Source organism: Pan paniscus, chromosome 3, assembly GCF_029289425.2.
Source record: "Pan paniscus chromosome 3, NHGRI_mPanPan1-v2.0_pri, whole genome shotgun sequence".
In the NCBI taxonomy this organism is placed as follows: Eukaryota; Metazoa; Chordata; class Mammalia; order Primates; family Hominidae; genus Pan; species Pan paniscus.
The window spans coordinates 128,112,229-128,184,317 of NC_073252.2; the positions used below are offsets into that span (position 1 = coordinate 128,112,229).

At 34.0% G+C, this 72,089-nt stretch overlaps 1 long non-coding RNA gene across 1 annotated transcript; it reads left to right on the forward strand.

The window, feature by feature from the left end:
• Positions 1–24,345: 24,345 nt before the first annotated feature.
• LOC130541457 (uncharacterized) lies at positions 24,346–36,018 on the forward strand. Its single transcript, XR_008955521.2, has 3 exons — positions 24,346–24,544; positions 34,018–34,289; positions 35,912–36,018. It is a non-coding gene; the product is annotated as an uncharacterized LOC130541457 (long non-coding RNA).
• The last annotated feature ends 36,071 nt before the right edge of the window (positions 36,019–72,089 follow it).

Genomic DNA, 72,089 nt, shown 5'->3' on the forward strand with positions numbered 1-72,089 from the left:
CATTTTTATAGCTCAATTTTTCTGTGGTCTTCCCTATTTTCAGAAAAGAAACGTCTTCATAGTTTCAAATATTTCTTCACAATGTATTGAACAATAGAAACACAGTATCTTAGAGACCCAGTTTGAATTTTTGGATCAAAGAAGCAGCTCAGAAATTCAAACATACCCATCATCAAACTTCTTTAACTTCTAAACAAGACTATAGATTCATCCCAGAATATCATTTCCTGAAATTATAGTTTTCTAGAGTTTCTTAATTTAGTGAACTCACATAATTAAAAGCTTAAATTCCTGTTTGACATCTACTTCTATACTATACTTTTCTCACCTGCTAAAATTTTGATTTGAATGCCCCTTTGATTTTAATGTGGTATTATTTGAACTCTGATGAATAATGCTTTGAAATTCATGGTGATTAGAAAAAATGTCTAGCTAGGTAACTTTGTCACAGTATAGTTGGATATTGTCACTGGAATCACTGTCATAGTCTGGTGTTTGCTTATCACTGGAGTGGCCACTGTGCACATCCACAGTTTTACTAATGGGGATAAAGAGAAAAGGGTTGCCCATTTTTCCTGTCTATAATATTGCTACATAATAGCCGTATGTCCGTGAGTGCTTTCTAAAGCTGGTTGCTCATCAGTTTCCTCATCTGTAAAATGAGGGGGACAGTAGTCTCTACATTATAGGGCTATTTAAAAGATTAAGTGAGTTAAAATATGTTGAGCTATTTAGTACTATCGGGTGGTGTTTGATGGGGAGACTCAGCTTGATCTTTATGTTTAATCATTACTGTATATTGAAGGGTTTGGAGAGGATTGACTAAGGAAGCATTTTACTCATTGATGAAAAAAGAAAAAAAACTTAGTTGTGCTCACCTAGCCTGCTAGAAGATTATGCAGTGTCTTAATAGCATGTGGTATATTACGTAGTGCTTAATTAATGAAATAAAAGTAAAGGTTTTAAAAATCTAGATATTCATCACAAATGTGGAGAAAAAATGTTTAAAACCAACATCTCTTTCATTTCAAATGCTAGGGAAATAAGACTTCCACATATATGTTTCATGATTATTCATGTTCTTGATTATTAATACAAAATGTTATAAATTAGTAAATAAAAACAAACATAAAAAGCAAAAATAGGCCAGGTGTGGTGGCTCATGCCTATAATATAGAGTTTTGGGAGGCCAAGGCAGGAGGATCACTTGAGGCCAGGAGTTTGAGACCAACCTGGGCAACATAGCAAGTCCCCATCTCTACAAAAATTTAAAAAATTAGGCAAGCATAGTGACACGTGTCTGTAGTTCTAGCTATTTGGGAGACTGAGTTGGGAAGAGAGCAAGAACTTGGGTCTCCTTAAAAATAAAAACAACAACAACAAAAATCCCCGTACAAAAAGGTTTCAATGCCATATTCTGCATTCAGAATGCCTGGGATGTTAACTGTCTTTGAACAACAATGCATTATATACTTCAAAATAAATAGGAGAGAGAACTTGAAAGGTTCCTAACGCATAGCAATGATAAATACTCAAGGTGACGCATACCCTAAATACTCTGACTTAATCATTATACATTCTATTCATGTAAAAGAATATCACATGCATCTCATAAATATGTAGGAAAATCATGTATCAGTAAAAATTTTTTAGAAGAATGCCTGGGATGTAAACCTTGGTGCCGCTACTTAATAGCCATATGTCCCTGAGTAGGGCTTTCTTTAAGTTTTTGTTCCTCAGTTTCCTCATCTGTAAAATGAAAGTGGTAATAATATCTACCTTATAGGGTTGTTTAAAAGATTAATCGAGTCAAAATATGTTAAGATATTTAGTACTATGCCTGGCATATTATAAGTAAAAGTATCTGTTTATTATAATTCAGACAAAATAGGAAGTATCAATTTTTATTAAGCATTTATTTTCCCAACTAACAAAGTTTTTTAAAATTACTTTTACCATACATTAATCATTGTTAATAAAATAATAACCATAAAACATCTGTAATTCTAATTTTTACCAAGTCACTTCTTTGCTTAACAGTGAGATTGTTTTTGATGGTACTGTACTGTTAGTCAACCCAGATTATTGTGTTTCTGCATGTATTATATGTGAAGATAAAATTTTACTCAAAATTTCCTGTTTTTCACAAATTACTTAGGCTCTGCTATATATTTGATTATTCAGTGATAACAATGAGTAAGATTCTTTACTAACCCGTAATACACACATTTCTTATTAAGAAAAAATAAGTGTAGTTTATGAGAAAATCTATCTCTGCATTCACAAAGTAAGGGGAAAGTTTATCTCCACAAAATTAGATGAGGCTATGCATATTTACAAGAATAAGTTTATGTGTCTCTTAGGTTGATGCCTATAGATTATATTCCTAATCATCAATAGACATAATAAATTTATTATTAGACACTGACCTCAAAATATGTATTACTTTAAAAATGAATGAGCATTGCATCTAAAAAGAATTTTTTAATTTGAAAAAAGTAATGACTTCATACAACAAGGGTAGGCAAACTACCATGTACTAACCTACAAACCTGCCCTGCAGCTTATTTTTGTAAATAGTTTTATTGAAACAAAAGTAAATTCATTCATTTGCAACTTAGTCTTGCTACTTTTATGCTACACTATCAGAATTAAGTAGTTTCAGCAATGACTACGCAGCACATTCCGCGGAAAATACTTATTCTCTTAGCTTTTACAGAAAATATTTGCTGTACTATATTATGGAAAACATATACACCTTACAAGATGAGATTTAGGCACATATCTTTAGTACATTTTCAAATGTTTAATGTAAATGCTCATTTGAAATAATAAATAATGTATTTTTACTGCCAAAGTGTTGTTCAAGAATAAGAATAATAATTTTTCAAGAATAAGAGTTGTTGCTATTTCAAAGAAGACACTGACAGAAAAATTTGCTTTGTATGGATATATGGGTGGTATGCTATGAAATTGTACAAAAACATATAAATCAAAAGTTAAAAACAGTATTTTTGGACACCCTGATTAATACTAATATAAGGCTTTTTATCTAAATATCAAAGTTTAAGATATGCATATATGCCTGAAATTATAGGTATATGTAGGTATATTACACTCTTCAGGTTTCTTTTGTGTGTATATGTGTGTGTGTGTGTGTGTGTGTGTGTGTGTATGTATTAGCACCACTTCCTTCTCTATGTGCCATTACACTAATATGAATCAGGTTTCCTTGATTCTTCTTATAAACAATTTTTTATTAAAAAATTATGTAATATTAGCAAAAGCAATGAGGAGATATTTTGGGTAGGTTGTTTGTGACAATCTAGTTGTCTTCTGAACATCCCTTTCACCATATCCATCAGCAATATTTGTGGATTCTCACTTTAACCTCAATGAGAGAAACCCCATCCCCTCCCTGTACCCCCTCCCTCTTGCCACAGTGATAAGCTCAGGTAACCTATGCCAACTGCAGCCAACACATGACATATTCCTGGAGAAAATAATACGTTCAAAAATGGGCATTTGAGTCTGTTTGAATCAATAAAACATGATGACAGGTTTTCTCGAAAAGATGGGAAAGAAAATGTCTTCCCAAAATGTGGTATGCAGCTAATGTTGTTACCAAGAGGAAAGCTTGGGGCGAAATAGAGTCTTTGCAAAAATAAGTAGATTCCTGCATCAAGCAAAAATTGACCATTTTCTGCCTCATCTTAAAGTTGTGAGCCAAAAATGATGTGCTTTTGACAGTTTGATTTGTTACTTCTATATCAAAACTCTTAAAATATATAGATTATATTTCAATTCTCCAGCATAACTCAGGATTCATTAGCTCATTCATTAATTTATTTAAAGAGTTATTCACGAACTGTATATCATAGACACAAGCAAATAGATTATTAAAGTTTCAAACATAATTTTTATAACTCTTGTTTTACATTCAGATGTCACAAAATAGTACCAGTTACATGTACAAAGTTGCCATATTATGATGAATAGGAAATATTTTCCAAAACCGTATCATAGTTTCAGTTCATAAATTCTCCAAACTTTGATAATATACTTAAAATAAATATAGTCCTCAACAGGTACATTGACTGAAATACAATTCTATGAAATAGAAACAAACTGTAAATATACTCATATATAAAGAAGCATTTAGCATTTCTTAATCCTGTGTTTTTAGTAAATCAATACATCATTGAATAATTTTTTTTTGAAAATGAAATAAGATTTTATTCATCTATGGACACTACACCAGAACAATTGGTCTGTAGCATGTCTGAGGAGGAGGCCTGTCATTTCTGTCTCAGAGTGTCAGGGAGTTAAATCTGATTGATTTGATTTTGCTCCTTCCTGAACCTTGTGGAAATGAGAGAAAAAATCTTCACCTCCATGTAATAAATAAAAGATAAACAAAAGATACATAATTAAATACATCAAATATACAACATATTTAAGCTGTAGAGAAGCAACATTGAAGATTCCGGGTAGTTGCCCTGGCCTTCTCCTGTTTGTCTTTTCTTCTTCAACAGCTATCAGTGACTTCTGGTTAGAGGTCACTGCGCCCTCCTGCTTCTTAAAGTGTTAAAATACTTTTGAGTAAAGGGCTTTCCGATCTTAGACTATTTGCATTTTAATAAGAAACTATTGAAGATTGAAAAACCTTTAGGACTTAAAGGAAAACACTTCTAATATTGCAAGGCAAGGCACTCGCAAGTTAATTCACAGTAAAAACAAAACTCATGATGTGTTTGGATGCATAATTTAACCTTGTGCAGTGCCATTCCTGTTTGACTAAAAGGACAATGAGGGACTTGATAATACTTCAAAGTTGCTTTTATTTCATTCTTCTTATAAATGGGCTAGATCAAGTATCGGAAAAATTTTCTTCCTCAAGCCAGTTTATTAAAATTTTACTCCAGACAACTTCTCTGTAATAAATTATATATTTGTAAACACAGGAACTAACAATCATGTATCTACACAGAGCAAATCATGCTCTCATTTTCTCTCTGATGTCTGAGTGCATAGACTGTTTGTTGCCCTGTCAGTACTCTGTCCAAACATCACAATAAGTAAACTGGCAATATGCACCTTGGTGCAGACTTGTCTTTCAAGTAGAGATTACTAATTGTCTGGAAGAAGCAATAACTGCTATTATCTTCCCTGAAAAATATTTCAAGCACTAAATGGTTCAAATATAAATGCCTTGAGTATGCCTGGTCTAGTCTTCAAAAATGAAATGCTTTTATAAATTCCATTAAGGTACAGAGAAATGAAACAGATGACATGTAGTAAGGAGGAACTAAAAACATCATAGGAGGAGAAATAGAATTTAATTGTAAATTAGAGAATTAGACTTTTAGAAGACTGAAGATGAATGCCAATAATAAAAGGGATTTAAGCAGATAAAGCAAATAACATAATGTTTTATAAAGATTAAATGCATAAAAACTAAACAGGAAAATATTTAATAATAGAATGGAACAATTATATTTGTTTAAGATATAATTTAATCTCATTCTTTAAACAATTAAAAATAACTCTGAATGTGCTTAAATTAGACAGATCCAACTATTTTTTAGGCAGTGGATTTCATGAAGATAATATCCAGGTAAGATCCCAATCTGAGAGTAATTCCTTTGGAAAAACCACTTGATATTTATATGCTCTAAATCCAGGATTGTTGAATACTATAAACAGTATAAGGCTCTGTTTCTTAGAGATACTTAAATGAACAAATTGTTTACATGTAAAGAAAGGCAAAATTTTTCTTAGTAACTAACCAGGACTAACCAGAAAAATACAGTGGAGGAGCTCTGGTAAGATTGGCCTGATCCAAGGTACAAAGATATAAGGTGGCTTCACAAACTATTAGATACTTTACTTTCTATTACCTTATAATGAACTAGGATGAGACATTTTTCACTTTTATTGAAACCTATATAAATTATTGTTGATTTGTCATTTTTACTTAAGACAATAAATAAAACATCATAACATAACTGTATATAATTTTAAGAATTATTATGTAAGCTAGAAGAGCATAAAACTAAGATCTCTGGTCATTTTCCAAACTTAATCCATGTTACTACTGAACTTGCAGACACTTATTTTCTTTACTACATTGTTTAATTTTATGTCCATCAGTTAGATCTAATGTTTTTAAATATGGTTTAGTATTTCTTAGCAATTCTAACAGTGAAAATAAGTTATTTCAATTAACATTAGTGTCAATTAATGTTCTATGAAAAACTGAAAAATATTGTTGTTGTAGTTTTTTTAAGACAAAGTCTCGCGAGTCTTGCTCTGTCGCCTAGGCTGGAGTGCAGTGGTGCAATCTTGGCTCACTGCAACCTCTGCCTCCCAGGTTCAAGTGATTCTCCTGCCTCAGCCTCTCGAGTAGCTGGGACTACAGGTTCCCACCACCATGCTTGGCTAATTTTTGTATTTTTAGTAGAGATGGGGTTTCACTATATTCACTAGGATGGTCTTGAACTCCTGACCTCGCGATCCACCCTCCTTGGCCTCCCAAAGTTCTGAGATTACAGGTGTAAGCCACCGCGCCCAGTCTGGAAATATTTTTATTATGTAAAGGAGCTTACAATCTGATTTGTTTTACTTTAAAATTTGAAGAAAAATTATGAGAAACAATAAGAAGCCACAGTTTTTACTCTGGACATTTATATAAGCAAACTTTTTAAAATCTCTACCTTTAAAATTTCTCTTTTCTTATTAAAGGAATCTGATACCATTTTTATCTATATTCATTCTAGGTATTTATTTTTTATGAATCTTATATCCAATAACATTTGCCAGCTCTACTAGAGGAATAGTATTGTGTTTTATATGAAATCTATTACCTAAGTGAACTGTGAAAAAAAACTTTACAATATATTTGAATTTAAAATCTTCAGTCAGTTCAATCATATTACTGACTCAATGACAGTGTCCTGAGCGAATCCATTATTTAATTAAGATTCTCTGCTCTCCAGAGCTTCTCTCAGTGTCTTCAGTACCTTTAGGTTCTTGAAAATCAACCAGATTTAGAAAGAAAACTTTTCATTACTTTTAACTATATTACTAATCCAACTAGATTTTAATTGTTTGTTTTCTTCCCTAAAATTTTTAAAATAAAACTTCTGGTAGGCACTCAATGATTTCATCTTGTTCTCCATTAGATCCATTATATTTGGTATTATTGGACACACAGTAGTTTTCCAGTAAATGTTGGTTAAATAAATGTATCAATTCCACCACCCCCACCTCCCAACACAGTAAAAGATAAAGGAGAGAGGTAATCTTTCTGTGACAACACAGCAGGCATTTTCAACCACATATGTGCTAGATAGGGCAGAGGAAACAGGGAACTGAGGAAATGCTACGGCAGCAAGTCACAAAACATGACATGAATGGTCACTCTAATGGTATCAGTAAAAATACAAACAAAAAACCAACAAACCAAAAATCTCCACATTTTCGGAGTTAGAACTTAAACATATTCAGGATTGGAGAGGTGCATTTAAGCAGCTTCGACATTGTTGATATTGTTTAATTCTTAATTTGGATGATAGGTTCATGCTTAGTTTCATATATGCTATTTTATTTTGTGTGTGTCATATAGTACAGATGATAAACTTTTTAAAGAAAGAAGCCAAAATATTCTAATATTTTGTACTTTAAAGGCGTATAAGTAATATATACCCCAATTTAGGCCTGAAATTTTTCTCATTAAGGAGAAAGTCACTGTCAGAAGGTGGCAGTGTAGTACTTTCCTTCCCAAATGAACGAAAATAGTTTAAAAATTACCAAAATATAGCCTTTTCCAGATGCAGGCCTCAGGGCCACATTCAGTCCTGCAACTCTCTCCTCATTGCTGGGGATGTCTCATTAGGAGATTAACTGTTTAAAATGCAATGCTAATGTGAAAGTTTTAATTGGGAAATTCTGTGCATGTTAAATTAATCTTTCTTAGGTACTTTTATCTAGAATTCGTGTTTCTTTTCTACAATGTTTAGCCTTTCTGAATGCTGCACATTATTTCTCTGTGGAAAATAAATTGTATACAGAATAATAATGTCCTTTAATATTTTAGATATATATTAAAATGCTGTTCAAGTTTCTTCTGTAATCACTTAATGCATAGCTTTAGCATAAACAAAATCTACATTCTTATCCACTTATTATAAACTAACAATCTTTGAAAAATATAAAAAAGGAGTTGATTATGGGAATATGGAAGAGAATGAAGAAGTCAAATTTGGATCTCTGTTAGACAGGGAATGAGAGATACCTGGTTGTAACATTTATTAGAAAAAAAATGATGTATGCCTTTATCTTAAGAATTAACATCATATTAATATGAAATAATCAGAAAAAAACATGGTTTTGTAATGAGTGATGTCATAATTATTTAAATGATTAGCTTTGTTGAAAATATATATGGGCACAAATACATGAATAGGATTGTATTTTCTAATTTCTAGTTAAAATGTAATCTTCATAATGTATTTAATTGTCATATATATATATACACACACATTTGAATAACTTATGATGACTCTTCAACCAACAGACAATTAAGTTTTAAAACTATAAAAGCACATTTTGTTTTAAGATGGTTTTAGCTACTCTGATCTCAAGAATATACAATTTATAATTACATAACTGTAATTTATTGGCATTAAGAATATAAAACATTGCAGGAGATTGAGACCATCATGTCTAACATGGTGAAACCCTGTCTCTACTAAAAATACAAAAAATTAGCCAGGCATGGTGGTGGGCATCTGTAGTCCCAGCTACTCTGGGACTGAGGCAGGAGAGCCCCAGAGACTGAGGCAGGAGAATGATGTGAACCCGGGAGGCGGAACTTGCAGTGAGCCAAGATCACACCACTGCACTCCAACCTGGGCGACATAGTGAGACTCCGTCTCAAAAAACAAACAAATAAATAAAAGAATATAAAACATTGCATGAAATAATTAATCATTCATGTTTGTGTTTGTTAAGAATTGCAGTCACAGGGATTTTTATTTAAATTTTTCTTAAGGTAAATAATAAACGTTTTTTAAAATACAAATTTCATAGAGCCTAAAACTTAATCTGCAAATTATTCATACTGGTCAGATTCTGCAAATTCTTGTCTAATAGTTTTATAATAGATGGGAATAAAGGAATACTATTTTTATTTTGTTTTGTGCTATTTTATTTCTTATTATAGTTCTACGAATGGACCATTTTTATGGATGTAGTCAAAGATAACATTGTTTATGCCTTCTGAGAGTGAAGTCATCAGTAAACAGAATAAAACAAGTAATTATGCACTAGTCTTCATGCTACCTATAGGACATATTAGGAGGAATAGGAACAATAGAAAAATGAACCAGAAGAAGCGTATATGTGAAGTATGAATCTTCAGTTTCAGCATTAGTAAGGTCCCCCTTACTAATGTAAAATAAATCTCTTATGTAGCTGCAAGCCTCCTTTATACCATTCTGCATTTGATTAGTTTCTTGAACATGCATTAATAGTTTGGTTTATAGTTATTCCTCTGAAGTCTGAGACCCAAAAGAGTAAAGTTAATTCCTAGAGATGATGATAGCACTTGAACTAAAGGAGATCAGCACCTCTGCTTTCAGCTCTGCTCTGCCAATGTCTCTTGTCAACGTAGGGCTCTTCATTTTTTCTAGCCTAGCAGGACACATTGCATCAACCACGGCAACATTGATATGCAAGGTATAGCCTAGCATCTAGTGATACACGCCATACAAGACAGCAAAGTTTATCTTCTAAGAGATTTCCTAAATTGGCCCATGAGATTTGCAAGTCTGAGATAGACTTGTCTACTCTAAACCAGAAAGCATGCAAAAAACTTCTAACTTCTCTGTTACACACGCCACCTGCCACCTGCCAGTAATCATTCAAGGGTTTCAAAAGTTATTTTTTCCACTCATAGAGATTTGTAAAATCATTTTTCAGAAACACATGTAACTACATCACAGAATAATTGATAGTTTAAAGGGATATGCAATGCTCATTTTCAGTAGTGATGTGATGTTTCGTTTTTTTTTTTCCTTGAAATTCTGAATATTAGTCTAGAGAAAATGGAGGAGGGAATGTTCTTTTAGAAACGTGAGCAATGTCAGATAAGTATTTTATTCTTTAGCAATAAAAACATTACATTCATGACTAATGCCATCTGTTCATGGGCTTATTGGTTCAGAACAATCCAAAGGCGATCATATATCTACAAAATGTCCTTGAATGCTAGATTTTGTCAACTGTTTTAGTTGCCAGATTTGAGGAAGCACAGTGTTCTTCACTGCCTCTCTGGTAGCACAGCTGCAGCCACTGAGGAACATGAATTAGTCTAGTTAAGGTCAATATTACCTTATGCTTATTTCAAGCAATAAGTATTATGCCCGAAATATAGTCTACAGCTATACCTTAAGAATTATATTTATAATAAATGTTATGGACTTAATATTTGTGTCCTGCCCATTCCAGATTTATGTGTTGATATATTAACCTCCAATGTGATCATATTAAGAGGTGGAGCGTTTGGAAGGTAGTTAGCTCATGAGGATGGAGTGCTCATGAATGGGATTAATGACCTGAAAAAAGAGATCCCAAAGAGGCCTCTTATTTTCTTTCTGCCAAGTGTGGGTACAATGAGAAGTCGGCAGTCACCAACTAGAAGAGAGCCATCACCAGAACCTGACAGTGCTGGCACCCTCACCTTGGACTTCCAGCCTCAAGAATGGTGACAAATACATTTATTTTGTTTAGAAGTCAGCCAGTCTCTGGTACTTTATTATGGCATCCCATCCTAAACCAATAATGTTTCCTCAGATTTTGAGTTTTCCTTTCAATGTTATGCATATATATATTGCTGAGAAATCATAATAATTTTTTTTAAGAGACAAGGTCTCTTTTTATGTAAGAGACACAGTGAGCTATGCCACCTGGGCTGGAGTGCAGTGGTGTGATCATAGCTCACTGCAACTTCAAACTCCTGAGTTCCAGTGATCCTCCCATATCAGCCCCATATCCCAAAAAGCTGGGACTATAGGTGTGCACCACCACACCTAGCTAAGTTTTATTTTTTAAATTTTTTTCTGGAGACAGGGTCTCACTATGTTGATCAGGCTGGTTTCGAACTCCTGGCCTCAAGCAACCTTCCCAATTCAGCCTTCCGAAGTGCTGGGATTATAGGCATGAGTTACTGTGCCTAGCCAGAAAACTTCCTAATAAAATGTTTGTGTTGTAATGTAGTTCAATCTTATGGGATCAGTTATCCTTTCTTTCTTTTCTTCAATGATTTTGAATTGTAAGTAGAGAATTAGGTCACCGTGAACTTTTAAGGGGCATTGTTATACTTTCATTTTGGACATAGGTTTTGGTTTATAATACCTAGCATAATGATACTTTTCACTAATTGTGTTATTAGAATGGTTCATGTAAAAAAGCCACGATTTCAAGAGACTATTTATTAATAGTTGTTAAATAAACTCTTTTTGAAAAGAGCACAGTTGACCCTTGAGCAACATGGGTTTGAATTGCGTGGGTCTACTTATATGTGGATTTTTTTTCAATAAATATATTAGAAATTTTTTTTAGAAATTTGCAACAATTTGAAAAATCTTACAGATAAACCGTGTAGCATAGAAATATAAAAACATAAAGAAAAATGTATGTCAATGCATCCAATACATGTAGATGCTAGTCTTTTTATGTGTTAATCAATTGTTAATGTTATTGGTAAGGTTTCCAGTCAGTAGTAGGCTATTAGTGGTTACATTTTTGGGGAGTAAAGATGTATACACTGATTTTTCACTGCCCAGGTCAGTGAAACTTTCAGTGCTCTAATTCCTGTATTGTTCAAGGGTCAACCATACATTTTCTTATTATTTATTTCACAGTCATCTGAAGATAAAATTAAATCTTACATAATAAGTAAACTACTATTATGAATAGATACATCTTTACCATTTCTCAAATACTAAGTTTTTTTTTTATGATTATACATATTCTACCTTCTGGCTTTAAGAGATTAAAAAATGAGTTAGAGCTATATCCCTTTTCCACATATTTTAGGTATGTAATGATGTTTGTTTAAATACTATTTAATTCCTATGATTTCAAAAAATTGATTTAATATTAGAAAATGACATCTTTGCACTCTTTGGAAATACATTTAAATTTTCTGAGGATTTCTAAATGCTTAGTTTGATTAAATTATTGCTGAAATCATTTACAATCACAGAGTATTTTAAATGAAGTCTTACATTTTGGAATGATTTTGGTTTTAGCTGTATTTGCGTCAAGTTTCCATCTTTTACAATATCAAGAATATCAAGGAAGGTGAAATTTTTCTGAACTCAAGCAGAGTCATGAGTCCAAACTAAGGCTTAATGATCCCTGTGGGAGGCTGAATAATGGCCTTGCAAAGATGTCCAAGTCCTAATTTTCAGAGTCTGTAATTATGTTGTTTGACATGGCAAAAGGGACTTTACCAATGTGGTTAAATTAAAAACCATGAGAAAGGGAGATTATCTTGGACTATTCAGTTACCCTCAATTTAATTATGAGGTCCCTTGTAAGAAAAGGTAAGACAGTCAGAGTCAGAAAAGGAGATGTGATGAAGGAAACAGTTTCACAGTGATGCTACTAGAAACCAAGGAATGGAGGTGGTCTCTAGAAGTTGGAAATGAATTATTTCCTAGAGCCTCCAGAAGGAACACAGCCTTGCTGATACCTAGATTTTAGCCAGTGAGACTCATCACAGAGTTTAGACCTCTAGAACCAACAGATAATACCTTTGTCTTGCTTTAAACCATTATTACATTGTGGATTGTTACAGCAGCACTAGGAAACTAATACAATATCTTCAAATTCAACTTACAAGCAATTCATGGATAATATCTAGCCACATATTTCCCTTCCTCTTTTAGACATATTTTATTCTAATACCAAGCCCTGAGAATAAATTGTTCTGCAACTGATATGGCTGACAGAGTCCTACATATGGAACCCTTCTAGCAGGCTGCTTGTCCATCAGCAACAAAGTGATTGGGAAATGAAAATGTCAATAGTCACTAATAACCATGTGATTTTACCATTACATTTACAGATGAATTTCCCTTAGTTGCCCATGTCGTATTAAAGATATTGCATATTAGCAGAGAAGGGGATGTGGCTAAGTATGTTTTTAATCTGTGGAATACATTGAGTCCTCCAAAAGATACTAAAGACACAGACAGCTCACCTAGTACTCTTATATTAATTGTGTCTCTAAAAGGAGAGAAGAAGTTGAAAACTTCTTCAAACATACGAAGTGAAATATTAATCCTATCCAGATACTATTTCTCCATCTTGACTTCCCCTCATCAACTGACTATTTCTATTGTTTCCTCTCAACAGCAAGGTCCCTTCCTCTTTCTACATGATTACTGCAGAGGTTCAAGAATGTTCCTTTCATAAAGGCAGCGCACCAAAGTAAAATATAAATTATGTAAAATCATAAATGTAATTATATAATTTAAATGGAAAGAACATAAAATAACAGAAGATATGCAAGTGAATTGGTAATATTGAGAAGGAGGTCATATCTTTGAAGTAAACAATTTATATGAGTGTCACTTTCAAAGGGATTTCTTACTGTTTTGTGGTTTATTTTGTATGTTTTATTTTTGTTTTTTCTCCCATTTCTAATACAGACACAAACAATGTTTTAAGGATATCACAAGGTAAGATTAATCTAGTTCAGATATTACCTGTTTTTTGCCCTTTTGACTATTCCTAGTCTGAACTTTCATACTTATAAATTTGAAACAATATTTTCGGGACTACAGCCTCAGTTATTTTAACAACTTATTCTAGAGCTCTGTCGTCTCTGTGAAAATGCCCCCCAACCCCTAGAACAACAAAAGCAAAAAAAACCTAAACTATGTAAGTAAAAAGACAAATCTACTTTTCACCTTTTGTGGTATATTTAAGCTCCAGAATTTATGCATGCTATGTGGACAAATTCCAAATCTATATATACGCCCATAATGTTCTACCTACAGTCTTCCATTCTCACTTGCCTTTGGGATGACAACCTTGTCTCTTTACTTGTGCCCTAGGTAATTCTATTAAGTCCCATAGCTTAAAGTAAATTATTATCCTGATGATACTTACAGTTTATTTCAAGACCTTACTGTTCTGATGAATTCATGTATTCAACTACCTACTTGCCATCTCCATTTGGATTTTTAATAAATATCTCAAAGTAAATATGATAAAACAGAGCATTTGATTTTCCTCTCAGACCTGCGTCCCCCTCAGTCCTCATCTCAGTAAATGTCACCACTATTCACCTGATTACTCAGGCCCAAATCCTAAAATTTATTATTGATTCCCCCTTTTACTATAGTTTGCATCCTATATATCACCAAGTTTTCTTCGCCGAACCTAGTGATGTGGTTATGTTTCATCACCTCCCCACTGTCCCTCTGGTTAAAGCCACTATAGTCTCTCCCCTAGACTATAATAATAACCTCCCTTCCTGTATTCCCTCTTTCACCTTGCTTTCTTACAATGATTAGTCAATACAACAGTCAGAGCTATACTGTAAAATTTCAATTATATCATACTACATCACTGTTTGCAACTCTTCAAGACATTCCAGTAATTAAAAATCAAATTCAAAATGCCAAACATGTCCTAATGGGCCTATAAGATTTTGTTCCAATGTACTTCTCCAACATCACTCTCTAGCTCACTCATTTTCACTTCCTTCACTTATCTCTGTCTCTTTCTATTCCTCATCTTCTCCTCTGATTCTGCTACTAGGAATCCTCTTCCTCATATTTACATGACATTGCCTCATACTTCTAGCTTGTTGAATAATGGACATCTCATCATTTATCTCAACAGAGAATTTTTTCTCTACAACCCAATCCTATTTATATGGACACACAGACACACACATAAATATGTATATATAAAATGTGTTTATATATTTAATTAAATCATTAAATTACCAGATTTGTGTGATAATCCTAATATTGAACTATAGTTTAATTTTATTCTAAGTTTCTTTCTGATTCAGAAATGCGTTCTTTGAGTAGAATTATACAATAGAAGTGAATGTCATGAAGAAAATGACTCATTTATTATGCTGGAAATATGTTCCATTTTAAATAAATGCATTGATATAAGAATTAATATCTTGAGAACATGAACATTCATAGGTTAACTAATAACATTGAGGGTCTAGAATTGCAAAGTTGATTATTAGACCTAAATTCTCTATTAAAGGGCCAGCCTGAATAGTAAATTGTTTTTCCAACACTAGACATTTGAACTGAGAGAAAATAATGTAGTTGCACAAATGGATGCTATGTATTTCACTTTTCAAAATCGGTAAATCTGTATGTCATCATAAGCTTAATGACTATCTTAAATATCCACAACAAGCTAGTAAGTCTGGTCATAGAAAAATACCCATTTTTAATCATCAATATAAAAAGATCTAGCAGCTCTGTAATAGAAAAATTAAAAATTACTTTGAGAAAACAGTTGGCTTAGTTGCACTAAAGCTTGCATTTTTTAAATCTTTTTTTGGCTTAGTTCTAATTCAATTGAACTTCAAATTATCAACTATTATATTGATATTTTCAGTTACTTAATTAAAATAACAAGTGCAGAAAATTGCAATTAATGTCTCAAATCAATGAATGTTAAATGCCCCCAAAGTAAAAATATTCATAAATTCAAAACCAAGACTTATGAATAATAAATCAACTCTACACAAAGAAGTTGGGCATTAAAGTTTTCATGATCCTTAAAAATACTCTTGGTATATATATGTTATGAATATCTAAAATTATTATTTATTTCTTAGCCACATTACTATGTCAGGTTAGCAAGATTTAAGGTTTAATCAGACAAACACATTTTACCATAAATGATGTGTAGGTTATTAGAGCAATTTCCCATTTAGTTTATCCTTTTTGACAGGAATCAGCCTGCAGTTCAGTCCAGAATAGATATCCATTAGATTGCCATGATTTTATTTCATACTACTCATTCTACTGTCTGTCATTCAGGCATATTCTCTTCCTGAAAAATATCCAGTTTCAGAGTCATTTAATGATTTAAAGCAGCTGACCCTTTAGGTAATAAGATACATTTTACTGGGCATCAGGATAAAGCACTTGGGGAGTGATGAAGAGGCAAAAAAAGATACTCTGTATAAAGAGAGAGAATGGGATCTGAGAATCTTCAAAATTTGTCACAAATAGATATAGAAACATAACTGATCACAGCACTTGCTTTTAAATAAACCAACATCTTTACCTCTTGCTGCACTCTATGAAAGGCGGTATGTTATATCAACAAAAAGCCCGGGTTGTAAAGCCAGAACAATCAGAGTTCAAATCCTAACTCCACCAAATAATATCACGGCCTAATGGATCCTTTGTGTTTCAGTTTTCTCATCAATAAAATGAAGAGAATAACCATACCTATCTTACAAAGTTATTATTTTAATTAAATAAGTTAGCACATACATTTGCTAGAAAAATGCCTGGTATGTAACATGTATGTGCTTTAAAGTTTTCTGCAAATTGTATATATTTCTTCCAATATATTAGAAAAAACATTTTACCTTAAAAGTCATTGTAAAGTTTGATATTAGTATACTTTTTCTTGTCTATATTTTCTCTTTTTATATTCCCAATAATTATCCTGAAACTAGAGCTGCAAGAAAAAAATAACTGATTGTACTGAAATTGTATTGAAAGATCTTGGTTGCTTTCACAAGGAAGGGAACCTAATACCACACATATTTACCACTTAGTAAATACTACAGTATTTACCTGGTAAATTTACTTAGTGATTGAATATGTGACTGTGCATAAGGTTCTCTCCAAAGACATCCATTTCCCAAAGCCTAAGTGTGTGAAATTCAAGAAACATATATGTAGGCCTGGATCAACATATTGGTTGAAGGAAAATCTAGAGAAGAAGACCCCAATTATATATATAATTATATACATATATTATATATGTTTAGGTGTGTTTGTGTGTGTGTGTGTGTGTGTGTAATTTTTTTTCAGCAACATGAAGCAAAGTACAATATAGGACTTGGTTAATTTCAGTTAAGTGTAAAATACATAGTCTAAAGATTACAGTCAAAAATCAAGTAGTATATGCTTTAACCCCCCTTGAAAATTTTATATTCTAAGTACAAGTTAGCTTTCTTAACAGTTACTTCTCAAGTTTCAGATTAATTCTTTGTACTAGGTTTTGGATCATTCATTTTTTTCCCATTATTTCTTGAATGCGTATTTTCTGAAACATGACTATGTGCTCTGCATTATGTCAGAGCTTGGCCTATATCTCAAGGTGGAAATTTAGATGTCCTTTTACATTTTCTCTTTATTTATGTCATCATATTAATGTATAAGCTCTTCTAGTAGTTTTAAATGACTCTGCATTGCTGCATTGTTATTTTGTATTGAGTCAAATTAATCACACTTGAACAACTTTTAAAAACTTTGCCTCAAGAGGTGTCAAACTATTAAATATTTTCTATTATAAGGACTGAGAATTGTTCACTGAAGAGAATAAAGTACCACTTTTGCATATATTACACAAACATTTTATGCTTCATGAAACCACAATAAATTTTCTTGCTGATTACTCATGTAATCTAAGAATCTCCTGCTGTTTTATAGAGTCTTATTAATTTCATTCAAGTAGTAAAATTAGCACCTGTGGAGAACTCCTTATGATTTCTTAACTTTTATCATATTAGTAATAACCTACTTCATTTATCATGGAACAGCTGCTTTTCTTTGTCTCCTTATCTATTTAGCTTTGGTATTCTTTGAATCTAAAATGTTTTTAAAAAATAAAACAGTATTGGATACAGAAAAATACAGCAAGAAACCTTAGCCTTCAACTCAATCAGATTTAAGTAAATCGAGCTCTGATATTAGCTATGTATTTTAGCCATAAAAGAAGGAATTTTACCTTCACTTTAATGGATAGAAGACTCGGATGCAACTTAATGAAATTATAGAATGATTTACCAAAGTGTATGCTATTGGCCTGAACAAATTAACGAAGGCTCTTTTAGCTACCATGTGAAAGAAACCAAGGCAATAAAACACATTATTTAGTGTCTCCTTTAGAAGCATTGCACTTTCAATAAATTTATATTTGTTCAGCTGTGTACATTTTGAAATGAGTCAAAATATTCTTTGAGGCATCTTTTTTTCCTCCTTATTTTGTGCTGCCTTCTAACCAAGGATCAGCAGCAGAGGCAGCAGGACGAATTCAGTGCTGTAACCATGGGTCTATGGGGGGCATTGAAGGAAGGTTCTGGCATCGTCGAATTTGAGTAAAGATGGTTTCCAGGGTAGAGAAAAAAACATACTCCTAGTAAATTTCTAATGCAAGACCTTATGCTGGGAAATTTCTGTAAAATTTTTCATTCATCTTTATACTGAGTATCATGCAGTTTAAGGAAACATTCCTTTGTTTAGTGTGTCTTTTTCAAAGGCTGGATTTAAACCCAAGTTAGCCTAAAGCTTAAGCTCATATTCTTTCTCATACAACAGCATATTGTTTCTAGAGAAGGAAATTTGCCTCAGAGAAACCTAATAGGAAATTTCGTTTTATATAGTCTCCCAAATAAACATTTGGCTTCTTTTCTTTCTTTCATCTTCGCTTCCACCCTTCTATCCCTTCTTGTTATTTTTATTTTTTAAATTTTTATTTGATTTCAGTCAAACTGCCTCATTTCTTCATCCTGGAATGGTAAATGGTGTGTAGACAGAATATGTCCAAAAGTTTTGTTAAAAAGAAAAAAATTATTCTGACCCTTGTTAAAATGATGAGGAAGACTTTATTCAAGACTATTGTGATAGATGTCAACTATACTATAATAGGGGAGAGAGACCGAGATCAACTCCAAATATAACAAGGACGAGTGGTGATTTACAACCAAGGAGCAGTGTGTGTGTGTGTGTGTGTGTGAGAGAGAGAGAGAGAGAGAGAGAGAGAGAGAGAGAGAGGTGAGGTTGGAGGGGTTGGTGAATGGAAAACTATTAAGAAGAGACTTCTGCCTGGCATGGTGGCTCGTGCCTGTGATCCCAGCACTTTGGGAGGCTGAGGCGGGCAGATTACCTGAGGCCAGGAGTTTGAGACCAGCCTGGCCAACATGGCCAAACCGCGTCTCTACTAAAAATACAAAAAATTAGCCGGGCATGATGGCGCATACCTGTAATCCCAGCTACTCAGAGGCTGAGGAAGGAGAATTGCTTGAACTGGAGAGGTGGAGGTTGCAGTGAACTGAGATCATGCCACTGCACTCTAGCCAGGGTGACAGAGCGAGACTTCACTAACAACAACAACAAAGGCCGGGCGTGGTGGCTCACGCCTGTAATCCCAGCGCTTTGGGAGGCTGAGGTGGGTGGGTCACCAGGTCAGGAGATTGAGACCATCCTGGCTAACACAGTGAAACCTCGTCTCTACTAAAAATACAAAAAATTAGCCAGGCGTGGCGGCAGGCGCCTGTAGTCCCAGCTACTCGGGAAGCTGAGGCAGGAGAATGGCGTGAACCCTGGAAGCAGAGCTTGCAGTGAGCCGAGACCACGCCACTGCACTCCAGCCTGGGCGACAGAGTGAGACTCCGTCTAAAACAAACAAACAAACAAACAAAAAACAAAACAAACACACACACATACAAAAACGAGAAGACTTCACGGTTGAGAGGATTTTTGCTAAACCTACTTAACAGGATTCTTGCTGAAGACAGGCCAGAATGAACAGATATCACAAGTGGAAAACAGGAAATTTAATCAGATTTGAAGAGTGATCGGGTATCAAGGGTGAGGAACTCTGTCTAAACTGACTTAACAGGATTCTTGCTCCAATTTGCTAAGCAGGTATAGCAACGACAGGAGCCAAATTCAAGACGTAGTTGAAAAGAGGGCTCAGAGGAGCCTGACTAAAGTTTGGTCAAGGAGATAGTCTGTCAGTTGCTCCTCTTGTTCAAGGAAAGAAGATACATTGATTTGTTTATTTAATTGCCTTTTGTTCATTAAAGACCAGCTGAGCTATCGAATGAGCCTAGGTAGAAGGGCAGCCATTTGGGAAGAATTCTAGATGTTGGTCTTGAAGAATCCTGAGTCGCCCACACAACAGTAGCTCCAGACAAAAGGTTGCCTATTACTCAGCTTCAGCTTGCAGGGCTTCTTTAGATCCGGTGGGGAAAGTCAGCTATAGATAACTAGCATTCCAATAAGTATCTGGGCATTCAGGTTTTAGTTCTTGGCCACACCAAGACAGGAAAGTAGGGGAAAATTGGAAATGTTAATTTGGAGAGTTTTAGTGAGATATTGGAGAAAGCTAGAAGAGTTTCAAATTTTGTAAGAAATGATAAAACATGTAAGATATCAGGATCCAGTCCAATTTACAGGTAGATTACAAAACCTCGGAAACAACAAATAGCACTGGAATCTAATAACCAAGATTATGCTATAGTTTTCCATTGAAACATAAATTTTCTCCCTCCAGTCACCCCCCTTATTGATAATATATTTTAAAACGTAAGTATGATCTTATTAGAGTTGGCCTGATTATTTACATAAGTGATGCAAAAATGGTAATTGACCACATAAGCCATTGTAAATTTGCTTTGCTTGAATCTTTCATAACGAATCTTAGCTTGTGCTTGTAAAAGCCTCTTGAGACTAGAAAACCAAGCCAAGATCTTGCCATCAGACTTCACCTGTAATGCTTATAGATTTGAGTGAATTCTTCTCTTCTTGAGTGCCTCAAAATAGCCTAATTTTCCCGGGCTTGATGGGAAGTAACCATTCTTATTCACATGTAAGGCTAGTAAGTTTGTATGCCAAGTAACAGGCCAGTTTTTCCAAGAGGGCTTTGTAAGCATTGTCTCCATAAAGTTCACCTTAGTTTCACAAAACAGTCTGATTATATCTGATTCTATGCACATCAGTCTCAAATATGACATTCCAATCTAAGCCTTGGTTATATAACTAATGTTTCCAAATATGTACTGTTACTAGCTAGGAAGATTCTTACTAAATTTAGGCAAATAATTATGTTGCCATAAAATAGGAATACTTAATAAGAGTTTCTAAATTTGGGGAGGATCAAATGGGGAGAAAAGATAAATCATTTATGTTCACAAAAGTATAATAAATCTCTATAAATTATAGATAACTTAAAAGTAGAAAGAAGTTCCTTAAACATAGAACACAGAACATTAAAGGACCAGCAATACTCCAAACAGAAGTCATAAAAAATAATCACTTTTCATAAGTTTATTCACTTCTATGTAATAAATTATTGTGCTGCTTGATTTGGGGTTAGCAGCTTTATGAACCTGTCATCTTCTCCACTATAGTGGAGTATAGTTTCAAAGTTACTTAAGCAATTCCATCAAAATTCTGTGCCCCAGATACTTGTCATAGTACTTTTCATGGATCTCTGAGACAGTTCCTTATACTGAAGATGAAGCACTCTGGCCTACAGTTAATTGAAAGTGCTTCCAGAGAAAAATTAGAGTAAAACAAAAATTATCTGTGAATGGCAAAAACTTAAAATGGCTGTGGTTAAAGATATGATGAAAGTCATTTGCCAAGAAAATGTAATGTATGTGGTATACAACATTTTATAACTAGAATTGTGACTGATAGCATTAAACCAGGAGATGGTAACACTAAACCATGGACAGCAAGAATATTGTCAAATTTCAAAGTAGTTTAGAAAAATTTACACAATACTTATATGAACAATATTTAACCATATGCATATAAATTATGAAAGATTAAAGCATCTCTTATTTGACACTTTCATGCAATTGAACATAACAAACAAACCTAATTATTTTTTAACATTTCTCTTTTAAAAAAAGTAAAAAAAAAATCCTTGAAAATTTCCATGTGTGCTATAGAAAGTCTCAAGGTGAGTTCAATATTTCATTTATGCTTTGATTTTAGGAAGACAAAACTGTCAAAATTGTCAAAAGGTTTGAATATTTGACTAAAGAGGATCCCGAGTTACTGTGAAACAATACTTTGTAACTTTGTGCTTATTTAGCCAAAGTGGCAATAAAAAGATTCAAAAGTAGCTATATGAAGTATCATAAATATAAAAAAAGCTCTTTTGAAAAGTAAAAAGATTCATTTTGCTTGAATAACCAAATTCATAAAGGTTAAGATAAAACATAGGAAATTATTCTGATAAGACACATAATCTTTGTTTTTATGCAGGTTACTTAAAAGGTAAAGGAAGCCTTTTACAAGCTCTTAAGAGCAAACCAATAATGCAAGAAAAATTTGTAATTGCAACCAAGAGAAAACCAAACTCCAGTTTTATGTGTGTGTATTTTTATATTAAAGTTGACTTAATAAATATAAATATATTCATTCAATACAGGCCATCTTTGGACACACAAGATAAGATACCTTTTCAAAGATACCTTTTTCACAAACCTTTAAAAACTTTTATTTATTTATTTTTCCTTTATTTTCCTGTTTCTTTTCTGGAGAAATCAGTCATTTTACTTTAGGACAAAATTACTCACTTTTTCTTAACAAAACCAAATCCTTATACTTTACATGCAAAATGGTTTACCTTATATCCTTATTACTTTTAGTAGTTTCATTTACATATATTAATGACAATTTTTAATCATTAGTAAACTTTCTTCTATAGACAAAACTGAGAAGGAGGCAATTGTGAATTGTCTGTTATATATTAGAATTCTACAGCAGGCTAGCTAGGAAATTTAATGAATATAACATCTAACAATTTTGATAGTTACATATGTTTTCATAGTGCCACTTTTCACTATGGCAAAAAGAACCTATTAATTAATATAATCAAATATATTCAGCCTCTCTGTACTACTTAAAAATACGAACTCAAAAGTATACAAAGTAAAACATATTCTTTGTAATCAGTAGTTCATCTTACTTAGAAATGATTTAAATATTTAATGAATATCTATTATTTAATTTAAGTTAGGATAACTATAAAGTTGTAAGTTACCAAAAATATTTTGGAGACTATTTTCTGACTGATGCATTATAACATTTAACAAAACTAGCCATCATCCCAAGTTATTTCCTGTTAACTATTTTTACAGCACTTTCATGTTAAGCAAGTGTTACAAAAGCAAAACAAACCTAAAAAAGTTGAATTCATGGGTTTTCTGTCGTATCACTGAACTTCATTTGTGTAAAGTAATTCGTTTTAACTGCATCTTAATTTGTACATTTGTTCTTAAGTTGACTTTATAATTTTTATAATCTTAAACATCTCATAGATATTTACCCAATTCACATGAACTTAGAAAGCATTTGGGTTAGTTTCCATATTTCTGGAAATTTTCTCAATATTTAATTTATATAAAGACATACTTATCACTAAAGCAATTTGAATAGTGCTTCTGTATAGGATTTTACAAGTTAATTTGGTAATACTACACGGAAGTAGAAAAATTCACCTGTATATACATAAATATACAAATAGATGAAAACAAGGACCTTATAGCTTCCATTCTAAAATCTTAGCCATGAATCAGGTAAACAAAATAATACAAACTTACTGGTTTATATAAAACAGTTGTCTCTTATCTTTGCTACATTTTATATTTTTATATGAAAAGTGTTTCTGACATGGAACAAGTTTAGGTTACTTGTTCAATATGAGGACTAATGCTTTTTGCCAATATTTGTGGAGGAGCCTTTTAAGGTTTTCTTTTACCCTGATTTGTAGCTGTTTTTAGAGCCCCTGAGTCCTTTGAGAGTTCCCAATGGGAGATCAGGGGTCCTAAATTTTCAGTAACTATATGGAGTTGAAAGGTGGGATTGAAAGGGAAAAGTCTGGCAGGGGTGAACAGAGGGATTGAAGACATACGAGTTTGAAGATCGACTTATCAAAAGATTCAAGGAAACCGAAGGGAAAATTGAAGGTGGTAAATGAGGAAGGAGGAGTGAGAGCTATGAGAAGAGAGAAGTTTTAGAAGAGCCTGGGAGGCACTGAAGTTTGAAGTTGCTATAGCCTGAATGTATTTGTTCCACCCAAATTTGTACACGGATATTCTAATCACCAAGGTGACGACATTAAGAGACAGAACTTGGGGGAGGTCAATAGATCATGAGTGTGATGCCCCTGAATGGGACAGGTGCTTATAAAAGAGGCATGAGGTAGCTTTTTTTGCCACTTCTTTCATATGAGAATACAGCTCAAAAGTACTATCTGTGAGGAATGGTCCCTCACCAGGCATTGAATCTTCCAGTAACTTGATTTTGGACTTTCCAATCTCCAGAACTGTGAGAAATACATTTCCTTGGTTTACAATATAATCAATGTTTAGTATTTTGTTAAAGCAGACTGAACAGGCTAGGATATATTACCCTTAATATAATCATTCCAACAAGAGAAGAAGCCAGCAGAATTGGTAGAGCGTATAGGCAGTGGGGGTTCAGCAACCATGTGAATCAAAGTAAGTATACTCTTACTATACTTCAGTGGATTATCATTTGGAGCACTGGCTCAGGAGTCAGATCACCAATAAATCCCTTATCAGTCAGTCAGGAGTGAAGACAAAGATTTCACCAATGAACATTTGGGATCCAGGCCAAGAGATCCAGAGGTCCAATGATTAATCTGATCCTATTCAAATCATGACTTCATAACCGTTAAAGAAAATTTATTCTGATACTTACTAAAGGAATAAGGAAGACTTCATTATTATTGCTTAACTTTAAAAAACATTCATCATTATATTTCATATTTAGAAAGTTAAACATGCTCACTGCAAAAATATATGTACATGTAAAACATATAAAAGTAGAAATCACCCATTATTCAATTACCATTACATGGTCACCACTGACATTTTGACATATTTATGTCCTTTTTATAAACAACATAATATCATAGACATTTTTCATATGTTAAGAACTTAAAGATGACTTATAATAGTCCATCTTGTGGATAATACATGATTCCCACAAACATATCTTTAATGTTAAACATTTATGTTCTCTCTGGTGAAACGCAACAAAATTTGCCAATGTATATGAACTGCTTTAAAGTTATTAGTATGTTCACCTATTTATTTCTTTTAAAAGATCACTTCAGCTTATATTTTAGATTTGGGGGAGTATATGTGCAAGTCTGTCAAATGGGAGCACTGCATGATGGTTAGGTTTGGGGTATAGATGATCCCATCATCCAGGCAATGAGCACAGAACCCAGTAGGCAGCCCCTCACCCTTTCCTCCCTCCCCCTTCCAGCAGTCCCCAGTGTCTATAGCTCCCATGTTTATGTCTATGTGTACTCAGTGTTTAGCTTCCACTTAAAAGTGAGAACATGCTGTATTTGCTTTTCTGTTCCTGTGTTAAGTCACTTAGGCTAACAGTCTCCAGCTGCATTCATGTAACTGTAAAGGACATAATGTCATTATTTCTTATGGCTGCATAGTATTCCATGGTGTATATGTACCACATTTTCTGTATCCAGTTAGCCATTGATGAGCACCTAGGTTGACTCCATGTCTTTGTTATTGTGAATAGTACTGCAATTAATGTGTGAGTGTGTGTGTCTTTTTGGTAGAATGAGTGGTTTTCTTTTGGACATATAACCAGTACTGGGATTCCTTGATCAAATTGTAGTTCTGTGTTAAGTTCTTTGAGAAATCTCCAAATTACTTTCCACAGTGGCTGAACTAATTTACATTTCCACCAACATTGTATAAGCATCCCCTTTCTCCACAGCTTTGCTGGCATATTATTTTTTGATCATTTATTAATATCCCTTCTGACTGGTAAGAGTTGGTATCTTGTTGTGATTTTGATTTGCATTTCTTTGATGACTGCTGATGATGATGAGTATTTTTTTATATCTGGGTTGGCTACCTTTACATCCTCTTTTGATAAGTGTCCATGTTTTTTGCCCATTTTTAAAATGGGGTTGTTTATTTTACACTTCTTGATTTAAGTTCCTTATAGATTCTGTACATTAGACCTCTGTCAGATGCATAGTTTATGAATATTTTCTCCCATTCTGTAGGTTGTTGATATACTCCATTGATAGTTTTTGTAGCTGTGCAAAAGCTTTTTAGTTCAATTAGGTCCCACTTGTCAGTTTTTGTTTTTGTTGCAATTGCTTTTGAAGACTTAGCCACAAATTCCTTTCCAAGGCTGATGATGAGAAGGGTATTTCCTAGGTTTTCTTCTAGGATTTTTATATTTTGAAATCTTACACTTAAACATTTAATCCATCTTGAGTTACTTTTTGTTTATGGTGAAAGGCAGGTGCCTAGTTTCATTCTCTGCATATGGCTAGCCATTTGTCCCAGCACCACTTATTGAACAGGGAGTCATTTCCCCATTTCTTATTTGTGTTGACTTTGGAGATAGTTATAGGTGTGCAGTCTTATTTATGGGCTTTCTATTTGGTTCCATTGGTCTACATGCCTGTTTTTGTACTAGTACCACGCTGTTTTGGTTACTGTAGCTTTATAGTATAGTTTGAGATAGAGGAATGTGATGCCTCTGGCTTGTTCTTTTTGCTTAAGACGGCTTTGGCTATTTGGGCTTTTTTTGGTTACATATGAATTTTATAATAGTTTTTTCTATTTCTGTGATAAATGACATTAGCAGTTTCATAGGAATAGCATTCAATCTCTAGATTGCTGTAGGAGAAATGGTCATTTTAATGATCCACAAGCATGGAATGTTTTTCCATCTCTACAAATTCTTGTAGAGAGTTTTCACCTCCTTGGTTAGATGTATTTCTAGGTATTTTTTGTAGCTATTTTAAATGTGATTGCATTCATGATTTGCCTGTAAGCTTGAAAGCTACTGGTGTATAGAAATGCTACTGATTTTTGTACCTTGATTTTGTATTCTGAAACTACTAAATAGTTTATTAGTTGTAAAAGACTTCTGTCAGAGTCTTTAGAGTTTTCTAAGGTATAGAATCATATCCTTAGTGAAGTGAGATAATCTGACTTCCTCTTTTCCCATGTAATGTCTTTTATTTCTTTCTCTTTTCTGATTACTCTGGCTAAGACTTGCTGTTTTATGTTGAATAGGAGTCTTGAGAGTTGGCATTCTCAACTTCTTCCAGTTCTTAAGGGAAATCCTTCCAGCTTTTTTTTCTGTTTGGTATGATGTTTGCTGTGGGTTTGTCATAGATGGCTTTTATTATTTTGAGGTATGTTACTTCAGGGCATAGTTTGTTGAGGAGGAAGACTATTTAGCACTATTGTGATAGGCATCAAATCTATTGCAATTGGGTAATGAAATCACCCTCAACTCTGAGTATAGCAAGGACAGTGGAAATATATAGTCAACCAGCAGAATTAAAGGGATCAAGAGAAAAATTACTCAGAGGAAACATCAGGGTGGGGGAATTATTTCTAAGAATACTTAACAGAATTCTTGCTGAAGATAGGCTGGGGGATAAGCTATCAAAGTTAAGTGATGATGAATTTGCTTCTATATAAAGAGTGATTAGATATCAAGGGTGGGGAATTTTTGTTAAACTGACTTAGCAGAATTTTTGCTACAACTGGGCCATGCATGCTTAGCAAGGATGGGGGCTAAGGTTAAGGCCAAGTCAGGAGAAGGGCTCAGAGAAACCTGACTAAAGTTTATTCAAAGAAAGAAGTTTTTGTTGTTGTTGTTATTGTTGTTGTTTTTTCAGCTTTAAAACTGTGACAAATGCCATAAAGCATGAACTCAAGTCAGTATAGCTGGGAATATATCTTAGCTTTACTTCTTATTTATCTTCCTGAACTTGGGCACGATATACAACTCTTCACACACCCTTCATCTGAAAGATTGCGATAAAAAGAGTTTCTACTTAATAAAACTCTTGCTAGGATAAATGAGTTAATATATTCAAAGTTTTCAGTATAGAGTCCAACACTTAATAAATGCTATACAATAAATAATATTGCTTAAAACAATTTCTTATTACTTTTTCTACTCCAGAGTAAATAGGCCTTTATCACACCTCTTAGCCTTGTTCAGTTTTTAATAGTACTACAGACATCCTGGTTCAACCTCCTTGCCTAATAATCTCAGGAACTTGACCTCCATACTTATGCTCCTCCATTTCAATTTGTTCCCTCACCAGATATAATATGCATTGTACTTATTCTATTTACATTATTGTTCTGGCACTGCAGTTCATTCTCATTTGGGAAGCTTCTATGTCACACACCATATATATCCTTTTAAATGCTCTTCCTTCTTTTTCTCTATTTTCTAATCCTTTTACTTGTGCTAAAAACTTCTCTTCTGCTTTCATTTGCCTATAAGACATTAAAGTGTACATATTCAGGAGACAATTGATTACATATTTTTGAAATTTTGAAACCAAATCTTCAACGAAGATACAGTTTTGTGAGATGGAAGTATATAATTGGTAACTGAAGCTATAGTGGAGAAATACGAATGCTAGAGTGAATGAAACTAATCAAAAATATAAAGCCTAAGAAATTGGAGTGATACAAGAAATTCATGGCAGTTTTTTTCAGATAGGTGCTTTTTTTCATATGTGTCTTTATTTTCAATTTTTTTTTTTAAATCTTTTTACACACATTTTAGGTGTACAACAATTTGGTATACACACCTATATAGTGTGATGGTTAATATTGAGTGTCAACTTGATTGGATTGAAGGATGCAAAGTATTATTCCTGGATGTGTCTGTGAGGGTGCTGGCAAAGCAGATTAACATTTGAGTCAGTGGACTAGGAGTGGCAGATCTACCTTCAATCTGAGAGGGTACCATCTAATAAGCTGCCAGTGTAGCTAGGATAAAAGCAAGCAGAGGAATGTGGAAGGACTAGATTGGCTAAGTCTTCTTGGCCTCTATCTTTCTCCCATGTTGGATGCTTCCTGACCTTGAACATCAGACTCTAAGTTCTTCAGCTTTTGGACTCTTGGCCCTACACCAGTGGTTTGCCAGAGGCTCTTGGGCCATTGACCACAGACTGAAAACTGCACTGTTGGCTTCCCTACCTTTGAGGTTTGGGGACTCAGACTGGCTTCACTGCTTCTCAGCTTGCAGACCACCTATTGCGGGACATGATCTTGTGATTGTGTGAGTCAATACTCTGTAGTAAACTCCCTTTTATACATACATTTATCCTATCAGTTCTGTACCTCTAGAGAACACTGAATAACATAGATTTTGGTACCAGGAGTGGAGTGCATCTGCAAAAATACCCTAAAATGTGGAAGTGACTTTGGAACTGGGTAACAGGCAGAGGCTGGAACAGTTTGGAGGGCTCAGAGGAAGACAGAAAAATGCAGGAAAGTTTCAAACTTCCTAGAGACCCTGAGGGCTCAGAATACATGAAGACGTGGGAAAGTTTGGAACTTCCTAGAGATTTGTCTAATGGCTTTGACCAAAAGGCAGATAGTGGTATGGACAATAACATCCAGGTTGAAGTAGTCTCCAGTGGAGATGAGGAACTTGTTAGGAACTGGAATAAAGGTCACTCTTGCTATGCAAAGAGACTGGCTGCATTTTTCCCCTGCCCTAGAGATCTATGGAACTTTGAACTTGACAGAGATGATTTAGGGTATTTGGGGGAAGAAATTTCTAAGCAGCAAAGCATTCAAAAGGAAGCAGAGCATGAAAGCTTGGAAGATTTGCAGGCTGACAATACTATAGAAAAGAAAAATCCATTTTCTGGAGAGAAATTGAAGCCTGCTGCAGAAATTTGCATAAGTACCAAGAAGCCAAATGTTAATCACCAAGACAATGGGGAAAATGTCTCCAGAGAGGTCAGAGATCTTCAGGGCAGCTCCTCCCATCACAGGCCATGAGGCCAAGGATGAAAACATTGTTTTCTTGGCCAGGCCCAGGCCCCCCCTGCCTCATACTGCCTAGGGACTTGGTGCCCTACATCTCAGCTGCTCCAGCCATGGCTAAAAGGGGCCAAGGTATAGCTCAGGCCATGGCTTCAAGGGTGCAAGCACCAAGCCTTGACAGCTTTCGTGTATATTGAGCCTGCAGGTACACAGAAGTCAAGTATTAAGGTTTGGGAACCTGCACCTAGATTTCAGAGCATGTATGGAAATGCCTGGAAGTTTAGTCAGAAGTTAGAGGCCCTCATGGAGAACCTCTGCTAGGGCAGTGACAAAGGAAAATGTGGGGTGGGACCCCCTACACAGAGTCCCACTGGTCACTGCCTAATGGAGCTGTGAGAAGAGGGTCACCATCCTCCAGACCCCAGAATGGTAGCTCCAGTGACAGCTTGCACGTGTACCTGCAAAAACTGCAGACACTCAACACTAGCCTACAAAAACAGCCAGGAAGGGGGTTGTACCCTGCAAAGTCACAAAAGCATGGCTGGCCAAGACCATGGGAACCCACCTCTGGCACCAGTGTGACCTGGATGTGAGTCATGCAGTCAAAGGAGATCATTTTGGAGCTTTAAGATTTGAGTGCCTTGCTGGATTTCGGACTTGCATGGGGCTTGTAGCCCCTTCATTCTGGCCAATTTCTGCCATTTGGAATGGGTGTTATTTACCCAATATCTGTACTCCCATTGCTTTTGATTTACAAGCTCATAGCCAGAAGGACTTGCCTTGTTTCAGATGGGACTTTGCACTGTGGACTTTGGGGTTAATGCTGGAATCAGTTAAGATTTTGGGGGACTATTGGAAAGGCATGATTGGTTTTGAAATGTGAGGACATGAGATTTGGAAAGGGCCAAGAATGGAATGATATGGTTTGGCTCTGTGCCCCCACTCAAATTGCACCTTGAATTGTAATAATCCCTACGTGTTGTGGGAGGGTAATTGTGGTGGGAGGTGACTGAATCACGGGGGCAGGTTTTTCCTGTGCTATTGTCATCAAATGGAATAAGTCTCATGAGACCTGATGGTTTTATAAAAGGGAGTTCCCCTGCACACTCTCTTTGTTGCCTGCCACCATGTAAGATGTCCCTTTGCTCTTTCTTCATCTTCTGCCATGATTGTGAGGCTTCCCCAGCCATGTGGAACTGTGAGTCCATTAAACCTCTTTCCTTTATAAATTACCTAGCTTGAATATGTTTTTATTAGCAGCCCAGTGGGAGCTAATTGAATGATTGGGCAGGTTTTTCCCATGCCATTCTGGTGATAGTGAATAAGTCTCGGCCAGGTGCAGTGGCTCACGCCTGTAATCCCAGCACTTTGGGAGGCTGAGGCGGGCAGCTCATGAGGTCAGGAGATCGAGACCATCCTGGCTAACATGGTGAAACCCCGTCTGTACTAAAAATACAAAAAAAATTAGCCGGGTATGGTGGCGGGCACCTGTAGTCCCAGCTACTCGGGAGGCTGAGGAAGGAGAATGGCGTGAACCCTGGAAGCAGAGCTTGCGGTGAGCCGAGACCACGCCACTGCACTCCAGCCTGGGGACAGAGTGAGACTCCGTCTCAAAAAAAAAAAAAGTCTCACAAGATCTGATGGTTTTATAAAGGAGAGTTCCCCTGCACACCTTCTCTTGCCTGCTGCCATTTAAGATGTCCCTATGCTCTTCCTTCATCTTTTCCGCCATGACTGTGAGGATTCCCAAGCCATGTGGAACTGAGTCCATTTAACCTCTTTCCCTGATAAATTACCCAGTCTCAGGTATATCTTTATTAGCAGCCTGAAAACGAACTAATACATATAGTGAAATGATAACTACATTCAAGCAAATTATTCTATCCATCACCTTTTATAATTACTTACTTCCCCTTAAACAAGAGTGCCTAAAAATCTACTCTCTTAGTAAATTTTCAGTATTCAATACAATATTGTTAACTATAACCCTCATGATCTACATTAGAGCTCTAGACCTATTCATTCTACATAGCTGCAAGTTCATAACCTTTAACCCACTTCACGTCATTCTATTTATTTCCCCTGATTTCCCCAGTAATCACTGTTCTATTCTCTGTTTGCTATGTATAATTGAAATCATGCAATATTTTTCTTTCTGTGTCTGGCTTATTTCTCTTAGCCTAATGTCCTCTGGGTTACCAACATGAATGTTGTGACAACGTGAATGTTGTCACAAAGGCAGTATCTCCTTCATTTTTAAGGCTGACAAGTATATATCTATAATTCATATTAATATATTATTTTCAATCCATTTATCTGTCAGTGGACACTTAGGTTGTTTTCATATCTTGAACATGATGAGTAATGCTGCAATGAACATGGGAGTAAAGCTTGTTTTACTAGGTGCTATTTGTATTTCTTTTATATCTAGCAGAAGTATTGTTGAATCATAAAGTAGTTCTATTTTTAATTGTTGGAGGAACCTCCACGTTTTCCAGAATTGCTGTACCAATTTATATTACCATCAAGAATGTACAAGGGTTCCCTTTACTTCACAGCTTCACCAACAATGATGATCTCTTGTCTTTTTCATAATTGTCATCTTAACAGGTGTGAGGTAATATCACACTGTGGTTTCGATTTGCATTCCACTGCTAATTAGTGATGTTGAGCACCATCTTATATATCTGTTGGCCATTTGTATGTCTTCTTTGGAAAAATGTCTATTCAGGTTCTTTCCTCATTTCTTAATTAGGTTATTTGTGTTCTTTTTTCTATGGAGTTGTGTGAATTCATTATGTATTTCGGATGTTAACACCTGATCAAATATATGGTTTGCAATTCTTTTTTTCCCAATCCTTAGATTCTCTCCACTCTTCACTCTGTTATTTTGTTTTGTTTTTGTTTTGTGTGTGTATGTGTGCAGGAGCTTTTTAGTTTCATGTAGTCCCACTTGTTTATTTTTGCTTTCGTTGCCTGAGCTTTGGGTTTGCAGATACACACTCTCAAATGCTGCTGAGAAGTCAAGCAATATGAAAGTGAAAAAAATTTTTATATTTACTAACAAAATGTCTATAAAAATTTTGACATCTGTTATTGCCTGCCTCTATGGTGAAGTTCCTACTGAGAATGTGGAAGGTGTTGAAATTTAAGGTGTAGTTGAAGGAACTGGCCTAAGACAGAAGGAGTGGTATCTCACTTACTAAAACAAACAAACAAAAGTAATAAAAATAGATGAGTCTACACTATAATTGGTTTCATGGCTTCTGTTTACACTGATGAGTGAAAGAGTGTTGAACAAAAAAACATATGAGGAGAGTGGAGAAGGTTTAAACTTCCAGTTGACAAAAGAAGATTATGATTAGGGTAAAATCCAATAGATAGCAGTGATGAACTAACACTTGAGGTTAATAGTAGCAACAAAGGATGAATGGTGAGTCTAACCTTGATCATGAGCATTGTCTGACAGTGTCATCAGTCCAACTGTTGGTCAAGAGAAGGTGAACAATTTCCTCCATTCCAGCATGAATTGGGCTAGGTTTCTATGGCAAAGGTTAATAAAAAATATAATTGTGGGCTGGGAGAGGTGGCTCCCACCTGTAATCCCAGCACTTTGGGAGGCCGAGGCGGGAGGATCACGAGGTCAGGAGATCGAGACCACCCTGACTAACACGGTGAAATCCCGTCTCTACTAAAAATACAAAAAAAAAAAAAAAAATTAGCCAGGCGTGGTGGCAGGCGCCTGTAGTCCCAGCTACTCGGGAGGCTGAGACAGCGTGAACCCAGGAGGCGGAGCTTGCAGTGAGCCAAGATCGTGCCACTGCACTCCATCCTGGGAGACAGAGTGAGACTCCGGTCTCAAAAAAAAAAAAAAAAAAAAAATATATATATATATATATATGTATATAATTGTATATTTGAGAAAAGGATCAATTAAAATTCTTAATTTTCCAATTTTTTCTTCTAACTTCTTGCATTAAAACAGTACTGTTCTCTCATATTTTTTATTTATATATAATTTCAATTATATATTGCAATGATTTTTTTTTCAGGATAAACTGTGTTCTAACTACTGTTTTTGTATAATAACCCTAAACTTAATGACATAAAAACATTTAAAACGTACATGAATTCTGTAGGTTAAAAGTTCAACCAGGAACTATACAAGAAAAAAATGCTCTGGACACTTGTTAAAAATGGCAAGGAAACTGTAGTCCCAGCTACTCCAGAGGCTGAAGCAGGAAGATTACTTGAGGCCAGAGTTTGAAGCCAGCCTTGGCAACATAACAAGACCCCATTTCTAGAAAAAGAAAAAAAAAGATAAGGAGACTTCATTCAAGACTCTTGCAATATGGATCAAGACTGTTTCAATAAAAGAGAGCAATTATATTCAACTTCACTGAAAGAAAAGGTGGGAGAATTTTAAAATGTTGGAATAAGCTAACGGAAAACTATTAGCAAAGGCATTAGCAGATGACATTAGCAAAGAAATTGGTCAAAGTGACTATGTCATCTCTCTTTGCTTGAAGTTAGACTCCTAACCTCCCACAGAGATTCAAAATTAGGGACAATATCTCCTTAAATGAATATACATTTCAAAGGGATTGTTCCTAAAACTTTGACGAAGACATTCCTTGTAAAACTGGTGAGAAGAGGGAAGAAGCTTTACATCTCATAGAGGCAGAGATAAAGTTTATAATTGCAAGTTTTCGTAAGTAAATGCTCTAGAAAAGAAAGGTCATGGATCTGTAGTCAGGAAGAAACCTGTCTAAGATTAGTCAAGTTGAGAGGAATTTTAAGGCCTTCTTGTTCAGTACAGGGATGAGCTTAGCTGTTTTCCACAGGGTATGGGTTTCAGTTGGAAAGACATGAAGGTTAGAGGTGATTCTATGGCTGGGGAAAGGGATGACTTTTCTCATATAAATAAGGGTTGATGCTAAATGTCAGCTGGAGCCTCTGCTGGGATGTCAGCTGAAACATCTACTCTCCATGAGGGCTAATTTTAGTTTGCTTGCAACACAGTGACTGTATTCCAAGTGGGAGCATCCTTAGAAACAAAATAGATGTGTGTGGCATTAATAGAATTCAAGAAGAGTTGTGGAGTCACTTTCACCATGTTTCCAGGTTCAGGGAGATGATTATGTGAGTTGGAAGGCATCGTTGTGTCTATCTACGGAAAGCACACTCTGCCATGGTCAGAAATACTATTGGCCAAGTATAATATTTATTAGGAAAAATTAGATTTATATTTCTAATAAGATGGGATCCTTGTATGCTTTGTTATCTTTTATTTAGAATCGTAACAGAATATCTATATAATAAATTAGTGGAGAAAGTTATTTTGAACTTGCATTATTTTCAGTATGAATTTTGGAGTAGAATCCACTTATAATTTAGTTGAATTTAAAGAGGGAATAGCTTTACTCTTATTACTATCTTGTAACTGTCAATTGTAATTGTCAATTACAATTACAGCCTAAACTGTACTGAAATTCCTAGGGAATATTTTTCTAAAAGAGCCATAAGACAAGGGTGTGTTCTGATTCTTAATTGCAAGTAATTAAAAAGGCTCATAATCCTTGTTTAACCAAAATCATTTTGAGCTTTCCCCTAGGGAAAAGGTGGTATTATTTATTTATGGCTATACTATAATTCATATATATGTATTTATATAATCGCCATACCAGACTGAGGAATCAGAATTAGTGTATAGAAAAACTAGATACCATCCTAGAAACTAATATCTGAAATTCACTTTTTTTCTTGGAATATTTATTGAGTCTCTACTTTGTGTCAGGCATTGGGATAGGCACTGTGATAATTATTTGATGAGCAAGACATGGTACCTACTTGGAAAGCCCATAGTGTCCATAAGTAAGCATGCAATAATTTTCATATATTAAAAATAAATATTTTACTCTGAGTTGTTTTTGAATAATGCAGAAAAAACACAATGTATTTTCCAAATTAGTTTCATATTTCTTTTGAGAAATAAAAATATGAATAAGTAGAACTTAATTATTTGATTTGCAGAAATAATATGAATACAAATCTTCAGCTATTCATTGCTACTTGCTTTTGGAAAAGCAGAAGACTAGATGCTATATACATATGAGTAGCCCTTAGTAAGCAGAAACCCCACTTCTCTCAGATGGTATGTATAATCCATATTGTAAAAGAGATCATCTATTAAAATATATATTGTTTTATACTTTATTTCCTTTTCAATTGCACAGGTTTTATATATTATGCTGTTACATGGTAGGAAAATCTAAATTTCTGATCTGAGGAAACCCTAGTTTATGAGAAGCCATAAATTTCAGATAAACTGGGGTTTGCTGCTTTGAAGGCTACGTTGGTATACACCCAACAGATATAATAATAATTCACATCTTATATATTTTGATACCTCTTTAAAATATTCTAAATGTAAAAGCAATAACAATTTTTATTTATTTTCAGAAATGTCGGTTCACTTGTTCTTAGAAATTGATGTATGAGTTTAAATTTATGCAATTTAATTTAATTTAATTTTTTATTTTCAAAAATTATTTATTTTATGGATTTAGGGGTACAAGTCCAGTTGCGATACATGAATATATTGCATAGTGGTGAAATTTGGGCTTTTAGTGTACCCATCACCTGAATAGTGTGCATTGTACCCAATAGGTAGGATGTTATCCCTTGCCTCCCACCCTCCCGCATTTTGGAGTCTCCAATGTCTATTACTCCACTCTGTATGTCTGTATGTACCCACTGTTTCGTTCTGACTTCTAGTTGGGAACACACATTTTTAAAACTTTCTGTTTCTCAGTCATTTCACTAAAGATAATGGCTTCCAGTTCCATCTTTGTTGCTGTAAAAGACATAATTGTATTCTTTTTTATGACTGAGTAATAGTATATTGTATATAAAGTCAGTATCTTGATTAGCTTTTGATTCAGGTTAGATTTAGTCACAAATATTCCAATCTCCAATGCAATTATAACGTAAAGTGTGAATCACTGCACAGCATGAGTGACCTGAAAGATTTATTATCGTCTTCCCCAGATTTTGTAGTGTCATGGTGGAATGGATGTTTATAATTGCCTTTGATGAAAGTCAATGGTTAACCAGTGCACATGTCAGAAGTTGTAATAGGAAGAACAACTAATAGAAACTTAAAGATTTGGTAGATAATTATTATTTTTATTGTTGTTCAATTTGTTGCATTTGAAGTTTTGCTTGGTCTAGACAACTTAACAAGCCACATGTTTTGTTAGTTTTGGCAAAAAACAGAGTTCAATTACAGTGTCTTAAAAGCTCAAAATAAGAAAACAATAAAAGCTTTACCTATGATTCAAATATACTTGAGTAGGAGCTTTCTCTAGAAAAATCTCAAAGATGTGGGAAGTCATGAAATAGTGACACATTAGGGAAGAAAATGAATCTTGGTAATATTTTAAGAACACAAATTATATTCCAAGTTATTTTGCAAAGTGTTCAGTTTTATTTCTAGATTGAGTATGCACATTAGGCAGTCTGTCTTTATTATTCGGCAGGATGAAAATCTGCATAGGACTCCCACAGTGTCTATAATGTAAAATAATCTCACTGACTTGTTATTTGAATTATTTTGACACATCACAAACAAGTTGAAAAGTCAGAATGATCTCAATTCTGAATAAATAATAATAAAAATATCCATATATCAATGTAATTAAACAAATGCATTTATATTTTTCTAGGTGTGCACCATATATATTACTATAACATTTTATATAGGTCCTGCAAAAATATTTATATCAAGTTCTCTGTCTAGTGACATATAGATATAATATTACATTTGCTTATGACAAGTGAATTAGAGATGAAAGCTATGGAACATTTAAAAATAATATAGTCATATTAAGTTGTGAAAATAGTTTGGAAATAAATTAGCTTAATAATTGACTAGTTTTTCCCTTCCATTGCATATGCATGTAAAAATTGAATCACTAAGACAGAACTTCTGTACATAACCTAAATATTTACTGAACTAAAAACAAATCATAGCTAAGTGAAATAAGCCAGTCACAGAAAGACAAATACTGTTAATTCCATTTACATAAGATATTTAGAATAGTCAAAGTCATACGGAAAGAAAGTGGAATGGTAGGTACCAGGGTCCGGGGGAGGAGAGAATGAGGAGTTATTGATTCAAGGGTACACAGTTTCCATTTTACACGATGAAGAGTTATGGAGATATATGGTGGTGGTGGGTGCACAACATTATGGATGTGTTTAATACCACCAAGCTGTATACTTAAAAATGGGTAAGATGGCAAATTTTGTTATATGTATTTTTCCACATAAAAAAACATGGTAAAATATTTTTAAAGCCTCACAAACTAAAATATCTTAAGTGTCAAAATAGCCATCTCAGGTGTGAATACAGAACAACCTTCTATACATGAAAATTAACTTTCTAATCTTAATGTACAACTTACTGCCATGTTGTGTAGGCTTAGTATTAGTGATGAACTGATAGCTAAGTTATGTATTTTAAACTATAACAATGCCTTCTTTCTGTTCTTTCTCCTCTTTCTGTTCCCCACTGACCTCCTTTGCCTCTTCATCCTTCCCTTCTTGCTCATCCTTTCTCCTCATTTTTCTACTCATATTCCAAAAGTAAATATTAAAATTTTACTTATGTCCTTATGATAAGAAAAACTAATCATCTTAGCAATGGTCAAATCAGATGCAATTAAAATTTTCAATTTTGCTTAAACTTGCCTGAGAAATGGTGAATAAATACCACTTTACATATCTCAGCATTGTATATTCAATATTAAGGAGCATTAAAAGACTTTAAAATGAAATTAATTTTATTTCAAGGTAAAGTAAAGCATGCTTATTCTGATGATTTCTTATCATGAATGGTTTTAAATAAGCTAACCAATAAGCATTCAATTAACACTTTTTTCCCGTCCAGAAATATTTCAAACTCTTTTCTATCCCCAAACAACAACATTGCATGATAAATTTTCAAATTTAATCAAAAGTAAAAATATAAAATTCAATATATCCCTACTATACCATGTTGGATTTAATATCACAGTGAGTCAGATAAGAGTTTGAGCTGTTGCCAACTTGTTAATTGGAAGACCAAGAGGAGAGAAAGCTCAGAGAGCTCAATTTAATACATTGGTTATTCAGTATATTGAGTAATAAATTAGTAGCTAGAAAGAATGAATACATTTCTCTGGTAGTTTATCATGCAGTAGTAATTTCAGCCTTACATGTAATATGCCTCTAGGTTCCATCCACATATATCACAAGTGGAATTAAAGTCTATTTAGTTTATGAAAGTGTTACCCTCAAAAATAAAAGCAAATCTGTATTCAGCTGAACTATCCAGAAAATGGATGCAAGACCCTCTGTTTTTGGATTATGTAGAATCTTGTGCCTTTTCCATATCAGAATATATTTGCAAACATGGTAGTGCTCTCTAATTTCCAGCTGTATTCAAGAATATAAAAACATATTTTCAGAAAACTAAATTAGAATTTAAAATATAATGCACATATATGGACAATAAATTATACAAGAAATAATCAGTAATTTTATATTTAAATCTTTGAATCTGTTTTTCTTTAATTATTTCCACATTAATTATTTTGTGTTACATTATGGGTTTCATGAATTAGGTAATTTATTTTATTTTTTGGGAGAAAGTTTCTGGTTGTCTCTGCTTTTAATACAATTGACCATTTATGCCTCAGTGAAAATATGTAAGCATTATTTAATACATTTATGGACCTGAATCTTTGGATGTGCAAATGTATTCTTCAAAGTAAATTACCCCTCCACTTTATAGAATTATATGGGTAGAGAGTAAAGTAAGACCTCCATAAAATGTCTTATTTGTGGTGCTGTTTACTGCTATAAGAGCTTCCATTTTGTCAAAGGAGAGACTGAGGTCATCATCCTTTACACACTGGCTAACACCCTGGTAATGAACAATCATTCAAGACATCATTTTAGAGGCTGAGTTGAGTCTTCTGTAAGGAAAATGGTAACCTGTTTGGATAATGTTATTATGACTTAATTAAAACAAGAACACTGCACAGGTCTTCTCTTATGGTATATGTTTCTCAAGTTTTACTAATTAATCCTTCCCAGTGGGAAAAATGCTATTAACACAGAGTTGGGATGTTATGCTGAATGAATGTAAATGTTATAAATAATATTTGCTTGTTGAATTAAACACAAACCACAACATTAAAAAATGAATATATTAACATTTTCTTTTATATTTCTAGATATTCATATAAATAAAATATTTAATTTCTTTGCAAACATTAGAGCAGAAGTGAGAATTATCAATATATCCTTTAAGATATCACCCTCTCCTAATAAACTCATTAATGAATTTTTCTTAACTTTCTTTTAAAATGGTGAAAAATGCATATTATTCCATAAAAATGTAATTCATTCATCATAACACTATTTTATTTAAAGCTGTAATACACTGATATGTTGAAATAAAGTTTATTTTTAAAATTAGTATTTAACACGTATGTAAGAATATTAATTGCATCACACTTTTGGAATCATTGAAAATATATAAATTCAGATACATAAAATAATATGATAAAATTTAAAAATCCTCTGATACCTATCAATGCCCTAATTTATTATCCTGTTAACAATGATGTAAAACAGGGGTGTCTAATCTTTTGGCCTCCCTGGTCACAGTTGAAGAAGAATTGTCTTGGGTCACACATAAAATACATTAACACTAATGATAGCTGATGAGCTAAAAAAAATTAATAAAAATAAACTGCAAAAAAATTTCATAATGTTTTAAGAAATTTTACAAATTTGTGTTGGACGACATTCAAAGCCGTCCTGGGCCACATTGGGTCACAGGTTGTAGAAGCTTGGTGTAAAAGAAAGAAATTTCATTAATTTAAAATACTTGCCCTTTGGATCTGACCTAGTGCCTAGACTTCTCTAGCACTAAGTGTATTTTCAGTCACATTGAGGAAGATTTCTTCACCCCAGAACTATTGTTCACATTCTCCCATATAGTAGCGGTTGCCTATTTTATGTTTGACTAAAAAGTATTGGTTGGTAGGCCAGCCCTCCTCAATGTGTCTCCAATTTGCTTAGATGCTAATTTGGAAAGTTCCATTTTTTCTTTGAAAAAAAGGGAACAAAATAAATACATTATTTTCTGAGTTACTTGAGAACTAAAAAGTCACTCTTGTAAATGCTCTAGATAAATTATAGAGTCCAGACAAGTGGGATTAATATTTCAGCCAAAGTTAGAAATCAGAGCTGGGTTTTGATTTTTAATGGCATGTAGCACAGAGACACTCACAACTTCTCTGAAAAATACACATTCCTTATAGGGCTCTTGAAGAACATATAGGCAAGAAAGATAAAACTAATGGGAAACAAAGTACTGCTTTATTATCTTTGAGAAGCCATTATTTTTGTTGGAAGAATTGTGGGACTTTATAAAGCTGAGTTTGGCATGAGCCTTAAGCCAAAAGCTTAAGTGGGGTCTTAACCACAAAAGCCACAGTCCACATTTAAAGTCAGCAGTAAAGACATCTTTTTAAATTTATTTCTCCTGCCCAGCTTTACTTTCTCCCTTTCTTGGTGTTTCAGGTTAATTGTACTAATGTTCCTAATTTTCGACTACTCCCTCTATCTATGCCCTTTGCATTATAAGTTTGCAGTGCCTCCATTAAGAGGCAAAGTCTATTTCTTCATCCTTGAATCTGGGATGGCCTGGCCTGGTAGGTAGAATGCAGTAGATATGACAAGCAATTTCTGAACCTAGACCTGAGAGGCTTCTGTTTTTTCCAGTCTCTGCTTTGAAGCCCTTCGTCTGCAGTGAGAACAAGTCTACATCCTTCTGCTGCAGAATGAGATAGAATGTGGAGCACAGCCAAGTCATAACAGCCAAGGCCATCTTATGTGATCCAGGTCCACTCAACCCACAACAGATAACTGCAGACATAAGAACAAGCACCGTTAAGATAGGTTGAATCCAACTATCAGTAGAATCACCCAGATGACTATAGACTTAACACAAATAATAAATGTTCATTGTTTTACACCAACTAGTTTTAGAATCTTTCATTATGCAGAAATAGCTAAATAATACAATTCAATGTTTGACTCCTCATTCCTTTGTACTTCTATCTCATGTGATATGCCTGTTTCTCTGCATGATCTTTAGTGAAATGGTGAAATAAAATATGGGCACAGTCAACCAGCCTAGTCCAAACTCCAATCTGTTTCAGAATTTGACCAAAACTGGGTTAACATTTTACCAGAGACTTGTTACCACGGTTTTCATTTTTTTATTTTATTTTTTTAGACAGTCTCACTCTGTCGCTCAGGCTGGAGTGCGGTGGCATGATCTCAGCTCACTGAAACCTCAGCCTCCCGGGTTCAAATGATTCTTATGCCTCAGCCTTCCAAGCACCACAGTTTTTAGAAAAGTATGTATCACTTTGATGACCTGATAAACTAAGCTGAGAATGACAATATAAGAACCCTCAGAACATCACTGGGGGTTTAGTCTTTCTCTACCTGAAACCAGCATTTTTAGTTATATGTCAATACATTATTTTTTCAAAAAAATTAACTGAAGCAAGTACGATTTGGGTTTCCATTAAAACCAAACATTTCTAAGTAATACAGGGTTTTATAACTGTCTAGTCACAAGGGAGAAGGAATTTCAAAAGACTACGAGGAAATACTGTGGTCAGCAAGTTGCTCAATATCAAGTAACAGAGAACATCAAAGAAAGAACAAAGAAAATGAACATGCATCTTTTAATACATAGTACCTCATTTCCAAATAAACATGCCCCAAAGCATTGTTTTGAATATATATTATTCTATGGTAAACCCATTTTCCTTTGAGCAGGAGGTGAGATTATTAGTAGAATAAAAATAAATTCTATTATAACAAATTTAGGCCAGGCATGGTGGCTCAGGCCTGTAACACCAGCACTTTGGGAGGCTGAGGTAGGTGGATCACTTGAGGCCAGGAGTTTGAGACCAGCCTGGCCAACATGGTGAAACCTTGTCTCTACTAAAAAATACAAAACACTAGCTAGGTCTGGTGACACACGCCTGTAATCTCAGCTATTTGAGAGGCTGAGGCACGAGAATCCCTTGAACCCGGGAGGCGGGGCTGCAGTGAGCTGAGATTGCATGTTCATTGCACTTCAGCCTGGGTGACAGAGTGAGGTAAGACACTGTCTCAAAAAAAAAAAGAAAAGAAAAAAATTTTTAAAAAGACTACAAATATTACTTCTACTACCTGCCTTAATACCTCCCAGCCCTATTACTAGGCACTGAAGTTGAAAAAATTAAATTATATAAATCTTTCATTGGCAAATACTGTAACCACTAAAAAATAAGCAATTCTGTCTTCAAAGCTGAAATCAAAGTGTATCTCAGAATTTCATTTCAACTATGGTACATTATGGAATGGAATGAGAAGAAACATCAGACTGATAACTTTCTACATTGCTTACATTTATAAATATACTGTTCTGTTTTTCCATGTGCCTTTGTTTGAGTGTGTATGCATTCAGCAATAGCATCTTATATTTAAAACTGCTAGATGAATCAAGCAACCTTGTCAATTGTCCCGTAACAGACTCACAATAAATACCTCTATTTAAATATTATTTGACAAAACTTGCCTATGTAAAGTAGTTTTAAAAATATGATGCTTGGGAGGCTGAGGCAGGAGAATGGCGTGAACCCTGGAGGTGGAGCTTGCAGTGAGCTGAGATCGCACCACTGCACTCCAACCTGGGTGACAGGGTGAGACTCCATCTTAAAAAAAAATATATATATGTATATATCTATATATACAAATATATTTTTATATACATATATATATAGATGATGCTCAACTTATGAACTCACAAGTAGAATACACTGTGCTTTATTTGAATTTGTGGGCAAAAAGATTGCATTAAAAGAAGTCAGGAAACAGGAAACACAAGGAAATGTTAACTTTCAAAGTGTTCTTGGTTATAATAGCTATTACAAACTCATGATTGTGACAGATGAGAAGTTTAGCATGAATAACAATATTAGAAAAACATGTTTTGGCCATGATATATCCGGTATATTCAGAAAGGAAACACACAAAATATTAAACTTAGTCATGGAGAAATAGGACATAAAGTTGACTCACCACTAGCAGTGATTGCTTTAGTGTAAATCTGGAATCCCAGCAATTCAGTCAATATGAACAAATGCTAGAAAGTAAGCTGTTTGTCCAAAAATATTTTTTATTAACGAAGAACAAAATACTGCATGCTCTGGAATTCATCCATGCTGAACATATTCTTTAAATAAATAAATCGTGTTGAGGATAGTTGGCCTCTAAACTTGTGTTGAAAATGTAGGAGTCTGAATCAGTCTTTATTTAGTACGCATTGCCTCTGCATGTCATGTACACAAAAAAAGTAGAAACCAGGAGTAGGGTAGAATTAATCAATGACTGTCATGAAATAAATTCAGTTTGGTCAACACTAACTGAAATATTCTTAAATAGGGGTTAATTTTACTTTATCTACCTCCCTTTAATGCCCACAATATTTAGCACCCATACATTCTTAGGAACAATTGTAAGGAATAAAATACATGAAAATGGATTAAATGAAGATGTATTAATTTTATACTTGTTAGTTTTTCATTTGATCTTCCTCATTGTAAGTTTTTTCCCAGAATTTTTACTTTATAATGTCTACTTAAACAATATCATTAAGAAGATAAAGAAGCTTGCCTTTCTTTTATATTAAGCAATGGCTGTTAGATTTAATTTGATAATGTTTTATTTCCCTTTAATTTATACTTTGTGTTACCTCCTGTTTCATAATGAATGAAAATAGCTGTCAATTTAAATTAATAACATAAAAGTTTTCTTCTTTTTTAACTTTTATTTTAAGTTCGGGGTACACTTGTAAGTTTGTTACATAGGTAAACTTGTGTCACGGGGATTCGTTGTACAGATTATTTTATCACCCAATGATTAACTGTAGTACCCATTTGTTATTTTCCCTGACCCTCTCCCTCCTCCCATCCTCCACCCTCTAATAGGCCCCAGTGTCTGTTGTTTCCCTCTATGTGTCCATGAGTTCTCGTCATTTAGCTCTCACTTATAAGTGAGAAGATGTGGTATTTGGTTTTCTGTTCCTGTATTAGTTTGCTAAGGATAATGGCCTCCATCTCCATCCATGTTTCTGCTGAGGACATGATCTTGTTCTTTTTTATGACTACATAGTATTATTCCGTGGTGTGTATGTACCACATTTTCTTTGTCCAGTCTACAATTGATGGGCATTTAGGTTGACTCTATGTCTTCACTCTTGTGAATGGCGCTACAGTGAACATACACGTGTATGTGTCCTTATGATAGAACAATTTATATTTATAATTATGTTTCTTTGGGTATATCACAGTAATGGGATTGCAGGTTCATATGGTAGTTCTGATTTTAAGTCTCTAAGGAATCGCCACATTGTTTTCCAAAATGGTTGGACTAATTTACACTCCCACCAACAGTATGTAAGTATTCACTTTCCTCCACAATCTCACCAGCACCTGTTATTTTTTGACTTTTTAATAATGGCCATTCTGACTGGTGTGAGATGGTATCTCATTGTGGCTTTGATTTGCATTTATCTAATGATCAGTGATCAGTGATGTTGAGCTTTTCTTCTTATGGTTGTTGGCTGCGTGTATGTTTTCTTTTGAAAAGTGTTCATGTCATTTGCCTACTTTCTAATGTGGTTGTATGGTTGTTTTCTTGTAAATTTTTTTAAGTTCCCAATACATGCTGGATATTAGACCTTCATCAGATACATAGCTTGCAAAAAATTTTCTTCCATTCTGTAGGTTGTCTGTTGATCGTATCTTTTGCTGTGTGGAAGCTCTGTAGTTGAATTAGATCCCATTTGTCAATATTTTCTTTTGTAGCAATTGCTTTTGGCATCTTCATCATGAAATATTTACCTATTTCTATGGTCCAGAATAGTATTTCCTAGGTTCTCTTCCAGTGTTTTTACAGTTTTGGGTTTTACATTTAGGTCTTTAATCCATCTTGAGTTGATTTTTGTATATGGTGTAAGAACAGTGTCAAGTTTTAATCTTCTGCATATGGCTAGCCAGTTACCCTAGCACCATTTATTGAACAGGGACCCTGTTCTCCATTGCTTGTTTGTGTTCACTTTGTTAAATATCAGATAGCTGTAGGTGTGCAGCCTTATTTCTGGGCTCTCTGTTTTGCTCCATATGTCTACATTTCTGTGTCTGTTTTTGTACAAGTACCATGCTGTTTTGGTTACTATAGCCCTGCAGTTGGCTAGCATGGTGCCTCCAGTTTTGTACTTTTTGCTTAGGGTTACCTTGCTCTTTTTAGATTCCATATGAACTTTAAATTTTTTTCTATTTCTGTGAAGAATCTCATTGACAGTTTGATAGGAATAACATTGAATCCATAAATTGCTTTGGGCAGTTTTGTCATTTTAACAATATTGATTCTTCCTATCCATAGGCATATTTTTCCATTTGTTTGTGTCATCTCTGATTTCTTTGAGCAGTGTTTTATAGGTCTCCTAGTAGAAATCTTTCATTTTCTTGGTTAGCTGTATTCTTAGGTATTTTATTTATTTTTTTGTGGCAATTGTGAATGGAATTGCATTTTTGATTTGGCTCTCTACCTGACTGTTGTTGGTGTATAGGAATGCTGGTAATTTTTGTACGTTGATTTTGTATCCCGAGACTTTGCTGAGTTGTCTGTCTATCAGCTTTAAGAGCTTTTGAGACGAGACTATGGGGTTTACTAAATATAGGATCATGTCTGCAAACAGGTATAGTTTGACTTCCTTTCTTGATATTTGGATGCCCTTTATTTATTTATGTTGCCTGATTGCTCTGGCCGGGACTTCCAATGCTATGTTGAATAGGACTGGTGAGAGGGGGCACCCTGTCTTGTGCCAATTTTCAAGGGGAATGTTTGGAGATGTTGCCCATTCAGTATGTTGGCTATGGGTTTGTCGTAGATGGCTCTTAATATCTGAGATATGTTCTTTTAAAACATAGTTAATTGAAAGTTTATAACATGAAGGGGTGTTGAATTTTATTGAAAACCTTTTCTGCACCTACTGAGATAATCATAATATGGTTTTTGTCTTTAGTCTTGTTTATGTAATGAATCACATTTATTGATTTTCATGTAATGAACAAAACTTTCATTCCAGAGATAAAGCATATTTAATAGTGGTAGGTAAACCTTTTGATGTGCTGCTGAATTTGGTTTGCCAGTATTTTGTTGTGGATTTTTGCATCAATGTTCATCAAAGATATTGGCCAGAAGTTTCCTTTTTGTGTGTGTGTGTCTCTGCCAGGTTTTGGTATTAAGATGATAGTAGCCTCATAGAACCAGTTACTCCTGAATTGTTTCAGTAGAAATGATAACAGCTCTTCTTTGTATATCTGATACAATTTGGCTGTGTATCTCTCTGGTCCTGGGCTTTGTTGTTGTTGTTAGGCTATTTATTACTGATTCAATTTTGGTGCTTATTATTGGTCAGTTCAGGGATTCACTTTCTTCCTAGTTCAGTCTTGGGAAAGCGTATGTGTCTGCAAGTTTATCCATTTTTTTCCCAGAGTTTCTAGTTTGTGTGCACAGAGGTGTTCATAATATTATCTGATGGTTATGTATATTTCTGCAGGGTCAGTGGTAATATTCCCTTTGTTGTTTCTAATTGTGTTTATTTCAGTCTTCTCTCTTTTCTTCCTTATTAGTCTAGCTATCCGTCTATTTATTTTAGTAATTAAAAAAAAACAATTCCTGGATTTGTCAATCTTTTGAATGATCTTTTTTGTCTTAATTTCTTTCCGTTCAGCTGTGCTTTTGGCTATTTCTTATCTCCTGCTAGCTTTGGGGTTGGTTTCCCCCTTGGTTTTCTACATCTTTTAGTTCTGATGTTAGGTTGTTGGTTTGAAATCTTTCTCACTTTCTGATGTGGGCCTTTAGTGCTATACATTTCTCTCTTAACATTGCCTTCCCTGTGTCCCAGAGATTCTGTTATGTTGTATATTTTTTCTCATTGTTTTAAAGAACTTATGGATTTCTGCTTTAATTTCATTATTTACCCAAAAGTCTCTCAGGCACAGGTTATTTGGTTTCTCTGTAATTGCATAGTTTTGAGTGATTTTCTTAGTTTTGATCACTAATTTTATTGTGCTGTGGTCCAAGAGAGTGGTTGTTATGATTTCAGTTATTTTGCATTTGCTGAGAAGTGTTTTGTGTCTGATTATGTAGTTGATTTCAGAGTGTGTACCATGTGGTGATGAGAAGAACGTATACACTTTTGTTTATCGGTGGAGATTTCTGTAGATGTCTATCAGGGCTATTTGTTTCAATGCTGAATTTAGGGCCTGCATATCCTTGTTAATATTCTTCCTCAATGTTCTGCCTAATACTGTCAGTGCGGAGTTGAAGTCTCCCAATATTACTGTTTGGGAGTCAAAGTCTCTTTGAAGGTCTCTAAGAGCTTGCTTCATTAATCTGAGTGCTTCTGTGTTAGGCGCATATCTATTTAGAATAATTAGGTCTTCTTGTTGAATTCAACCCTTTAACATGATGTAGTGTCATCCTTTATCTTTTTCAGTTTTTGTTGACTTAAAGTCTGTTTTGTCTGAAATTAGGATTGCAATCCCTGCTTTTTTCTGTTTGCTGTTTGCTTGGTAGATTTTTTCCATCCCTTTATTTTGAGCCTAGGGCTGTCATTGCATGTGAGATCAGTCTCTTAAAGACAGCTTATCAGTGGGTCTTGGATCTTTATCCAGCCTGCCACTCTGTACCTTTTAACGGGGGGCATTTAGCCCATTTACATTCAAGGTGAGTATTGGTATGAGTGGATTTGATCCTGTCATCATGCTGTTAAATGGTTATTATGCTGACTTGTTTTGTGTGGTTGCTTTATAGTGAACCTAAATGTGTTTCTTTGATGGCTGGTAATGGTCCTTCCTTTTCATTTAAGTGCTTGCTTCAGGAGCTCTTGTAAGACAGGTCTGGTGGTAATGGATTCCCTCATATTTGCCTGTCTGAAAAGCATCTTATTTCTCCTTCGCTTATGAAGGTTTGGCTGGATATGAATTCTGTGTTAGAATTTCTTTTTCTTTAACCCTTTTTCATTTAAAAAAAGAAGGTACAGCTCGCTGCCAGCACTCATTTAATTTTGTATGAAAATGCTCTCTGAGGCTGAAGCAAATTTGATTTTCAATTTGAAAATAAAATATTTTAAAAATTAAATATAAAAACTTTTCTCAGAGCTATTTCTAAACATTACTAACATCAAAATTGTACGAATCATCAGAATCATCTATTTTGGAAAAATCAGATTCATCAAATGAATCTTTGACCAACAACTGTTCATAAACAATGTTAACACTGCATGTAGGAATGCTATGTTTTCTAGGATTTAAAATTTTCAAATTATCATATTTTGTAAATGGAAATACCACTATTAAAAACAGAATGCTATAAATAGAATGTTATCTTTTATTTCCAAAGTCAATATACTAGACATAGATTTTGTCTCTTTACATAATCCCATATTTCTTGGACGTTTTGTTCATTTTTTATTGTTTTTCTCTATTCTTGTCTGTCTTGTTACAGAAAGCCAGTCTCCAAACTCTTAGATTCTTCTCTCAGCTTGCTCTAGTCTGTTATTAATACTTGTGATGGCATTAATAAATTCTTTTAGTGTGTTTTTCAGCTCTACCAGGTCAGTTACATTTTTCTTCTATACTGGCTATTTTATCTGTCAGCTTCTGTATTGTTTTATTGTGATTCTTCACTTCCTTGGACTGGATTTCAGTGTACTTCTGAATCTCAATGATCTTCATTCCTATCCATATTCTGAATTCTATTTCAGTCTTTTGAGCCATCTCAGCCCAGTTCAGAACCCTTTCTGGAGAGGTACTATGGTTGTTTGGAAGAAAGAAGGCACTCTGGCTTTTGAAGTTGTCAGAGTTCTTGTACTGCTTCTTTCTCATTTGTGTGGGCTAATGTTTCTCAATTTTTGTAGTTGCTGACCTTTGGATGGGTTTCTTTTCTTTTTTCCTGTTTGATGACCTTGGGGGTTTGATTGTGGTGTAAGGTGGTCATCAGTCAACTGGCTTCACGTCTGGAAGATTTCAGGGAGCCAATATTCAGCTCCCAACTCCTGGACTGCATGCTCTAACTCTGTGGGACTTGAATTGGGCCCCACCTTTGTTCTCTCACTCTTCACGGTTTAGGAATCCACTACTTTAAGAGAGCCAAGGTGCTCCCAGACCACTGGTCACTACACTATGATGGGTGGGGCCAGCCAGAGCATTTCACAGTGTGGTGGTAGAGGAATCCAACCTCATTTGCACATGCCAGCTGAAGTGGCAGTGGTAGTGCTGCATGATAGTGGATGCTGGGGTGCCTGCCTCAAATGCAGGTGTTCACAACACTGGCAGGTGCAGCACAGCTCAGGGAGCTGGGAGGCCCCAGTGCACAATTGCATTGGTGCTGGTGGTAGCATGGGGTCAAGGCATGGGTGTGTGCAGGTCTGTGTGTGCTCTCTGTGCACCACAGGCAGGGGTGGTTGTTCAGAACAGAGGATGGTCTGCTGTTCTCTGTGCCTAGTTTCACTCCCACTGCAGGTTGGGGCTGTCTGGCTCTGTATTAATGCCTTATCACACTGCTATAAACAACTGCTTGAGACTTGGTAATTTATAAAGAAAGGAGGTTTAATTGACTCACTTTTCCACATGTCTGGGGAGGCCTCAAGAAACTTACAATAATGGAGGAAGGTGAAGGGGAAGCAAGGCACATCTCACATGGCAGCAGGAGAGAGAGAGTGCAGGGGAAACTGCCACTTCTAAACTAGCAGATCTCCTGAGAACTCCCTCACTATCAGGAGAACAGAATGGGGGAAACCATCCCCATGATCCAGTCACCTCCCACCAGATCCCACCTCCACACATGATATTACAATTCAAGATAATATTTGGGTGGGAGCACAGAGCCAAACAATATCAGGCTCTGTGCCTACTAAGGCTCTGACTGCTACATTGGTACAGTAGGAGGTGGGATGCACTCATTCTACAGTAGTGACATGGCCGGATACACACACAAATGCATGCTGATGGAAAAGGGAAGGCAAAACCTACCCATGTGTACACACATCAGCAAAGCAATGGTGGTGGAGGGGAGAAGTTGTGGGCCCAGGAAAAACTGCAGTGTAGGAAGGTAGCAGGTACGCTGGTGCATGTAATGGGGTTGTCTTGTTAGTGTTCTCCACCTGCCAGTCAGGCAAGGTCCACCAGCACAGGAGCTATGATGCAGGACTTGAGTGCACCCTAGGCTGCCCTGCAAGCAGGCACAGCCAGACTGGAGCCCTGTGAGAGGCCAGCAAACTAAGGGGAGCTCAGGTCAGACTAGCCCCATCTGTTGGCAAGACTGCCCTGCAAAGTTCAGATTCAATAGTTCCCACAGGACTTAAATCTCCTATGGGAGCATGTGAACCAAGAGGGATGGGCATCTCTGGTCAGCCTCCAATAGAAACGCTCCTGAACTAACCCCTCTGGGCTCCACATCAGCTGGCGTGCTGCTCCTACCACTTCTCTAAGCAGCTTTTCTTGCCAGCTCAGTGTCTCAATGTCCATAGTGGTCAAAGGATCTCCTCCTGCTGGGATTCCAGAGGCCTGTGGTGAGAGTATGTTGCTTCTTGCCAGTTCAACTCACCTGTGCCCCCAGAGTCACTGGGAGCCAGGCATGAGTCCTGGTGTGTGGTAGCCATATGCAGGGATCCCAGCTTCCTGCTTCTTCAGCCCAGGTCCCATATCTTCCCTCTATCCACTCTGAATACCTTCCCTCTGAAGATTTGTTAGGAGTGCACCATTAGTCCCAGCCCCTTAGTGGCAGCTTTTCACCTGGATGCACCTAGTCAGGCCATCTTCTCAACACCTCTCAGAAACTTGTCTTTCTTAAAGTCAAATGGGGAGGGATTATTTTAAAATAAAAATTAAACTGGTATTTAGCATATTTCCACTTCCTTTTCAGTGTTATTTATTGATACATATACTTGTCAGAGGTCAAAAGTGAACAATAGGGTACAATATAGTATTGAAATTAAAACTGACAGAGAAAATGGAATGAAAATACAACCTCAACAGAAAGAAAAAAAGAAAGAAAGAGAAAGGGAGGGAGAGAGGAAAGATGTGGTGGTAATCCAGGCAGATACTCTTCTTTGGTTACGTGAGTATTTGTTTCTCTGAAAATAAGTAATGGGATGGATTATTTTCTGGATTAAAATTATACTGCAGCGAATTTAGGATTTTCTTCAATATGTATTTTTTTCCATTGTTTTGATCTGGTGTGTCTCATGGTATGTTAAATGTGGAAATGTTGGATTATAATAGGATAACATTGCTTAACTTTTAAAAATACTTTAATATTTCCAAAATATGTTTTTAGTTTATTTTGTTTTACTATACCATAATAACAATTTTCTGTAATATGAATTTTCAATAGGCTTTACAGAAGCAAAATGATGGTTTTGAGAAATCTAATGACAGAAGTAGAAAGCTTTCTTTTTCCTTCATTAGTACAGAATTTGTTATATCTCATGACCTTCCTAGCAGTTGTCCAGCTAATGTTCTCACAGAACTTCATAGAATTTTTAAAAATTTGGACCAATGAATGTTCAAAGCAAGATATTCAAATTATTAAAATATTAGTTTAAAGGTTTGGAGTCAAAAGCAATTGACTGTAATCTTTGCTAGTTTATGAATTCTATCCAAAATTATCAGAGAATTTTGGGTAAAAAGTACACAGAATAGTGTTGGGTTACAATCACCTCAGTCTTGATAAAGCTTGAATAAATTTAGTGATAAGTAATAGAATCCATATATGGACAGTGGTTTCCATGTGTTATATAAAATACAGCCTGTGCATGTGCTTACACTGACGTGTGCATGTCTGGAGACATGTAGTAAATCACAATTATTCCTGTCAATGAATTAAACTGTACCTAAACGTGTATTTGTTTCATACATTCTTATCATATTAAGATATTGATTATCAATTATATGCTAAAATTAAATACCTATAAGAATCAAACCAAGATACAAAAAAGTTAAACCAGAAAAATATTCTTTTTAATAATGATTTAAATACCATTTATTAAAAGTTGAAATTGTTAGCACAACGGTTTTAAATTTCAATCATTGTAATTAATTTCTGATATAAATTATTTTATAAAATTAATATATTGATTACAACAGTTAAGTGTAATTATTCTATCTATTCAAGATTTTTTATTACTACTTTTTAACATCAAGGTAAACTCAATGGAGGATAATTATCATAACAATAATTCAGCATACATTTTCCAGTCTGTTTGGTAATACAGTATGTTCTCCACAGAGTCCCCACCTGTACGTTAATCAGTCACTCATGAACCTATCTCCCTGTCCAGTGAGCCCTTCTAGAAGTAATTTAAAGAATAATATTTTGGGGTTTTTTTTTGCAAAAGGAATTGGCAGAGGAGAGGTCCTTGTGCTGATTTCTCTTTGGGTTTTAATAAAGACATTGCATAAATTAAGAAAAAATAAAGAAGCAAGAGGAAAAGTTTAACACATAATCCTGGATACCAAACATTTACACACAAAATAAAAGTCAAACATTTATATTAGAAAAGACTCAGAAATCATGTATCTTCCTGAGCAGTAAGCCTCAAGGCAAAGCTAGATACCTTTATTACACACCTTTTCCCACAAACTTCAATGCACCACTAAGACCATCACATCCAATTAACACTGCACTGAGCACCCTGTTATCACATTCAGTGATCCATTAAATGAGAAATAGGAAAGCACAACATTATTATGCTGGCCTTTTTGCTACAGGTGATATCTACTCAAAGTTACATCGGAGTTGGTAGACAGTCTAGCACATTACTTCAAAATCACTCTTCTATGTCTTATACTTCTGTCCCAATTGTATATCTTTTCTTTTCTTTTTCTTTCCTTTTTTTTTTTTGTTTTTTTTTGTTTGTTTGTTTGTTTTTTGAGGCAGAGTCTTGCTCTGTTGCCAGGCTGGAGTGCAGTGATGCGACTCAGCTCACTGCAACCTCCACCTCCCAGGTTCAAGCAAGTCTCCTGCCTCAGCCTCCCGAGTAACTGGGACTACAGGTACGTGCCACCACACCCAGCTAATTTTTGTATTTTTAGTAGAGGCGGGGTTTCACCATGTTGCCCAGAATGGTCTCAATCTCTTGACCTCGTGATCTGCCCACCTCAGCTTACCAAAGTGCTGGGATTCCAGGCATGAGTCACTACTCCCAGCCTCAGTTGTATTTCTAATAAAGAAAATCAGATTGTACCAGCTTTGTTTTAGAGGCAGTGTAAGTTAATACGTACTCATATTAAACAAATGGAATTCTAGATAGGATTGTTTTCTACCTTAGGAGGATATAACTATCCAAAAATTTGGTGAATAAAATGAGTATTAGTCCCATGAAAATGTTAGTGTTTAAATATTTGTTTGCTTCTTCTCAGTTTTCCTTTTTTAAATTTACTATTAATGTTATTTTTGATTGACAAGTCATAATTGTATGCTTTCACAGGACACAATGTAATGGTAGGTTATTTGTATACAATGTGGTGTGATTAAATCAAGCTAATTAACATATCCATCAGCTTACTTACCTATAATTTTTATGGTGAGACATTTGAAATCTATTCTTATAGTTATTTTAAAATATATAATACATTATTATTGACTATATTCACCCTGCTGTGCACTAGATCTGAAAACCTATTTCTTCCATCTATGGGAAACCTCATACCTTCTGATCAACAACTCTCTATTCATTTCCTCCCTATATCCCCAGTCTCTGGTAACAATCATTCTACTCTCTACTTCTGTCAGTTCAACTTTATTAGATACAACTTATTAGTGAGATTTTGTAACATTTGTCTTTCTGTGTCTGGTTTATTTCATTTAGCATAATGTCCTGAAGATTTTATTCATGTTGTCACAAATGACAGGATTTCCCTCTTTTTTAAAGGCTGAATAGTATTCCATTGTGTATGTATACCACATCTCCTTTATCCATTCTCCTTTATCCATCTCTTGACAGACATTTAGATTGTTTCCAACTCTTGGCTATGGTGAGTAGCGCAGCAATAAACAAAGGAATGCAGATATGATTTCCATATATTGATTGCAGTTTGTTTGGAAACATACACAGGAGTGGGGTTACTAAATGATATGGTAGGTCTATTTTTAATTTTTGAGGAAACGCCATATTGTTTTTCCTAATGGCTGTACTAAGTTACATGGCTACCAACAATATATAAAGGAGTTTCCTTTTATCCTCATCCTCTCCAACACATGTTATTTTTGATCTTTTAGATAAAAACCATTCTTATAGGTGTAAAGTGATATATATCCCTTTGTAATTTTAATTTTATTTTCCTGTCGATTACTGATGCTAAGCATTTTTCATGTATCTTTTGGGTATATGTATGTCTCCTTTTGACAAATAACTGTTCAGGTCCCTGGCCAATTTTAAAATCAAGTTATTTGCTGTATTTTTTTTTTGTTATAGAATTACATTTTTTGTATATTTTGGATAATAACCTATTTTCAAATAAATGGTTTGCAAATATTTTCTCTCATTTTGTGGGTTATCTCTTCACTTTGTTTTCTTTGTGTGCCAAAGCATTTTAGCTTAATGTGATCCTATTTGTTTTTGCTTTTGTTGCTGTGCTTTTGGGGTCATATCCAAAATATCATTATTCAGACCAATATTGTAGAGCATTTCCCCTGTTTTCTTCTAGTATTTTACAGCATCAGGTCTTCAGTTTAAGTATTCAATCTTTTTTAAGTTGATTTTTGTATAAGATATAAAGTTCCATTTTCATTCTTCTTTATGTGGATACCCAGTTTTTCCAGCATTGTTTATTGAAAATATTATCCTTTTCCCAGTGTGTGTCCTCAGCGTCTTTGTCAATAATCAATTGACTACAAATTTGTGGGTTTATTTCTGCCTTTTCTATCTTGTTCCATTGCTCAGTCTGTCTTTTTTTTTTTTTTTTTAATACCAGTATCATGCTGTTTGGAATACAATTGCTTTGGAATAAATTCTGAAATCAGGGAGGTGCATCCAGCTATGTTCTTTTTGCTCAACTTTGTCCATTCAGGGTCTTTTGTGATTCTATAAGAATGTAAAGATTTTTTTTTTTAATTTCTGTAAGAAATGAATTTGAAATTTTGGTAGAAATTATATTGAAACTATAGATTGCTTTGGGTGGTATGGGCATTTTAACAATATTAACTCTTTCAATCCATTAACATGGGATATCTTTCCATTTATTTTACTTTCTCCAATTATTTTAATCAGTATTTTATAGTTTTCAATATGCATGCATTTTATATCCTTGGTTAAATTTACAGCTAAGTATTTAACTTTTTTGATGCTACTGTAAATGAGATTGTTTTCTTAATTTTCTTTTTAGCTAGTTAACTATGGTCACATAGAAATTTTTGTACGTTGTTTTTGTATACAGCAACTTTACTGAATTTGTTGATCAGTTCTGTTTTTATTCATGGAGACTTTTGGGGTTTTTATGTGTAAAATCATGTTTTCTACATATAGGAACTATTTTATTTCTTATTTTCTCATTGAGATGCATTTTATTTTCTTCTCTTGCCTAACTGCTCTGGCTAGGACTTTCAGGACCATGTTGAAAAGAAGGAGTGAGAGTGGGTATTCTTACCTTGTCCCTGATCTTAGAGGAAAAGCTTTCTTTTATAACATAGGAGTTTATCGCTATAAATTTCCTTCTTAGGGTTGCTTTTGCTGCATCTTATATGTTTTGGTAAGTTGTGTTTCCATTTACATTTGTTTCAAGGGTTTTTTTTTCCTTTTTTTTCTGTGATTCTTTCTCTCAAATGATGGCAAATACTTTTTACTTTCATCATAATAGAAATAACAACTCTAATTAACTATTTTGTGTTTATTTATTAGTCAGTTTCTTTGTGATTTATTAGGTTTTATTCCTCTTTGTCTTGATTTCAAAACTCAGTTCACATATTTTACCCTTTTTATATTACTACAGTTGTTGAAACATGATTTTTTTTTCTGAACTTGAGTCACAACTGAACATTTACATATTATTTTTATTAGGCTTACTTGTTATTCTCTAGAACCTCAGAAATGGAAAATAGTGACAACTAGAAGAGCTACCTAGGAATCAGGGAGGAGACTACATGTTGAGAAAAATAGCTTTTCCGCTTTCTTTCATTGCTTAATTCTAGAATGCTACGTAAGAGAAAAATAGATATCTTTGGTTTAAGCTTCTGTACTTAGAAGTCCCTTCATTACCCAAGGTCATACAAGTCTTGCTATATTAGTTTATCTATTCAAATGCCTGTCTCTAGTCTCAGTATATCAAAGCACTGAGATATAAAGCTGATTTAATATTCATTCTTTATCTTTTAACATAACATATTATATAAAAAGTTATAGATAATTTATTTTGGCTGAACATATATTCATATTATTTTGTAGAGATGAAATAAATCTATGAGTGCATGCATAGTTAATTAGTCTTTAGGTATGGACATAGATATTTATATATACAGAGGTATAGAAATATAGATTTCATATTAAAAGACAAAGTAGATATTTTGAGGGCTGGTTGAATTATTTTTGAAAATAGAAAAACAAACTGTTATCAGCAGTAATATTAAAAATAATTATTTAAGTAAACTATAGTATTATAAAATTAAAACAAATGCAGTTTAACAACTGCATTTGTATCAGTTGAAAGCTGATACACTCAACACAACGAATAAATGTACAATTAAAGTTAAATAGAAATTTACATTGTAAGGATAAATAAATTACTATACCACATAGAAATAATAGATATTTTTGTAAATCACGAATTAGCAATTCTAGTAACAATTGAGATGACTTTTAAAATGAGAATACATGGCTGGGTGTGGCAGCTCACGCCTATAATCCCAGAACTTTGGGAGGCCACGGGGTGGGGATGGATACTTGAAGTCAGGATTTCAAGACCTGGCCAACATGGTGAAACCCTGTCTCTACTAAAAATACAAAAATTAGCTGGGCATGGTGACAGGTGCCTGTAATCCCAGCTACTTGGGAGTCTGAAGCATGAGAATTGCTTGAACCCAGGGGGCAGAGGCTGCAGTGAGCCGAGTAGCACTCCAGCCAGTGAGACTCCATTCTATCATTTCATATATATATATATACATATATATATATGTATGTATATGTATATATACCTTTGTCAAAATTTTTGAGTGGCTCTGTGTATTTGGGGATATATTGTCCTCTGCGTCACCATAGTAAGACATCTCTGTAATTTGCTTAGTAAAATAAACAAAAATAGGATTAAATTATAGTAGTTTACATTCTGAAGGTGTGCACTAACTTTGTTTTCCTGCTAGTCAACAGAAGTATATGCTAATCATAATGCACGAATCATTTTACCTCCAAAAAATGAAGCTGTGAAAATATTTGAAATTACATCAAAAAAAGTTTCATTTGCACTGGATTTTTATCGAGGAATGTGATAGTAGTATGTCTTCTAGGCAATCAATCATGGTTGTCTACTATGGTATTAATCACTTCATGGGCCAGGTTGTTTGTCTTCTCATCATCTTTGAGGCTTAGATATTTTTAAATGTTCTGCCAAAATTCTCTTCATGTAAATGAGCCATATGTTAGGTGTTTACAATGTTGCCAAGGTGTTGTTAAGACTTGTTCAAATAGAAAGTTTTGCTCATTATGCTTATATTTACTACTGAGGAAAAACTCAGTGTAAATAAATTCTTTACAGGTCAGTCCAAACGTTAAAAGTTTGAAAAGTGAAAACGCCATTCACATTTTGTCACTGCAGCTTATTTCTTATATTTGATTTGTCAGAGCACAGACATACCGAAGAATAATTTTATGGGGATTTCTTTTTCTAGTTCTCAGATTAATGCATACTGTCTTAATTGAATTTTATTTCTGGGAAAATCTAATACCTACTCAGTATTCGTCATTAGTCAACTTATTATTTTTATTATTAACAAGTGATTGTTTTCATTCACAACCTGTTTTTAAATGTTTTATTATTCATTTTATTTTAAATACTGTTATTTTCTTAGAAAATGATTTGTTATCATTATTCAGCTTTGGTAATATTAAACAATATGGATATTAACATATCTCAAAAAGCAAACTGACGGAAAATCAGCAGTTACTCATGTATTCATCATATTTAGAATTGTAGAAATGTAAATGCAAGACTGATAACATAAAAAGTCTGGTTCAGTTCATGGTAAATGAAATTAGTACAATTTAGACCTGAATTATAAATAATTGTGAAACAAAATGAACTCATTAAATATGACTTCTAAAAAAGTATTACATGGGAGCCTATTTTCAGTACCTTTAAGGAAACGAAATTCTTACGAAGAATTTTATACCTGGCCAAACTAAGTTCCATAAGTGAAGGAGAAATAAAATAATTTCCAGCTAAGCAATCATTAAAGGAATTTGTTAGCAATTATACAGCATCTTTACAAAATATCCTTAAGTGAGTTCCAAATATAGAAACGAACAATACCTGTTACTACAAAGACAATCTTAAGTACATAGTCCATTGACCCTACAAAGCAACCACACAATAGAAACTACAAAGCAACCAGGTAACAACTTGATAACAGGATCAAAACACCACATATCAATATTAATCTGAAATGTCAGTGGTCTAAATGCTTCACTTAAAAGGCACTGATGGGCAATTTGGATTTAAAAAAAAAAAGGCCATTTTTTTTTGCTGTTACCAAACCACCCATCTGACGTGTAATGACACCCATAGGCTCAAAGTAAAGGGTTGGAGAAAGATCTATCACACACAAAGAAAACAAAACAAAAACAAAAACCAAGGAAACTCTTCTTATAATAGATAAAATAGACTTTAAATCAAAACAGTAAAAAAGGACAAAGAAGAGCACTACATAAAGTATTCCATTCCACAAGAAGATTTAACTATCCTAAATAAATATGCACCCAACAATACAGTATCCAGATTAATAACACAAGTACTTCTGGACCCACGAAATGACTTAGACAGCCACACAATAATAGTGAGAAACTTCAATACCCCACTGACAGAGTTAGATAGATAAATGAAGAAGAAAATTAACAAAGAAATAACGGACTTAAATTTGACACCTGACAAATTGGACCTAATAAACATATACAGAGTACTCCACCCATCACTATAGATTATATGTCCTTCTCATCTACCATAGAACACATACTCTAAGATCAACCACATGCTTAGCCATAAAGCAACTCTCGATAAATTTTAAAAAATCGAAATCATACCAAGCATACTCTCAGACCACAGTGGAATAAAAAGAAATCAACACCAAGAAGATTTCTCATCTTCTCACAATTAAATGGAAATTAAACAACTTGCTCTTGAATGGCTTTTGAGTAAGCAAGGAAATTAAGAAATAAATAAAAAAATTACTTTAAATAAATGAAAATAAGCACAACATATAAAAATCTCTGAGATAAGACAAAAGCAGCGTTAAGAGGAAACATTATAGTGCTAAATATCTACATCGAGAAGTTAAAAAGATTCTCAAATTAATGATTTAAAATTATACCAAGAAGAATTAGAAAAATAGGAACAAAATAACCCCAAAGGAGATGAGGAAAATAAATAAATTAGATCAGAACAGAACTGAATAAATTTGAAACCCAAAAATCCATGCAAAGGATCAACAAAACAAAAAGCTGGTTCTATGAAATAATAAATAAGATCAATAGACCACTAACTAAATTAAGCAAGAAAAAAAGAGAGAAGATTCAAATAAGCACAATCATAAATGGCAAAGGTGGCATTACAACCAATCCCACAGAAATACAAAGATTTTCAGAGACTATTATGAACTCCTCTATATACACAAACTAGAAAATCTAGAGGACATGGATAAATTCCTGGAAACATAGAACCTTCCAAGATTGAATGAAGAAGAAATTAAAACCTTGAACAGAACAATGTCAAGTTCTGAAATTGAATCATTAATTAAAAAAAACATACAAAACAATAAAAGTTTGGGACCAGATGAATTCACAGCCAAATTCTACCATATGTACAAAGAAGAGCTGGCACAAATTCAACTGGAACTATCCCAAAATTCGAGGAGTGAGGACTTGTTTCTAATTCATTCTGTGAAGCCAGCATCACCTTGATACCAAAATCTGGCAAAGACAAAAAAAAAAGAAAAAAAAAACTACAGGGTAATATCCTTGATGAACACGGGCACAAAAATCCTCAGCAAAATACTAGTAAACCAAATCTAACATCATTTCAAAATGTTAATTCATCACAATGAAGCAGGCTTTATTCCTGGGATTTGAAGTTGGTTTAACATACACAAAACAACAAATATTGAACTGACACTAATTATCGTAGGAAAAAAGAACCAATAAATACGATTTACCACATAAACAGAATTAAAAACAGAAACAATATGATTACCTTAATAGATACAGGAAAAGCTTTTGATAAAATCCAACATCACTTCATGATAAAAACTCTCAATAAACTATGCATCAAAAGAACATTCTTCAAAATAAGTTTCATTTATGACCAAACCACAGCCAGTAACACACTAAACGGGCAGAAGCTAGAAGCTTCCCCTTAATAACAGGAACAGACAAGGATGCTCACTCCCACCACTGCTATTCAACATTATACTAGAAGTCCTAGCCAGATGAATCAGGCAAAAGAAAAAAATAAAAGGTATCCACAGAAAAAGAGGAAGTCAAATTATCTTTCTTCACCAAGGATATGATTCTATACCTAGAAATCCCTAGAGACTCTTCCAAAAGTCTTTTACAACTAATAAACAATTTAGCAAAGTTTCAGGATAAAAAAATCAATGTATAAAAATTGTAGCATTTCTATAAACTAGAAGTATTCAGTCTGAGAGCCAAATCAAGAATGCAATCCCATTTATAATAGCCACAAAGAAATAAAATACCTAGGAATACATCTAACCAATGTGGTGAAAGATCTCTACAAGGAGAACTACAAAGTAGTGCAGAAAGAAATCATAGATGACATAAACAAATGAAAAAAATTTCTTTCTCATGGATCAGAAGAATCGGTATCATTAAAATGGCCATGCTGCCCAAACTCATCTACAGATCCAGTACTATTCCTATTAAGCTACCAATATCATTTTTCACCCAATTAGAAAGAACTATTCTGAAGTTCATATGGAAGCAAAATGGAGCGCAAATTGCCATGGCAATCCTAAGCAAAAATAATGAAGCCAGAGATGTCACACTACCCTATTCCAAACCACGCTATAAGGCTCCAATAATAAAAACAGCATGGTACTGGTACAAAAACAAAAACATAGACCAATGGAACAGAATAGAGAGCTCAGAAATAAAGCTACACACTTACAATCATAGGATCTTAGACAAAGTTGACAAAAATAAACAATGGGGAAAGAACTCTGTATTCAATAAATGTTGCTAGTCATATTCAATAAATGTTGCCAGTCATATCCAATATGGCTAGTCATATGCAGAGGAATGAAACTGGACCCCTTCCTTACACCATATAAAATTAACTCAAGATGGATTAAATATTTAAATCTAAGAATTTTTAAACTATAAAAATTCTAAAAGAAAATCTAGAAAATACCATTCTAGACATTGGCCTTGGCAAATAATTTATGACTAAGTCCTCAAAAGCAATGATAACAAAAATAAAAATTGGCAAGTGAGACTGAATTAAACTAAAGAATTCCTGCATAGCAAAAGTAACAGTCAACACGGTGAACAGATAACCTACAGAATGGAAGAAAATATTTACAAACTAAGAGGTCTAATACCCAGAATCTATAAGAAACTTAAGCAATTCAACAAGCAAAAGACAAATGACCGTATTAAAAAGTAGGCAAAGGATATTAATAGGCACTTCTCAAAAGGGGACATACAAGCAGCCACCAAACATATATTATAAAAAGGTTAGCATCACTAATCATCAGAGGAAAGCAACTCAAAACCATTTCACACCAGCAAGAATGGCTACTATTAAAAAGTTAAAAAATAATAGATGCTGGTGCAGCTGTGGAGAAAAGGGCATGTTTGTACACTGTTGGGAATGTAAATTAATTCAGTCACTGTGAAAAGCAGTTTGGAGATTTCTCAAAGAACTTAATACAGAGCTACAATTTGACTCACCAATGCCATTACTAGATATATACCCAAAGCAAAATAAATAGTTCTATAATAAAGACACATGCCCTTGTATGTTCATTCCAGCACTATTCCCAGGAACAAAGTCATGAAATCAACCTAGGTGCCCATCGATGGTGGATTGGATAAAGCAAACTGGTAAATATACACCATGGAATGCTATGCAGCCATAAAAAAGAACAAAATCATGTTCTTTGCAGCAGCATGGATGTAGTTAGTGGACATTATCCTAAGTAAATTAATACAGAAACAGAAAACCACTTTTTTCACTTATAATTGGGATCTACACATTGGGTACACATAGACATAAAGATGGGAACAATAGACACCAGGGACTACTAGAGTGGGCAGAGACACAGAGGGTAAGGGCTGAAAAACCACCTATTGGTTAATATGCTCACTACCTGGGTGATGGCGATCATTGGTACCCCAAACCTCAGCATCATGAAATTTGCTCATGTAACTAACCACATGTGCACCCTTTGAATCTAAAATAAAAATTGAAATTACATTTTTAAAAATCACAAAGTGAAAATCTTTTTAATGTAATAAAGTATTTTATATAAAAGCACAGGTTTATTTCAAATTTTAAAATCATGATCTTTTAACAGAGAATAAAGAGACAGGTAGGTAGATGATAGATAGACAGGCAAATCTATCTATAGATATAGGAAAATAATATTATTCTATTTGTCTGTGTTCATGAAGTATATTGTTCTATAAGTGTTTTCCCTTGTAATGTCCTTGTATGATTTCAGAATCAAGGTAATGATGATTTTACAGAATAAGTTGAGAAGTATCTGTCTCCATTCTTAGTTCTGAAAGAGTTTATTTTATGTAGGCTTGAAATAATTTTCATCCTTGAATTTTTTATGAAACTAATCAATAAGCACATGTGGGACTGAATTTCTGTTTTTTTGGAAATTTTGTAATTACAAATATTTTTCTAATAAATATGATGAAATTCAATTTCTATTCATTCTTTTGTAACTTTTTATAATTTGTGTCTACTAAGCAATTTAAATTTTTCATATGTATTTATGGGCGTAGCATTGTTCAACATATCTCCATATTAACTTTTTAACATCTGTGGAATCAGCAGTTATAGATCCTTTTTCATTTCTAATTTTGGTAATTGCTGATTTTTCTCTTTTATCTTTATTATTCTATCTAGATGTTTATTAATTTTAGATCTTATTTAAAAACTTTATTTTACTGATCTTCTCTAATATTAATCTGTTTTCTCTAGAAAAAATATTTTTTATTATTTCCATCGTCTTATCTGGGAGATGAAATCATATCAAATTTGGTAAGTTTTGACTGTGATTTATCCAAATATTTTATGCTCCTCTCTCTTGGACTTGCTTTAAGACTTGCTGTTTGAAGAATGGATTAACAGATTCTTTTAAAAGCTAATAGTTTTCTATCACTCATAATATAGATAGAATGAGTTGGGCTGCTCTAAGAGTAATTTCAAAGGTAAATAAATAGTTCCTGATAATAAAGGAATGTTAGTGGAATTAGAGCATTGTGATGAGTTATAGAATATGATAATGGCAATGACTTTTTGCTTATGCAATTGTGTAGCTTTTGGTGTTATTATGTGATTTATATTATTTTTTAAGATAAATTGTGAATTTTGTAACTGTATTTTCTTAGTAAACTTCTCAGAAAGTAAAAAGTGTACATTTTAGAACATAAAAACTATTTAAAGATGGTGGTGAAATGGATGAAAGGATTTCTGAACAGTCTGGGCCGGGTTGGTTGATGAACTTTCATCAAAATTTTTATCTTATTTTCCATTTCACTTACATTAGTTTCTCTTAAAGTTTGCTATATATCAGTCTGGAGTCACTCTAATAGCTATGTAACATTTTCTAAGAATGAATAATATTTTGAGCATATGATGTTTGCATTGCCAATCTATAAAACATAATTTATGGAGATATAAGTGTAAAATATATTTTATTACTTACATACAGTGAAGAAGAAACAGGTAATTCTAACCTAAAAAAATACACATAAAAATTATCTACTCTGCTTGTTTTTGTTGGTTTTATTCTGGGTCTTTGTTATATTCTATTTTATCTCCACCTCTTTCTGTTTCCCTTATATGCTCAAATATAATTTTTAGTTGAATAGATTTGTCAAGAATTTGTTTGTTTCCAGTGAGTTTATTGCTCAGAGAAAAGCTGAGATTTTGAAAGAAAAAAAAGTAAAGTTTTTCAACCTAGTTTAATAGGTCTATTGTATTTTACATTTAGAAGAAATGATTCATTAGGTTTCTCCCATTCTCAGAACTAGAATACCTGTTTATCAGAATCATCTAAACAGCTACAGGGCATCAATTTCGTACTTGAATTTTTGTCTGTACAAATAGCAGAATTTTTGTATAGTAAAATTTTAAGTTATCAAAATAATAGGTACAACCTGCTACTATTTCTACTGCTATTGTCAGATAATAATAAAACAATTAACATGCATTGAGAGCTTATTACATACTAAGCAAGTTTGTAACCATTTTTCATGTATTAACTCTTGTAATTACCACATAAACAATATGAAGAACATAACATACACATATCTATTTTATAAAGGATGAAAGTCAGGTGCGTCAGATGTATCTTGCCAAAGGTTCTACAGTAAGTGGCAGTGTTCAGGTTTCAACTCGATTGCTTGAACTCTAAAGTTCACTCAGTACGAAATATTATGGTCAGTTTTATTCTTCAATGAATAAGTACCATCATTAAAGGCTTAGTGGCTGCCTGAATTAATTGTGGCAGCGTTTCTATGGATAGCATTTGCTCTTTCAGATTACCTCTATATATCATGTATAAATTTTCAAGCCTATAAAATGGAAATATTCATTAATATCAGTGATAGTACTCAAAATTTCAGTCCATATTTCTGATTAATCTAAATGAAGTGAATTATTAACATTCACAAGGAGTATTTGAACCAGCAATGTCTGATTTCTGATCTAGCTTCAACTGACTTCATGTGTAAAGTTTTATATAACTTTGTGCATGACTTCTTACATAACTTCTTGTACAATTTGTGTAAATTGTGTAACTGACTTGTATAACTGCGAATTAATCGGTTTATTTGTGGTTTAGTTTGTGGAGGATATAGATTTTCTAAGGAAGCATTTTCTCATGTTTTGTGGTTACATAACTGATATCTTATAGTTTATTAGTAAATAATTAACACTAAACACAATCTAATTGCTTTATCCCTTAAGTGTTTGCAATAAGCAAGACATTATTTTATATCACTTCATTGTATTAAATTTTGATACTAGGATAAAGAGCTGTAACTCACTCGCCTTATATTGGGAGGGGCATAAAATAAAGTACTCACCTTGTTTTAAAAAGTTATTTTGGCACACTTTTACATATATTTAGGAGAAAAATATTTTTGAGAAGTACAATATTTTATATTAAAACATTGATTGTTTCCAACATGAATATTGTTAAATAGTGATTTATTCCAGGAAGCCATGAAAAGGTGTCAACAAAATAGTAAAAAAATTGTATCCTGCAAGCTCAATTTTTAGTGAGGCTAAGAGATAGACATTATTTACAAACACGAAAATAAATGTGTCTTTTATGTCCCTGCTGACAGACAATGCCATTTCTGAAATATTCTATGCTTTCTTTGTATCACAGAGGTTGGAAGTCTGTAAACTATTTTTCCTAGAATCCCCTATTATTTTTGTTTCAGTGGAAACTCTTCCAGTGAGAGGCCTGCATGTGAGATACGGAAGGCAGAGCAGAATTTTTCCAGACAGAAAAAGGAAGATATGAATGCTGACCTCAGCATGGGACCTTTTCATCTCTTCTGCAAACTCCCCTAGAAATTTCTTAAGTCACTCCTAAAGGCGGCTGTGACCATTAGCCAAAACTTTCCTGCAATACTGAAACTCATGGCAACAACTAAATAAGAGTTTCAATATTCTCTGACCATCTCTCTTTTAACACTTTGAGTGTTGCATAAACATCTAATTTCCTGTGTTTAATATTTTCTAGATTGAAATGTAGAGTGGTTTCTTAATACTAGATAAAATCCTGGCTAATACTGTTATTTTAGAAGTGGTTCCAGGAAAAACATCTGCACAAACATAAACCTAGTATTTGCTATCAACTTAGTTAATTTTGAAGACAACGATGATTATATCATCAGACAAAAATTGGTTATAAGTTTCTATCATTTAGTTAAAATCGGGTATGTGAATTATAATGTCTATTTCACTGGAATAAAGTGTCTATATAAAGAAAGTAAATGAGTGATCATGTGGCTGCTGAAATGGAGTATTACAATAGGAGTCATGATTCTTAGGGTTTGGGGAGGACTGTCTGTTTTGTATTACACACAAAAGTCTTACACAGAAAACGGAATGTTCAGGGCTTTAGATCTGGACCTCAAAGCAAGCCTGGAAAAATAAAGATTTGTTGATTGCTGTAAATTTTTTAAAAATCATTTCTAGCCCAGGGATTGAAATATCTTACTAAGACACAAATTAGATTTTTCAGATTGCAGAATGACAACTCAATTTAGATTTATAGCCTTGCCAAGGCTTCTATATGGATGTTATTGTATCAATAGGGAAAGAATGGCACCTGGAAAATTTTTTTGAAATGTACACTTTAATAGAATCAAAAAAAAATCAAGGTTCTTAAATTGCCAAGTTCTACAAAGTGTATCTTCTCAGCATCAATAACCATTTTCCTCTATATGAGGGAGCTAGAATCCCTTTAAGAGCCTCTTTAAGAACCTTAATTTGGACATCAACCATTTGTATATGCTGACTCTAAGCAAGATCTAACCATATCACCATTTTTGTATCTAGACTAAGGAAGGCTAGGGTAGATCTTGTCATATTCCAGGATAATGAGTCCCACATCTGAATAAGCAGGAGACGGTTTATATACACAGAAACCTGAAGGAAATGAATGAAAATGGCTTCAAGATTAGGTAGGAAAAAAATGTCAAGCCAAATGTACTTACCAAACATGCTAGGTTTAATACTTTAATTCACAAATCTGAGATTAACTCTAACAGTTTGCATAGCTGGTAACTTATCCTTGACTCAACAGTGGCCTACATTAAATAAAGCCTGAATGCCAGAACTTTCTTGGTAAAATATAGAAATAGAAATTTGAAAAGTTAGAAAGAGAAATTTTGGAACAGATTTTTCTCTATTTAAGTTTTGTATTAATACATAATATTTATACATATTTATGGTACAAATGTGATACTTTGATATACACATAAAATGTGTAATGATCAAATCAGGCTATTTAGGATATTCATCATCTTGAACAGTTGTCATTTCTTTGCATGAGGAACATTTCAAATCTTTTCAGCTATTTTGAAATATATAATAACACTGTTGTTAACTATATTCACCCTACTGTGAGACTGAACCATGGAACTTATTTTCTCTATTTAATCGTATGTTTGTAGCCATTAACCAACCTCTTTTCTCATCCTTCTGCCAACACACCACACCCTTCCCAATGTCTGATAACCATATATCTACTCTCTACCTCTATGAAATCAACTCTTTTATGTCCCACTTATGAGTGAGAATATGCAATATTTGTCTTTCTGTGCCTCTCTTATTTTGCTTAACCTAATGACCTCCAGTTCCATCTATGTTGCTGCAAATAACAGAATTTTAAGCCTCTGTATGGCTGGATAGTATTTCATTGTGTATTTTACTACATTTTCTTTATCTTTTCATCCATTGTTGACACTCAGCTTGATTTCATATCTTGGTTATTGTGAATTCTTGTCTGACTCACTTAGTCTCCTCCCTATTATAAATCTTTGTCTCCAAGAATTCGTTGGGTGATACCATCTTCATCAAGAAATGAAAAAGTTCATTGGTAAGATTGATGATAACATGCTTAGAGAACTCTACAGCACAAGTCTTTTATAGCCTGGAAGAAGCCATCATTAAAATGAGTCTCTCTAATTTCAAGAGGATGATAAGATCTCAGAGGAGTCAAGTAACTCTCCCTAAACACCTGGGACATAGTTAATGTGGCAATCAAAAGGTCAACAGAGCCTAAATAATAATAATAATACCTAACCAGTAGAGATCATGATGTTCCAAGGACCAAAATATATTAGCAGTTTGCTAAGATCTTAATGGATATTTATAATTTAAAAGAAACAAAACAGAATAAAAACCGGCCAAACACTATAGGTCTGTTGTACTGTCTACTTTCTCTACCATAGAAGGTCACCATTTCCCAGTGATGCCCCAGACCTAGTTCACAGCCTTAGAGTCCCTTGGACTCTGAAACTCAGATAAAAATATTTACTGTCATTTTTCCTACTCTTCTTTTCAAAAGGTACTTTCAGCTTGTGATCATTGTGAATAAATACTACGAAAAGGGAAATATCCTGTTTTAAGGAATTACTGGATACTATCTCTTAGGTGACATTAATTTTGGGGGCTCCAATTACCACTATGTTTTGCAAACAAAAATACTCAAATCAATAAATGCAGGCTTGAAGACCTGTTAGTGCCCTCACCTCAGACTGTGATCTTTATTGGAAAGCTAATTCACATCAAGATCTACCTACATCATCCTTCATATTGTAAAGGGTTGTGTGGGTAAATATTTTGGGGGAAGAAAAGACATATAAGTTTATCCAATCAATTTTTTAAAAAACTTACGTTCAGATAAACAAAATATGAAAAGATAGGAGGGGAAAAGAAGGAGCAAAGACTAAAACAATTGGAATATTAAAATAAATCAGTCAAAATAAATGAATTTGAAAACAGAAAAACTGAAAAATTTTCTGGAAAAAAAGTAATATAACAAAATAGACCACAGAAGAAATGGCCTTTTGAGAATTGTTTTCAAAAATGAAGAAAGAAAGTTGGAAAAAGAGTCCCCCAAAATAATAAATAAAACAGATGAAGCATAAACCATTTTCTAGGATTCTCCTATAAAAGAAGAGCTCATTTAAATGCTATTTGAACTGTTCTAAGAAGAGGAAGTAAAGTAACTCAATTTTTAATGTGAGTTCTGTTCTAAGAAGAGGAAGTACCTGTTCTAATAAGAGGAAGTAAAATAACTCACTTTTTAAAGGCAAGTATATTTTCAAAATCAAAACCTGACAAACATTACCCAAACAAACAGAATTACAGACAAGCTTGATTGTGAATACTATAGTGACCTCCCAAAAAATATTTGTACCAGAAAATGTGAGTGTGACCTTATTTGAACAAACAGCTTTGCAGATGTAATATAAGTCAAGGATTTTCAGATGAGATCCCTTGGATTATCCAGGTGGCCTTTAAATTCTTATGAGAAGGTGGGAAAGAAAAAAGACATTTGAGACAGAGGAGAAGACTCTGTGAAGAGAGAGGCAGAGATAAGAGTTAAGCAGCTACCCGCTAGGGAACATCAGGGACCAACAGAACCTGGAAGAAGCAAGGAACAGAATCCCTCCTAGATTCATTCTCTAGATGGAGTGTGGCCAAGCCAACACCTTGATTTCAGATTTCTGGCCTCCAAAACTGTGAAAAAATATATTTCAGCTGCTGTAAGCCACTCACTTTGTGGTAGTTTAGTATGGCCACCTTAGGCAAGTAATAAAAATATTGATTAACGTATTTTAAGTAAAATATTAACAGCAGAATTCATCAGTGGTTGAAAGGATAATTCATCATAACTAAGCAGTGATTGTTATATTAATACTGGGGATTTTTTTATCTTTAAGGGAAAGATATAGAAAGAATAATAAGAAACATGTATGTAATATTTTCTGTGTACCTCTCTCTATTCAAAGCAGTTTACAGTTAATCATCATAATGACCTTATGAAATAGGTCCATGCCATTTCTATTTTACAAAAGAAGACTAGAAGAACCTAAAGTAAAGGAAGGTTAAGTTGCTTTTTAAAGATAGTGTAGCATAGTGAAACTGGATTGTGAATACAAGTGTCTAGGTCCAAATTTCATGTATTTTAACACTGTGATATGATCATCTCCATGGAGGCTAAAATGGGGATTCATAGAAGGCAATAATCAATCTTGCTTAAAACTCTTAATTTATTAAGATTAGATATATAGTTATTTATCATTAGAAAATGTACAAATTTTAAACTCCAAATCAGAATAATGCTTAAAATAGAAATACCAGATTCATTTCCATTACAGTCAGAAGTAAACAAGGACACCCACTATTCCTAATATTAACATATTATCATTACACTGCATGTGCTAAAAAAAATAAGGCAGGATAAAGGTTAAAAATGTGAACTATAAAACTGTTCATATATATGTAATTTTTTCATATATTTAAAATAGGAATATTTTACAAGAGGAGATGTTTCTGCCTAATTCTTGTTTTTATCCTCGCCCTTACCAGATAATGTTGCAAGAATATAACACATTGCAGAGTGATTGCACTGTTCTCATTGCAAGAGTGAGATGAGACATGAACACAGTTTTAGAGCTTAAGTGTGACTAAATAGCTCATATAATATAAATGAGATTATGCTTTTCAGGCCCTTGTCCTTGTTGCCAAGGAAATGGAACTCCCTCATCATGTTAGTAAAATTATAGTTAAAATAGCCACATGATAATGAGTAAAGAACAATCAGGGTTAGAAACAATAGATGGTTTAATTCCAACTTAGGGAACAAGAACTGGGGAAGCATGAGGTATTTATGTAGCAGAATAAAAGATTAAATCAAAAGAAAATGATACATTTTGGACAAATGAATTAAATAAAAGAAGAAAAGGAAGTCATTTAATTTCTATGTTAAATAAAGGGACTTTATTGAGCCAGAATGCTCTGGCATTTTG